Source organism: Salvelinus namaycush, chromosome 7, assembly GCF_016432855.1.
Source record: "Salvelinus namaycush isolate Seneca chromosome 7, SaNama_1.0, whole genome shotgun sequence".
In the NCBI taxonomy this organism is placed as follows: Eukaryota; Metazoa; Chordata; class Actinopteri; order Salmoniformes; family Salmonidae; genus Salvelinus; species Salvelinus namaycush.
In genome coordinates this window covers 52,355,524-52,427,612 of record NC_052313.1, presented here as the reverse complement: position 1 = coordinate 52,427,612, position 72,089 = coordinate 52,355,524, and the positions used below count along the sequence as shown (strand labels likewise).

The 72,089-nt window shown below is 42.8% G+C and overlaps 1 protein-coding gene and 1 pseudogene across 1 annotated transcript; one reads left to right on the top strand and one right to left on the bottom strand.

Moving 5' to 3' along the window:
* The window catches only part of LOC120051419, a 206,130-nt pseudogene extending 169,601 nt beyond the window's left edge, over nucleotides 1–36,529 (bottom strand).
* Nucleotides 36,530–49,644: 13,115 nt separating this feature from the next.
* On the top strand, nucleotides 49,645–62,646 carry LOC120051414 (T-cell surface antigen CD2-like). The gene is given in 9 exon segments (XM_038998267.1): nucleotides 49,645–49,740; nucleotides 50,893–51,171; nucleotides 51,256–51,501; nucleotides 55,546–55,824; nucleotides 55,901–56,146; nucleotides 56,346–56,377; nucleotides 56,379–56,505; nucleotides 56,646–56,670; nucleotides 62,382–62,646. Coding segments are annotated over 9 exon segments (1,563 nt in total). The 5' UTR covers nucleotides 49,645–49,676.
* The last annotated feature ends 9,443 nt before the right edge of the window (nucleotides 62,647–72,089 follow it).

The following is a 72,089-nucleotide window of genomic DNA, read 5'->3' as shown; positions in this document are numbered from 1 at the left end:
AACAATTACACACACAGACATGGAGGGGAACAGAGGACTAAATACATGCAGTCTGATTATGGAATGAAAACCAGGTGTGTATGGAACAAGACAAAACAAATGGACATATGAGAAATGGAGCGGCGATGGATAGAAAGCCGGTGACGTCGATGGCCGCCCGAACAAGGAGAGGAGCCGACTTCGGCGGAAGTCGTGACGGTGCCCCCCCCATGACGCGTGGCTCCAGCGGCGCGCCAACACGTCCTCCACCGGAACCCAGCATCTCTCCTCCGGGCCATACCCCTCCCAGTCCACGAGGTACTGAAGGCCCCTCGCCCGACGTCTCGAATCCAGTATGGAACGAACGGAGTACGCCGGGGCCCTCTCGATGTCCAGAGGGGGCGGAGGAACCTCCCGTAACTCAGACTCCTGGAGCGGGCCAGCCACCACCGGCCTGAGGAGAGACACATGGAATGAGGGGTTAATGCAGTAATCGGGGGGGAAGCTGTAACCTGTAACATACCTCGTTCACTCTCCTCAGGACTTTAAATGGCCCCAGCTCTGTCCATTGATACACTGTGGTCCATTGGCTGCTAAAGAAATGAGCGCATAGAACTCAATCTTTTGGCCAATGCAGCAGTAGGCCTATAACGTCCATCATCAACTAATGTTGATAAAACATTTACTGGAGACAGGAGATCAAGTTGAGACATAGGACGAGGTGGATTATGGTTTAATTAAGGCAATTTATTCAAGGTAAAGATATTTGGCAAAGCGTGCAGCACGGCCCCTTTCTGTCTGATTCTTATGGAATCGTCGGAGAAGAGACCTCTAAACATGTTGTGCTGATTATATATGCAACAAGTAAAGTAGGTTGATCTTGTAGTCTGGCCTTCCGATTGGTCGATCTGGGTCGTGGGTAGTCCTGTCCGGGCCTGATGTCGACGTTCCATTGGCTCTTAACACAGTTCTTTGTCTTAGAGTCTCAACCTCGAGCAGAATGCATGTGCGTTTGTTTTAACAGGTGCCTGTTCATGGGGGAGGGGAGTGTGTGTGGGTCTGTGGTTATTATAAGGGTACGAAGAGTGGGGGTATAGTGGGGGATGGGTGCATGTTGTGTCAAGTATAGCTAGTGTTGAGAAGTTGTTAAAACAAGTTACCAATATCTATTACAATTTCTTACAAATCACCCTCTTCACGTCTTATAGACGTGAATAAACTAGTTAAAATTTGTCAGAAGACAAATCTTTGATTCCCCCTCTTCACGTCTCACAAGAGACGTGACATAAAAGTAAAAAAGACAAAGCTATAGGATAAAATTTGTCAGAAGACAAATTTTTAATTCCCTCTCTTCACGTCTCACAAGAGACGTGACATAAAAGTAAAAAAGACAAAGCTATAGGATAAAATTTGTCAGAAGACAAATTTTTAATTCCCTCTCTTCACGTCTCACAAGAGACGTGACATAAAAGTAAAAAAGACAAAGCTATAGGATAAAATTTGTCAGAAGACAAATTTTTAATTCCCTCTCTTCACGTCTCACAATAGACGTGACATAAAAGTATAAAAGACAAAGCTATGGAATAAAATTTGTCAGAAGACAAATTTTTAATTCCCTCTCTTCACGTCTCACAAGAGACGTGACATAAAAGTTTCTTAGTCCTCAAATAGATAGACAGGTCCAGCTTCCCCATCAGCAAGCAATGGGAACATTTGGGCCCTTTCCTGATTAGGGTCTATGGCGGCAGTGATAACACGGCTAGCAAGCGTGCGCGCACATGGAATGCAACAGCATCCACAAAGTACAAGAATAGCCGCACAAACGGAAATAGATACCAGGACAGAGGAAACCAGCGTCTTATATTTACCAAAAGCATCCATCCATGAGTCCCACATAGAAGTGTCCACTCCAGAATGTTGTTTCATCTTACCATTAAGGGTACGAAGTCCCTCCAATGCTACAGTCAGACTCCCATCCGTAGCTGTGTTGTTGGGAATGAAAGAACAACACTGCTCCCCAATCATGGCACAAACACCTCCGCGTTCAGCCAACAACATATCTACCGTGATTCTATTTTGAATGCCATCAGGGATGTAGCTGCCAATTGGCCATGGACCGCCTCGAAGCCTTGTTGAGTCCAAAATCACACATTATTAACCAAAAAACGAAAAAATGTTAAACCCTCAGGTCCATCCCTCTATACAACCTGTACCAGGTGGGCTCGTCGCCACCCGGGAACTTCAAACCTTCACAACAGGGAGGACAAACATCACTTTTTATTCATTCGACAACCTCTTCTACAGCAAACCAAGGGTCCTCCTCTGTCAGGCCCACTCTCCTGCGAAAGCTTGATTCCGTATCAGCCTCTCCAACTGGAGCATCAAGCAACGGCATCATACCAGAGGTCCTTGCCACATCTGTAACAGACTTCTTCAAACAAGGTATGATACAGGCAGCACAGCACATGAGCATAAGAAAAACAACAACAACTAGAGTCAGAAATCCAGTAACCATCATTGTAGGGTACTTACCAAACCAACCACCCAGCCAGGGGAACAGTCCACTCTCCTCCACACCTGCAAGACCCTTCATCTCCACTGATAACCTTGCCAACCCACTCAGAGCTTTTGAAATGCTCCCATCCGGACTAGTATTGTTTAGGAACAAACGTGCAACACTGTTCTCCAATCATTTTACATACACCTCCCTGGTTGGCCAGAATCATGTCCAGTTCTAGTCTATTTTGTCTACTGGTTTGAGAGGTAGCATCCAATCCAATCGTTCAGCCATCCCCGTAAGTACTGTGTGGGTGTAGTTAACAAATCATTGTTGATTATAGTAGATATAATTGATCCAGGCATTCTGCTTAGTATCAACAATAGCTGGGCCAAAAATGGGCAATAAATGCCACAGGCCATCATTCCTGTTTGATGTCTGGTATTCGTGGGGGACCCCTATTGGGACCCCCACAGGTTGGTGTGCATGTTATCTGTACCCTCGGACCAAGGAGCGTCACGGTTCTGCCGTCTCCTGTGTTGGTACCGAGTCTCTGTGTCATGTGCAGCTCCCAGAAGTTGGTTAGCTATAACCTCAATAATAGGCAATGGTGGTATCAGACTGGCCAAAGCACATGTGCAACGACAATTTCCTTTCAAAATGGGGGTCAACCGCCTGGCAGGTCCACACATCCACCATACATCAGCAACACCTCTAGTTAATAGTGACATTAGTGATGCAGGCAGTAGTAGGGAGCCTCCCATAGTCTATACCTCTACCTGTACCAGTGATACAGCTGTAATATCCCCCCTATGCCTTAACTCCCCACGGTACCTTCTGGGGAGGGACTTCTGGGAACACAAGACTCAGAGTTTTACACAGGGTTGAATTTGGCTTAAACTTTCCAATATACACATCCAACCTTCCCCATTACTAAGGGCAATTGGGTGAGCAGCCAGAATAGGTCTGGCATGTCCACCTACGACACAGTCCTTTCTATTAAGTGTTTTGTAGGCCAACCACATATTCTCCCTTTCCTCATAACCAGTTTCAGTCCCCAATTGGTCACTATCTGAGATGTCTTTTACATTTATTACCTGTACCGGATTGGAGCGCTTAGGTGGTGGTGTGGGACTTGGTCTTGAAGTGGTGGAGGAGGCCGGCTGAACCCTGGTCCGTTGGAACTGGCAGTACTGTGATGGTAACATCTCCATCGTATCCTAATCAGACAGCTCAGGACTACAAGCAGTCCTGTAAAAACCCCACCCTCTCCCAGAGAACACATCATCAGCCAGAGATCAAGCAACACTTTCCACTTCTATGAACGTACACAGTGTTGAGAGGTCGGGGTCAGGGATTCTTCATTAAGGAGTTGATCCCCGAGCTCTATTAGCAACGGTTCTTCTCCTTAACTCTGTGATCATTCGACAGTGTCAGTGTGTCTCACCCTCCAAGTGCGATATGCCCCCAGGTCGAGTGAATCACCTTCTCCTTTAATTCACCTGTAACGCATAAAATCCTGGACATACAAGTTTGGCTAACAAACAGTTTCTCATTTGTTCTATCTGATTATATATTTAACTTCTATACCCATTTGTTAGCTAGTAATTTTTAATTTTAAATTAGTTTATTATCCAATAGGCCCCAATCCTATCCTAGACCACAATGTACCCCTCTCCCGTTTGATACCTGGCCCTGACTCCTCTGTGGTTAAAACTACAATTATGGTCAAGAGTTATAAACTCTATTATAATCAATTTACCTCAAAATTAGCATCCCAATGACCACAAATTCATTATTCTCACTACATCCCCCCGTGAGTGATCAAGTCACAGGAAAATGCAATGAAAAACAGGTCAAAAGGTTACACCTACATTCGTGTTCCATACCATATCTAGACATACCAAAAGAACCCTTTATCTTAACAAAGTCCCTTGATAATGGAGCACCACTGGCGTCCATCCATGGAGCCAACACATAAGGTTGGCAACCCTCCCTCTCCTGGTGGGATAACCAGCCTCAGACCATTTTGTAGTTTAGTCAATGTAAGTTCCTTTCGCCATAATAAGACGTCCCGTCCTTTAGCATAACTCGACCAATCGGGACCCGTCTCAGCGACAAGGTTTTTCCAGGACCATTTATCTAAACCCCTCAATGTCATATACCAATGAAATCCGGTCTGCCATAATGTCTTGTCTTCAGCACTGTCCCTAGAACTTTCCAGCATTCCCCAGGGTACCGTGACAGTGGTGGTGGCGTTTATGGGGACACATAGGGTGGTACTTCCAACTCGGTCTGTAGTACAGGTATGGTTACTAGTTACAGTATGTCGTTTGTATATTTTGTGATTGTAGATGTGTGAAGTGGTGTTGGATGTGACATTAGTTTGGCTGGTGCGTGGGACAGGTGGATGTGCCAGGTGCTGTATTAGCCATGTGAAAGTTCCTAGGAAACTCCAGTGATTATAGTGAAAATAACAAACAAGGGACCAGATATCCCCAATCTCGCCCAGGGCGGGAGATAACCCGTCCCCCGGCGAGATTCCTTAGTTCGTGTGACTGGGAGTCGTTCCCACATTCTCACTACCTTAGGTTTCTGTGATTAGAATCGAATTCAGGTCGTTCAAATCGGCCCTGACCTCAGTCAAAGTTCTGGAAGGAGTTGGTGCTGGTGTGCAATGTGTAAGGTGGTGCCAAGGTGCGCCTGATTTACCTTTGACCTGGACTGAGTGTGAAGTAACCTCCTTCACTTCGTACGGTCCAGTCCACCTGGGTTCTAGCCACTTTCTCTTGTGGACTTTAACCCCACCCAGTCACCAATTTGTACCTTCAGTGGTGGCGGATCTCCCGTCAGCTCCCCTTGGACCTTGTGAATCTGTGTGGAGAGAGCTGCAGAAAGTTCCGTCAATTTTCTGACAAATATCAGACATTACAATTTGTTGTACATCAAGGGCGGGCATATGACCTCCCTCCCTTGGTGGACCAGGCATGACTCTTCCAGCCATTATCTCATGAGGAGAGAGATGGGTGCCTGCACCTGGAGAGGCTCTCATGGCCATCAACGCCAGGGGCAGGGCTTCAACCCAAATCAACTTCAAACCTGCACATACATTTGATTGGCGCGTTTCACGAGGCTTTTGAGATTGTGGCCTGTACACTAACCCAAACTTGTGCACAATACCCAATCTTTCCTCCACCTGTCTCAGGTGTTGGTTACTAAAATGGGACCCGTTTGTCGGATCGGATTTGCCTTGGAACTCCATACCTTGGTATGAGTTCGGTTTGCAGCCACTTAATGACCGATTTTGCATCCTCCCTTGCTGTTGGTATTGCCTCAACCCATTTAGAGAACCTGTCTACCATAACTAACAGGTACCTTTTTCCATTTGTCACATTGTCTTGCCCCATATCTGTGTAATCTATGCTGATGTCCTGAAAACAAGCATTTGGGACTGGGTATGAACCCATGGGCGTTTGATATGGTTTCTTTGGATTGTGGCTACCACCAATGCTACACTCGTCACAAAACAAATCTGTCATGTCTTTCATGTTGGGGTGCCACCAGATGTGGGACACCTTCTGTAAAGTCTTTAGTTTGCCTTCGTGTGTGGGCCCATGAGCTTCCCGTATTAGTTCTGGACAAAGGTGTGCAGGGGCCACTAGTCTGCCATCATGGCATCTCCACAGTTCATCAGGTCCTTTGGTGGCCCCTTTCTGTCCCCATACTGAGTGTTCATAGGGTCCTGCTGAGAACTGGAGTTCTTTTATGTGTTGCTCTGTGAGCTCAGTCCGAGCTGGTTGGATCTGTAGTATCATTTGTCTCGGGGTGTAACCACCAGCTTTCTTGGCTGCTTTGTCAGCTGCATCATTTCCCTCGCTGACTCTGTTTTTCAGTTGTTGATGTCCTTTACACTTCATGATGGCCACCTTCTTAGGTAGTGAGACTGATTTAATCAGTTTTTCCATCTGTGTCTTGTGTTTGATTGGCAGGTTTCCTGTGGTGGTGAAGTTGCGTCTAACCCATTGTGGTCCATCAGTATGGACTGCTCCATGAGCATACGCTGAGTCGGTGTAGATGTTTACAGTCTTTCCTTCAGCTCTTTCCAGAGCTTGTGTTAACCCTATGATTTCAGCTAATTGGGCTGATGCAGGTTGTGGGATGATGGCAGATTCCAAAGTCACATGTGATCTATCCGGGAGCTGCTGCACCACTGCGTATGCTGCTATGTTCCCTTCCTCTCCTCTATAGGAGGAGACTAACCCGGACCTGTGTACAACCATAGGTCCGGGTTAGTGAGTGGTTCGTTCCCCAGGTCAGGTCTCAGTTTCAGTTCTTGTGCAGCTCTTTCTGCACAGGAGTGGGGCAGACCTTCTTCAGCATTGAGTGCGTCTGCCATGTTTTTGTCAGTGTTGACAAAAGTGATGTGTGATTGTGTGCATTTATTCTGGATTTTCGTTTTTCTTTCAGCGCTGAACGTGAATTCTTTGCTCATCAGATATGCTGCAACCCCATGGTGGGTGTGGATTTCCAATGGATGGCACATTACCAGGTGGGCTGCTTTTTCAATAGCTTTTGCCACTGCAGCCACATACCTGGAACACGTGGTTTGTCCTACTTCAATGTGGTCCAATTTGGAGGAGTGATACATCAACACTCTTCTCTCCCCCTCTTGTTTCTGAAAAAGGATGGATGATGTGAATCCTTCTTTTTCAGAAACATCCAGATGGAATTTGTTTTTGTAGTCGGGTGATGTCAAGGCTGCTGCCACTGAGAGATCTGTTTTCAGGAGTGCAAAAGCCTTTGATGCTTCAGTGGTCCATTTGGTGGGTCACTCCCTCCACCTCACACATGACAGTTGGTTCGGTGTGGAGTGGAAAACGCTGACCCCCATTCCCGTTCTGTGGTGGTGGGCAGCTTCAGGGCCAGGGGGCATATTCGTCTGACATGCCCTGGAAAGGAGGAGGCGGCTGCTGGTTAGGGTCTGGGTTTGGGTGATTGTATGCGGTCGGAGGGGCTGCCCGTGGTTGGTACATCATGGGTCTTACTTCTCCCCTTGCCCTAGGGGCGTATCCTCGTGCCCTGTTAGCCATCCAATGTTGTTGGGTCGATGTTACTGGGTATGGACACTGGCGGGCCATATGTCCCATTTGTTTACAATTGTAACAGCCCCCCCATGGTGAAGAGTATCTTGGTGATTGTCCCCATAGTGGCTGATATGGTTGTTGTGGCGGTTGATAGTACGGTGGTGCTGCCATCGGGACAGGTTGTTCCATCCCTGGTGCTGGCATGGGAGGTCCCTGTGGTGCCATGGGTGGTTGTTGTTGCTGTATCATTTGTGAGACAGTTTTTTTTTAGATTTGGCCAGTGCCACTGAGTCCCTGATGTCTCGCTCCACCTCCTCTTCATCTTGTCCTGGTCTGCTCTCACCTTCATCATCCTTGCTATAGTTTCCTCTTAATGAGGCCCCAGAGGAAGATTGTCCTGGTGGCGACCATGACCCTTCCGTGGCTGTTTGACAATCCCCCCTTGTTCTGCTTCTGAACCAGCCTGGGTTTGGAGTGGAAGAAAACTGAATCAGCTCTCTGTCTTCTCTCTTCAAAGGGCCTAGTTGAGACCCATCACTCCGTCCCTGTGGATAGGTTGGTAGAGAGCCACCATGTCCCTGTAGTGAGGCTGGTTTCGAACCCTCACCACGTCCTTGTGTGTGAAATCTATCCCTTTCCTCTCTTTCTCGATGATCAGTTCTCTCTTCACACATGAGTTGCCCTTCTTGGATCCCCAAAGTCATGTTACCTTTTAGGTGTCCTTCATGCACCACAAACACCGGTGCCTGTATCACAGCAGGGGTCAGAAAAGGGTTTTGAGGGAGGTGGGTGAATGGATTTTGAGAATAGGGAGGTGGTGTTATTTTCTCTCCCTGTGGCAGTTCCGGGTATAAATAGGTTGGGGCCGATGGGGCGACTGTGGTGGTAGGTGGGGCGTCATTATTGTTGGCCATGCCCTCTTTGGTGTCAGTTGGTGCTCCAGTGACCACCCCCATCATGTCAGGTTTTCTGTAGGGGAGTGCCCTTCTGATCTCTTCAATTGCCCACAATCCTATTTTCATCTCAGCCTCTGCCTTTTCCCTATGCTTTGTTCCTTCCTTCTTAAATAAGTGACTCTTATTCTTTTCAACTTCACTTTCTATCCCTTCCTTCACTGCTTCCTCTAATTCTTTCTCCATAGTGAGGAGTTGCCCTTTTGATGGGGTAACTCCACTAAGGTAACCTGCCTGTGTCCATTTCAGCCTCACATCCTCCCATACTTTTTTATGGTTTTATATTGTATTTTTCCCCCTGCTCTGTCTTTTATTCTCTGATCTAAGTATTCATTGAATTTGTGTTTGGGGACGATGGTCGTGGCCATTTTGTCGTTAAGCTATGTCTGGGTCTATTACTATCTTTGTATACTTTAGCCCGTCACTGATCGAAACCAGCGAAGTATCCTTGGCTCTAACACCGACCAATCTCGTGTCCGACCCGCGTGCACAAAGAATTTTATTACCGTGTATTCGATGAATTATTTTTCGTTTTCCAACAATATTTCAGCTATATCCTTTTGGAACAATATATTAATATATTCACGCGCTCCTGATATAATTGGAATGACAATTTTAGGTACTTATATTCAAAAGTTATTATTGCTTTTCGCTTATTCAATTAATTAAATACTTTGGCAAAATATTTCAGAACTGTCCTTTTGGTACAATATATTAATGAATTCAAGCGCTCCTGATATAATTGAAATGACAATTTTAGGATCTTTTATTCGAAAGTTATTATTGCTTTTCGCTTATTCGCTTAATTAAATACTTTGCCAAAACATTTCAGAAATTTTCTTTTGGAACAATATATTACTATATTCTAGCGCTTCTAAAATAATTGTCAATTTAATTCTAGCCCTTAAGGAATTACCAACAGCTCAAGAGGGAAAAATCAAGTCAACTTTCAGCGCGGCGGCTGGACCACGACCTAAACTTTTTGACTCGGCGGTCACTTTCAACACAGCCTCAATTTAGGATATCAGTAATTAGTAACAATCAGTCTCGTGGAACGTTCAACCACTCACATTAATTTGGAGAGTTTCGGGTTTAATACCTTCCACCATTAATCCCGAAATGTCAAGCTCAGACTTATTACTGATGCTTCTAGTGGGATGCCATCCCCGCTAGGCCCAGATTAGCTAATACAACTTGAACATACAATATCACAATAGATTCCTCACGGTAACACCTAGCTAAATAGCTATTGCCCGACTATATGAACCTAATTTTTAACTATGGATTCCTCACGGTAACCCCTAGCCGATCAATTATCAACTATGGCCCGACTATTTGAATCCAATTTCTTAAAATATGGATTCCTCACGGTAACCCCTAGCAGATCAACTATCCGCTATGGCCCGACTATATGAATCCGTATAAAGCTTATTCCTCACTGTACACCTATTTGACTAGTGCCAGACTATTTGAACAAGACTTGACCTATTATTACTCAGATATCTTTACACACATTTGCCTTCGGTTATTGACAGTTTTCACATAAAATTTAACAATAATCCATACTCAACTTCAGAAACACTGATCTTAATTTGGGTAATGACTATATAATATGCAGATTTCGATTAAACAGGATCTGCTTACCTTCTATTTGTCGAGCTCTCTGATCAGTATTCTGAGGCGAGTTGAACCACCGAAATGCTCTGGAAATTCCCCTCCTCTGGAATCTTTCTCCAACTTGTCTCCTCTCTGATCAACTTTTATGGACCGAATTCAAAGGATTTTAACGAACCATCCTCTGCATACCAAGTTTGTTGATTAAACATTTACTGGAGACAGGAGATCAAGTTGAGACATAGGACGAGGTGGATTATGGTTTAATTAAGGCAATTTATTCAAGGTAAAGATATTTGGCAAAGCGTGCAGCACGGCCCCTTTCTGTCTGATTCTTATGGAATCGTCGGAGAAGAGACCTCTAAACATGTTGTGCTGATTATATATGCAACAAGTAAAGTAGGTTGATCTTGTAGTCTGGCCTTCCGATTGGTCGATCTGGGTCGTGGGTAGTCCTGTCCGGGCCTGATGTCGACGTTCCATTGGCTCTTAACACAGTTCTTTGTCTTAGAGTCTCAACCTCGAGCAGAATGCATGTGCGTTTGTTTTAACAGGTGCCTGTTCATGGGGGAGGGGAGTGTGTGTGGGTCTGTGGTTATTATAAGGGTACGAAGAGTGGGGGTATAGTGGGGGATGGGTGCATGTTGTGTCAAGTATAGCTAGTGTTGAGAAGTTGTTAAAACAAGTTACCAATATCTATTACAATTTCTTACACTAAGTAAGATAGATAGACCTAAACCGACAATTAAAACAGTGGAAAATATCCTGATGAAAATGTTGGTTCTTTCAATCACATTCATCTCTCTACTCCGCCTGTCTGCCTTCCTTTCTATCTGTCTATTGAGCTACTGCTTGTGAAGCGCAACATTGTATCAAATCACCAACTGGCTGTCTCTAGCGAACTTGTACCATTGTATCAACAAGCCTATTCCGGGCCCAGTTTCCCGCACCAGTGAGCTCAGAACAGACGTTTCTGCTGGATATATAGAATCATCAGATCATGATATTTTGATAATCGAGTGTTCGAAAAAAATCAGGTACTGAGGAACTATCATTTCCAATGGATGTTAAAAAAACAGACAATTTACAATGTATGAGGTGAAGAAAAAATGAAGCTCAGCTTATTAGTGGTGGACATGGTGAATTAACACAATCAGAAATCAGACATTGCCAAATGGGCACTTTCCTCCAGTTCCGTGCAGCAGGCCAGGTAGGCCTACTTCTAAGCATGCTCATGCACAGGGACCCTCTGCACACATAGACAACTGACACCCACGAAGCATCGTTAGTGACGTGAGTGACGTCACCGATTGAAGCGCAATTACCGTGCACCTCGCTAACTATCTAGCCATTTCACATCGGTTACACTGACCCCCCTTTTGACCTCCTCCTTTTCCGCAGCAACCAGGGATCCGGGTCAACAGCATCAATGTAAGTATAGTTTCCGTCCCTCGCCCCGAACCAGGGACCCTCTGCACACATCAACAGTCACTCTCGAAGCATCGTTACCCAACGCGCCACAAAAGCCAAGGCCCTTGCAGAGCAAGGGGAACAACTACTTCAAGGTCTCAAAGCGAGTGACGTCACTAATTGAAACGCTATTAGTGCGCACCACCGCTAACTAGCTAGCCATTTCACATCGGTTACACTCACCCCCCTTTTGGCCTCCTCCTTTTCCGCAGCAACCATTGATCCGGGTCAACAGCATCAATGTAACAGTATAGCTTCTGTCCCTCTCCGAGCCCCTACCTTGGCTCAAACCAGGTACTTCAATAATGAGGACACATCAGATAGCACCAATAAGCAACATGCACACCTGAAATACTTCTCTGATTGTCACGGTTGTCGTAAGAACGGGACCAAGGCGCAGCAGATGTTGAGTTCCACTATTTATTTCAAAGTGAAACCATAAGCAAAAACAATGAATTAATATGCGAACAACGAAACGTGACTACGTGGTGCACATGCACAAACACAAAACAATATCCTACAACCACAGGTGGGAAAAATAGCTACTTAAATATGATCCCCAATTAGAGACAACAATTACCAGCTGCCTCTAATTGGGAACCATACAAAACACATAGAAACATAGAAAATATAAACTAGAACACAACATAGAAATTTTAAACTAGAATACCCCCTAGCCCTGACCTACCACACTATAGAGAAACAAGGGCTCTCTATGGTCAGGGCGTGACAGTACCCCCCCCCACCTGAAACCAAATGGGGAGGGTAGGGGGGGTGATTAGTGTCGGTAGCGGCTCCGGTGTAGGTCGTAGCCCCCGCCCAGACCCCGGATCCGGTCATTGCGCCGGGCTGAACGCCGTGCCTGGACTGGGCATCGGCACAAAGGAGGACTCCGGCCATGGAGCCGGGTTGGACGACGTGCCTGGACTGGGCACCGGCGCAAAGGAAGGCTCCGGCTTTGGAGCTGGACTGGACGCCGTGCCTGGACTGAGCACCGGCGCAGAAGAAGGCTCCGGCCATGGAGCGGGACTGGACGCCGTGCCTGGACTTTCCGGACCGTTGACCGTCACCGGAGGTTCCGGACTGTGTACCGTCGCCGGAAGCTCCGGACTGTGTACCGTCGCCGGAAGCTCCGGACTGTGTACCGTCGCCGGAAGCTCCGGACTGTGTACCGTCGCCGGAAGCTCCGGACTGTGTACCGTCGCCGGAAGCTCCGGACTGTGTACCGTCGCCGGAAGCTCCGGACTGTGTACCGTCGCCGGAAGCTCCGGACTGTGTACCGTCGCCTGAAGCTCCGGACTGTGAACCGTCGCCGGAAGTTCCGGACTGTGAACCGTCGCCGGAAGCTCTGGACTGTGAATGCGCACTGGAGGCCTAGTGCGTGGAGCCGGTACAGGTGGCACTGGACTGGTTACACACACTTCAGGGCGAGTGCGAGGAGCAGGCACAGGACGTACCGGACTGGGGAGGCGCACTGGAGGCCTGATGCGTGGGGCCGGCACAGGTGGCACCGGATTGGTGACACGCACTTCAGGGTGAGTGCAAGGAGGAGGCACAGGACGGACCGGACTGGGGAGGCGCACTGGAGGCCAGAAGCGTGGAGCCGGCCCAGGTTGCACCAGACTGCTAACCGGATCCTCTGGTCGGATGTTGAGCAGAACACACTTGCACAACATCTCTCTCATCTCTTTCTCTCAACTTCCCCATTGCCTCCCTGACGGTCTCTGGCTCTTCAGGGCGAGTGCGGGGAGCAGGGGCACAGGACGTACCGGGCTGGAGAGGCGCACTGGAGATCTGATGTGTGGAGCCGCTCCTCCAAACGCCTGGGTTGCCACATACTCCGAGCTAACTCCATTCTCCAGTATCCTTCCTCACACTGTTCCATCGATTCCCAGGCTCTGGTACTCTCCTTGGGTCGACCGACCACTTCTCTATCGCCTCCCTGATGGTCTCTGGCTCTTCCCTCTGCACAGCTGCCAGCTCCATGTCCCCCCCCCCCCCCCCCCCCCAAAAAAAAAAATCTTGGTGTTTCTGTGGCCCCGGTCCCCGGCGTTGTCGCTGTCCCCCTATGCTCCTTGGCGACTCCCGCCAAGGAAGGGTCTCGTGTCCTCTCATGTCCTCCCAAGTCCAAAACTCCCTTACCTCATGTTCACGCTGCTTGGTCCTTTGTTGGTGGGATATTCTATCACGATTGTCGTAAGAAAGGGACCAAGGTGCAGCGGATGTTGAGTTTCACATATTTATTTCAAAGTGAACCTTTAAGCAAAAACAATAAACCAATAAACGAACAATGAAACGTGACTACGTGGTGCACATGCACAAACACAAAACAATATCCCACAAACACAGGTGGGAAAATTGCAACTTAAATATGATCCCCAATTTGAGACAACAATTACCAGCTGCCTCTAATTGGGAACCATACAAAACACCAACATAGAAAATATAAACTAGAACACAACATAGACATTTTAAACTAGAATACCCCCAGTCATGCCCTGACCTACTACACCATAGAGAAACAAGGGCTCTCTATGGTCAGGGCTTGACACTGATAGAGTTCAGTGTGTCAAATTGGAGGGCCTGTTGTCCGGACCTCTGGTAGTCTGTATGGGGGTGCCACAGGGTTCTATTCTCGGGCCGACTCTCTTCTCTGTATCAATCAGTGATGTCGCTCTTGCTGCTGGTGATTCTCTGAGCCACCTCTACGCAGATGACACCATTCTGTATACTTCTGGCCCTTCTTTGGACACTGTGTTAACTTCTTGCGACTACAGGGGGTGCTGTTCCGAATTAGCATTTTGTCGTCTCCAAATTAAACTGCCTAGTACTCAATTCTTGCTCGTACAATATGCATATTATTAATTCTATTGGATAGAAAACACTTTCTAGTTTCATACAAAGTTGGAATGATGTCTGTGGGTGACCCAGAACTCTTTCTACAGCGAAATCCATGACAGACAGTGAAAGGTCTGAGAGCGAAGCTCTGATTTCAGATCAGTTTTAAAAGTCTGTGTCTATCCTATGGAACGACACGAACTGCACCCGCCTTCCCCTGGATGTCAGTAACCAATGAGAAGTGGAATGGGCCTTCTGCGTAGCTCTCAGAGGTTATAAAGGACCAAGGAGTGAGGGTAGCCCCCCTTTCGACGCTCGCCTTTACGCAGGAAGACACCTCCGGATGCCATTTTCAAAGGCTCGGTTATCAACGTAAAATGTATCCGTCTGTAATTTAATTCGATATAGGACTTAGAAACATCATAAGGTAGTTAATTTAAACCGTTTTATAGCAATTTATATCCGTTTAGTGCGATTTTGATGCATTTCTATGTGAAGCACCGGGCACATTTCGGGGTCCCGGTCGAACGTTAGCGGGCATTTAGACGGACAAAGGACATCTTTCGACCAAAAGAAGATTAAACCCAAGAAAGAATACATTGCCCAAGAATCTGATGGAAGAACAGCTCAAAGTAAGCAATATTTAATATGATAAATCGTTGTTCTGTCGAAATATTTTAAACGCATATTTCGCCATTTTGTTTGGTATCGCGTCACTTGGCGAACCCTGTATTGAAAAGTAAGGATAATTTTAAAAATGTAAGTCAGCGGTTGCATTAAGAACTAATTTGTCTTTCGATTCCTGTCAACCCTGTATTTTTTAGTCAAGTATATGATTAGCTTTCAATTAAACTAGATCACTCTGATAGATGACGTCAGACATATTGAGGCTTGATTTCCTAGTATTTTTATTGTGTAACCACGGTTTTGTATGGCTAAATATGCACCTTTTCGAACAAACTGTATATGTATGTTGTAAAATGATGTTACAGGAGTGTCATCGGAAGAATTCTGAGAAGGTTAGTGAAAAAATTAATATCTTTTGGCGATGATAACGTTATAGCGCTCTTTGGCTGGAATCGATGCTCTGGTAACGTTTGCACATGTAGTATGCTAACTTATCGATTTATTGTGTTTTCGCTGAAAAACGCTTAGAAAATCTGAAATATGGTCTGAAATCACAAGAACTGGGTCTTTCCATTGCTATGCTTTGTCTATTTTTATGAAATGTTTTATGATGAGTAAATTGGTCATACACGTTGCTCTATCTAGTAATTCTAGTCGATTTGTGATGGTCGGTGCAATTGTAAACTGTGATTTCTACCTGAAATATGCACTTTTTTCTAACAAAAACTATCCTATACCATGAATATGTTATCAGACTGTCATCTGATGGTTTTTTTTATAGGTTATTGGCTATCAATATCTTAGTTGAGCCGAATTGGTGATAGCACCTGAAGGAGTAAGAAACTGATGGAGTTAGAATAGTGGTGTATTTTGCTAACGTGTTTAGCTAATAGATTTACATATTTTGTCTTCCCTGTAAAACATTTTAAAAATCTGAAATGGTGGCTTTATTCACAAGATCTGTATCTTTCATCTGGTGTCTTGGACTTGTGATTTAATGATATTTAGATGCTACTATCTACTTGTGAAGCTATGCTAGCTATGCTAATCAGTGTGTGGGGGGTGGGGGGTGATCCCGGATACGGGGTTGAGGTTCGGTAAAGGTTAACTAACCTCCAGACGAGCTTCAAACGCAAGTAAAACTAAATGCATGGTATTCAATCGGTCACTGCCCGCACCTGCTCACCCGTCCAGCATCACTACTCTGGACAGCTCCGACTTAGAATACGTGGACAACTACAAATACCTTGGTGTCTGGTTAGACTGTAAACTCTCCTTCCAGACACACATTAAGCATCTCCAATCCAAAATTAAATCTAGAATCGGCTTCCTATATCGCAACAAAGCATCCTTCACTCATGCTGCCAAACATACCCTCGTAAAACTGACCATCCTACCGATCCTCGACTTCGGTGATGTCATCTATAAAATAGCCTCCAACACTCTACTCAACAAATTGGATGCAGTCTATCACAGTGCCATCCATTTTGTCACCAAAGCCCCATACACTACCCACCACTGCGACCTGCACGCTCTCGTTGGTTGGCCCTCGCTTCATACTCGTCGCCAAACCCACTGGCTACATGTTATCTACAAGTCTCTGCTAGGTAAAGCCCCGCCTTATCTCAGATCACTGGTCACCATAGCAGAACCCACTCGTAGCACGCGCTTCAGCAGGTACATCTCACTGGTCACCCCCAAAGCCAATTCCTCCTTTGGTCATCTTTCCTTCCAGTTCTCTGCTGCCAATGACTGGAACGAACTGCAAAAATCTCTGAAGCTGGAGACTCATATCTCCCTCACTAGCTTTAAACACCAGCTGTCAGATCAGCTCACAGATCACTGCACCTGTACATAGCCCATCTAAACAGCCCATCTATTTACCTACCTCATCCCCATACTGTATTTATTTATTTATCTTGCTCCTTTGCACCCCAGTATCTCTACTTGCACATTAATCTTCTGCACATCTACCATTCCAGTGTTTAATTGCTATATTGTAATTACTTCGCCAGCATGGCCTATTTATTGCCTTAACTCCCTTATCTTACCTTATTTGCACTCACTGTATAGACTTTTTGTTTTCTTTTGTTCTACTGTATTATTGATTGTATGTTTGTTTATTCCATGTGTAACTCTGTGTTGTTGTATGTGTCAAATTGCTATGCTTTATCTTGGCCAGATCACAGTTGCAAATGAGAACTTGTTCTCAACTAGTCTACCTGGTGAAACAAAGGTGAAATAAAAATAAAAAAACACTACTGTAAATACAGGTAGAACCAGTATCACCTTCAGAATTACTGGTTGTCAGCTAAATGTAGACATTGGGAGTACTACTTGCTCCCTCCCCCTCACCTATAACTTAGCACTTACTAACCCCACATTTTGACAATAAGATGGTTCACTTGAGCACTGTGACTCTTGTAGCCATCGAAAATCCCAAAACACAAATCTAATCTACCCAAAACCACATCAAGATAGCCTACTAACGAGCAAGAGGGTGAATGTTACTGCTGTTACTGTTATTACTGTTATGTTCACCTGCACCACCTCAAATCATCGAACTACAGTAGTTTCTATGAGCAAGTGCTCTGTTACTAAATACTAAGAATGTATTGTCCTTACTGGTCAAATGTCTATGAACACCAATGCACGTGGTCAAACCAAGTAGTGTACGGTCACCGACAGCAATTCAAATGGCAGTAGCAACACTGACTCTGAAGTTAATACAGATTAAAACTATTTGTATTATATGTAATAATCAGTATTGATAATCAGGCCTATTTACATTTTAGTCCTTTAGTAGACACTCCTATCCAGAGTGATTAGGGCTAAGTGCCTTGCTAAAGGGCACAGACATTTTTGACCTAGTCGGCTCAGGGATTCGAACAAGTGACCTTTCAGTGACTGGCCCAACGATCTTAACGACTAGGACACCTACCACCCTGGCCTATCATTACCACTCACCTGAGCCAAACACCTGTCCAACTGGCTCGCTGACTTCTTCAGCTTGCAGCTGTACTTTTAAACGTTGGTTGATTTGCCAGTGTCACTCTTAGAGACAATCAGCTGTTTGTCTAAGACCTCCCACAACCCCTCTCCAGCTGTATGTGATGGGTTCAGCATCAGTGGTGGTGCCTTCACAGGTAAGGCACAAGGTTTTGTTGGAGTTATAGGCAAAAGTGATTGTGGGTTTAAGGACTGCTTCTGTAAATCCAGGAGAGAGACTAAGACAAAGCAGGGAAAAAAATGCTGGTGAGGCACTGCATCTATATTAAACATGCTGTTTAATATAGAGGCACACAGACCGACACACAAACCAACACACAGACAGACACACAAACACACACATTTAGGTTTGAAAAAAATTTGATCAATGTCAGAGGTCAAATTAATAAAATCAAACATAGAACTCATCAACTCCTTCATTGAAAAATATAAATATCAAACACCTCAAATTCACAAAGGATTGGCAGGACATACAGGGTGGAATTCAATTGTTGCAGATAAAATAAACACACTGCGCTTTAAAGTGCATTTGTTTTGCACAGCAACATGTTTCATAAGGAAGGAGTGGACACTTGATTTCGGAATCGTCAGTTCTGTGGTGTGATCCGTTTGGTGAACCTGACTGAGACTGATCTCTAAGTCTAGTGTCAACTAGTCCCTTTCCCCAGCTCCGTATTCACAGATCTGAAGGGTTCAGATAGGGATATGCATGTTGGTGATGGTTCAGCCCAGCCCTATATGGACCTTCCTCTGTATTGCTTTCACCAATCAAGTTTGTATTTTTTCCCAATCTTAAGACAAAGTGCTGAAACAGAATTGGTGTTCAGATGTTGTGTACAACACAATCATTCAGTCATCAACACATCACTACAGTGTGAGGTCTGGAGTTTAAACAGCGATACATACAATGATTGTACAAGTACATGTTTTTGCATGTGCCAGGACTCCATTTTAGAACAGTCTTGGTCCAGGCCCACAATAGATTAATGTGAGCTGGTCTTAATTCATAACATCTTCTGTAACAGAACTACCTGAGACATACCAGTAACAGAACTAAAACCTGGGATATACCAGGTTAGTGGTCTTGCCCAACAAATGTTCTCAACAATCTGGTGGCAACTAGTGTTACCCCTTACTATGGTCCGTAATTGGTCCATCACAGACTGATGTACAGATAGAGAAAAATATATATATCTTAAAATCCTAGTGACAAAATTCTATTGTGAAAACAGATATTTACCAGATTGTAATTTGATGAAGACAACATTAAAATATTAAGGCATTAAAACTTGTTAGTAATACATCTCAGTATTGCGGGGCTCTCGCCCTTATAATTAAAACAATAACAACCTGTACAAATTCCTTGACATAAGTCAAGTGAAGGCTTTAAGAATTAGTAAATTATGAAATGATAAGACATTCACAAGCTGTGATTTAAAACAGAAAGTGCAGTGGATTGGCATAAAGCACTCTGGAGAAAATACCTGAAAAGGTATCATACAGCCACAAAATGGTTGATACTATGGCTTCAAACAACCTGCACAAATGGATTGAGATTTGTAAAGACGAGGCATGAATACTGAGAAAGGATAAGAATCTACAAAGCTATTTACCACAAAGTATAAGATACTTTTTGGTCTATCATCAAAATGTTCTGAAATACAAATATTGCCCTCATATTTCTGAAGTACTGTAAGTTCATAAAGCACACTGTTCATCACATTATACAGTGAGCGGAAAACAGGCAAATATTGCACATAGTAACTTGCATTCAATCTGATGAAGTACAGTGAGCTCCAAAAGTATTGAGACAGTTACATGCTTTTTGGTTGTTTTGGCTCTGTACTCCAGCACTTTGGATTTGAAATGATCCAACAACTGAGGTTAAAGTGCAAACTGTCAGCTTTAACTTGAGGGTATTCTCATCCATATCGGGTTAAAGCTGACAGTCTGCACTTTAACCTCATAGTCATTATCTCATTTCAAACCCAAAGTGCTGGAGTACAGAGGCAAAACAACAAAATATGTCACTGACAATACTTTGTAGCTCACTGTACTTCATCTGATTGCATGTTACTTTGTGCAATGTTCACCTGTTGTTTTCCTTCATTTTACATTTCATTAAAAACATCTCCAACAGTTCAAACATGTTTCTCTTCTTGGTCGTTTGTCTCAATGTAACAGATATGGAGTTATGTAGTGAGAGCCTTCAAACCCCATGTTTCTGGTCCTCAGTTACCCCACCAGGAAGACCACCAGCTGGAAGGAAGCAGTAGAGGAAAGAGCTCAGGAGACAAAACATTACTAATGACTAGGGGCAGGAGTTTTTCCTGGTCAGGTCACATGGTCTGGAAAAACTCTTGGTCTTATGTTATATATGCAACAGGTGTTCTTCCAGAAGAGTTAGACTTTAATCACACACAATCCTGCTCTCCCTTCACACCCTCATAAGCTACAACAATAAAACAGTACAGGGATTTCCTAGTTTGTCTTTTCTGGAACACACACTTGCTTTAACAATTCTCAAGGTAATCAACAACATAGTAGATGGCAGAATTCCAGGTGAACGCCACTGTTTCTTACACTCAGGCTTGGACTCATCTTTAGGACTGTTGGATCTGCTGGCTTCAGCTGCTAATGAGCTGCTAATAGAAGGACAAACTTCCTTAATCAGATAATATCTAGTAACCCTCTAGAACATGTGTCAAACTCATTCCATGGAGGGCCGAGTGTCTGCGGGTCTTCACTCGATTGATGAAATAAGGTCACCAATTAGTAAACAACTCCCCTCACCTAGTTGCCTAGATCTTAACAAAAAACCCGCAGACACTAAGCCCTTCATGGAATGGGTTTGCCACCCCAGATCTAGATGAACCCTATATACTTGTAATACAACAAAGTATAATGTATCTGGCTTTTAAGAATCTGTCAGTTATAGGAATCAGGACAAATATGTCTTGAGTGTACTGTAACTGCCAGAGCACTCTGTTACCGGGTAAACTGTCTGCTTAAGTCTCATACACACCTCCATTCCCCTGTAATTTGTCAGCAATGTTGTCCCCTGTTTTAGAGGACAGTAGCAAAACCCCTCAGCAGAATCACACAGAAGGAAAACAACTACAGCCTCTCCTACTGCATCAAATGCTACTTAAGAAGTTACTTCTGCTTTATACAGTCTTAAATGAACTGCCTTTAGCTGAGGAGAAGACAAGAGAGAAAAGTTGAGTTTAGCATTCTCATACACAGACCATATACTTATTTGTTGTGTTCACTTCTGGATGACAATGAAAAGGATGCTGAGTATCAGAATTCCAGGAGAATACCACTGTGTCTTCTTACCATCAGGCTTTGACTCATATTTAAGACTATTGGATCCGCTAGGTTTATCTGCCAATGAGGACACAGGGACAAACTCTTCTTCTTCTGAAAGAATACACTCATAAGGTGTATTGCCGCCACCTACTGTACAGGGTAGTAAAAAATAAACTCAAAATATTTTTTGCATTAACAAATTCATACTAATTACCAAAAGACATTTCCCCGAATTCACACTACTACCCTGAATTTCAAACAAAAAACTGTACACCTTCAGTCGGATTTAAATGTCTATTCAGATCCCTACACAGGCTCGGGAACCTGGGAGGGGGGGGACCTCTCCATTCAGTACTCCCTGTAACATTTTGGCTGTAAAGTCCTGGAGATTCAGAAATCTATTTGCCCCCTTCACAATGTCTAACTGCTTTGATTTTATTCTTCACTTGACTAGTGCAATTCATCACTTGCGCTATAAATGCAATAAAGTCCACCTTCACTGTTTGTGTGTCGGGATCCTTCTCCTGCATGGCATTCACTGCAGACTGTCGGACATCCACTACCACCTCCTCTCTACTTACTCATTCAGCTATTTTCACTGCCTCCACATAGGAGACCTGCTGGATAGCCCTGATTCTAACTACTGCGTCTCACCGCACAACTCACATAATCAGGTTTTACATAAGTCGGGAGAACCACTTCATCAAACGCCAATCAAACCGATAGGCTTTGCGCCTTCTTTTCGTCTATCATTCGATTCAAGCGACATTCGTCTACCACTCCTGGAATGTTATCCCTAAACCACACAGCTTCTATGTCCAACGAGACACCAGAGATGACACCTTTAACCAGAGCCCAACTCTGAAAACCCTAGCTTTCCACATCATACATCGACATCTTGTAGAGCCACAGAGCCTTCTCCTTTTGTGCTTTTGAAATGCGAAATCAACATCATACCGCTCCTGGTCACTCTGACCGATTCCACTTTAAACAATTCGTCCTTCACAATCTCTGAGACCGCAAACAGGTCACCCCAACAAAAAAACATCCTTGCTTGTGAATCACACTCCAACCATCAACTGCTGTTCATTTCCAACTTCAGCCTTTTCTACTCCACTCTTCTTCACCATTGTCCACTCATTCTCCCCAACTGTAGTCGCGCCAAGAGAATAACACAATACTTCTACTTCATGTGTCAGACTCATTCCACAGAGGGCCAAGTGTCTGCAGATTTTCACTCCTCCCTTGCACTTGGATTGATTAATTAAGGTCACTAATTAGTAAATAACTCCCCTCACCTGGTTGTCTAGGTCTTAATTGAAAGGAAAAAACAAAAACCTAAGCCCTTAATGGAATGAGTTTGACACCCCAGTTCCCTCTATACTTATAATACAACAAAATATAATGTATTTAGCTTTTCAGGATCAGTCAGTTACAGGAATCAAATCATCAGGACAAATATGGTTGGAGTTCACTGTAACTGCAGGAGCACTGATTCCAGATCTGTTACCGGGTAAACTATCCACTTAAGCTTCATACGCACCTCCATTCTCCTGCCCTTTTTCAGTTTTGTCTGTGTTCTCTTCCCCTGTTTTGTTAAACATCTACTACAGCTTCTCTTATTGCATCAAATGCTACTTAAGAAGTTACTTCTGTTTATACAGTCTTAAATGAACTGGATGACTTGCCTTGTTCTGGCTGGACTCAATCACTGCATTTAACTGAGAAGACAAGAGAGAAAAGTTGAGATTAGCATTCTCATACACAAACCATATTAGTATTTGTTGTGTTCACTTCTGGATGATAATGAAAAGGATGCTCAGTGGCAGAATTCAAGTCGAATTCCACTGTGTCTTACCATCAGTCATCAACAGAATTAAAATAAAATTGCAATCAATGGGGCAAAAAAGTATTTAGTCAGCCACCAATTGTGCAAGTTCTCCCACTTAAAAAGATGAGAGAGGCCTGTAATTTTCATCATAGGTACACTTCAACTATGACAGACAAAATGAGAAAAAAAATCCAGAAAATCACATTGTAGGATTATTAATGAATTTATTTGCAAATTATGGTGGAAAATAAGTATTAATTCTGATTGTTGCCTGCATCCCTTGTAAAGTTACACCATCCATTAACATTGTTTACAGCAAATAGAGGAGAAGAGGTTCCTTGAATTTAGGAGGTATTTGTCCTTTAAAGTTTGCATAAGGTTATGATGAGAAAACTTGGACATATTCTGGGTTGTGGGATTACAGCTGTGGACTCTCTCTCTGTCTCTCTCTCACACACACACCTAGTTTAAAACAGTTTTCTGGAATGGGACAAAAACAACACTACTGTTCTGTGCTGAGAGGAGGTATGTGTGTAGTGCATGGAAGGTTGTGAATATAGTGAATATTGGGCAGTACATGAATAATGTTGTGTGTGTATTACTTTGGGAACCCTGTTAGAATATGGATCAGTCTAGTTAAGGCAACACTTACCAAACATTCTACCAAAATACTTTCTCAAAAAGTTGATCCAGGTGTCTTGGGGATATCCTGAGATTAAATAGGAACTCAAAAATGTAAGCCATTATTAACATTTTCATTCAAATTGTGCTTTGCTTTCACTGGAATCCAAATGTTCTGAATTTTCTGTGAAGCAGTGAGTATGAAGAATTGAGACAGGAAGAGAGAATTAGCCTACCTTTCTTTTTCTTCCACAACCAAATTCCTGAGGAGTAAAAAAATTCAAATTGTATTTTTCAAGTTGATCCATGGTTCTGTATCTTATGTATTAGGTTTAACAGAGTGAGAAATAACCCCTCTTAAAGTACAAGTCTGTGTATTAACCATTCTGTCAGCTATTGAGTATGACTTCACCCACATTTACATGTTTAAGCTGCAATAAGAAGACATCATTTCTGAGACCACCAATAAACAACCTGCACACAGTACCTGCACAAGGCCGACTTCAAATCAATGTGAAAGTAACCGGTGAATTAAACAGCTGACGACAAATGCAAACTATGCTAGATAAATACTACACATGCATTGAAATAAAAGGCATACATCAAAGATCTTACCCAGGCCTACAATCAACAAGAATGCATGAAGACAAACAAACTCAAAGAATGACAAGAATCACAAAATATATACATGCTTTTTTAAAGGGAGCTAACATGCTGACCACTCCGCTGATGTACACATACTGTGCATTCAGAAAGTATTCAAACCCCGTCTCCTTTTTCCAGATTTTCTTACATTATACCCATATTCTAAAATTGATTAAATAAAAAAATGTCCTCATCAATCTACACACAATACACCATAATACAAAAGTGAAAACAGGTTTAGAAATCTTTGCAAATTTATAATTAAATAAAAACAGAAATACCTTATTTACATAAGTATTCAGACCCTTTGCTATGAGACTCGAAATTGAGCTCAGGTGCATCCTGTTTCCATTGATCATCCTTGAGATGTTTCTACAACTTGATTGGAGTCCACCTGTGGTATATTCAATAGATTGGACATGATTTGGAAAGGCAAACACCTGTCTATATACGTTTCCACAGTTGACAGTGCATGTCAGAGGGAAAACCAAGCCATGAGGTAGAAGGATTTGTCTGTAGAGCTCCGAGACATGATTGTGTCAAAGCACAGATCTGGGGAAGTGTACCAAAGAAATTCAGCAGCATTGAAGGTCCCCAAAAACATAGTGGCCTCCATCATTCTTAAATGGAACAAATTTAAGAATGGCTGGCTGCCCGGCCAAACTGAGCAATCAGGGGAGAAGGGCCTTGGTCAGGGAAGTGACCAAGAACCCAATGGTCACTCTGACAGAGCTCCAGAGTTCCTCTGTGGAGATGGGAGAACCTTCCAGAAAGACAACCATCTCTTCAGCACTCCATCAATCAGGCCTTTATGATAGAGTGGCGAGACGGAAGCCACTCCTTAATAAAAGGCACATGACAGCCCGCTTGGAGTTTGCCAAAAGGCACCTAAAGGATTCTCAGACCAGAGAAATAAGATTCTCTGGTCTGATGAAATCAAGACTGAACTCTTTGGCCTGACTGCCAAGCGTCGAGTCTGGAGGAAACCTGGCACCATCCCTACGGTGAAACATGGTGGTCGCAGCATCATGCTGTGGGGATGTTTTTCAGCAGCAGGAACTTAGGGGACTGGTCAGGATCGAGGGAAAGATTAACGGCGCAAAGTACAGAGAGACCCTTGATAAAAACCCACTTCAGACTGCTCAGGACCTCAGACTAGGGCGAAGGTTCTCCTTCCAACAGGACAACGACCCTAAGCACACAGCCAAGACAATGGAGGAGTGGATTCGGGACATGTCTCTGAATGTCCTTGAGTGGCCCAGCCCAAGCCTGGACTTGAACCCAATCGAACATCTCTGGAGATACCTGAAAATAGCTGTGCAGTAACGCTCCCCATCCAACCTGACAGAGCTTGAGAGGATCTGCAGAGAAGAATGGGAGAAACTCCCCAAATACAGGTGTGCCCATGTAACAGTATAACTTTAAACCGTCCCCTCGCCCCGACACGGGTGCGAACCAGGGACCCTCTGCACACATCAACAACTGACACCCACGAAGCGTCGTTACCCATCGCTCCACAAAAGCCGCGGCCCTTGCAGAGCAAGGGGCAACACTACTTCTAGGTTTCAGAGCAAGTGACGTAACTGATTGAAATGCTACTAGCGCATACCCGCTAACTAGCTAGCCATTTCACATCCGTTACACTCACCCCCCTTTCAACCTCCTCCTTTTCCGCAGCAACCAGTGATCCGGGTCAACAGCATCAATGTAACAGTATAACTTTAAACCGTCCCCTCGCCCATACCCGGGCGCGAACCAGGGACCCTCTGCACACATCAACAACTGTCACCCACGAAGCATCGTTACCCATCGCTCCACAAAGGCCGCGGCCCTTGCAGAGCAAGGGGCAACACTACTTCTAGGTTTCAGAGCAAGTGACGTAACTGATTGAAATGCTACTAGCACGTACCCGCTAACTAGCTAGCCATTTCACATCCATTACACCCAGTTTGTAGTAGAGGTCGACCGATTAATCGGAATGGCCGATTAATCGGGCCGATTTCAAGTTTTCATAACAATCGGAAATCAGTATTTTTTTTTTTTTTACACCTTTATTTAATCTTTATTTAACTAGGCAAGTCAGTTAAGAACACATTCTTATTTTCAATGACGGCCTAGGAACGTTCTGCCTCGTTCAGGCATATAATGAGAGAGGCCTGTAATTTTCATCATAGGTACTGTCGTGTCTTTGACTATGCCAGATTAATTGCTATGACATGCTATTCTATAAAATAATTTCTCCGTAATTAATATTACCTGATTGAACTAATCATGTAAATGTTAATTAACTAGAGAGGGACACCACGAAATAATATTTATAGTAAACATTCATTCAAACAGCACTTTCGTGCGTTTTGCCAGCAGCTCTTCGTTGTGCGTCAAGCATTGCGCTGTTTATGACTTCAAGCCTATCAACTCCCGAGATGAGGCTGGTGTAACTGAAGTGAAATGGCTAGCTAGTTAGCGCGCGCTAATAGCGTTTCAAACGTCTCTCGCTCTGAGCCTTCTAGTAGTTTTCTTTCATAGCACATATTGCACTTTTACTTTCTTCTCCAACACTTTGTTTTTGCATTATTTAAACCATATTGAACATGTTTAATTATTTACTTGAGGCTAAATTGATTTTATTGATGTATTATATTAAGTTAAAATAAGTGTTCATTCAGTATTGATGTAATTGTCATTATTACAAATAAATTAAAAAAGAACCGGCCGATTAATCGGTATCGGCTTTTTTGGTCCTCCAATAATTGTTATCGGCGTTAAAAAAAATCATAATCGGTCGACCTCTACATTGTACATGTTATTTAATTATTTCATCCAGAATGATTGCGCACGGTAATGAGTGTCTGCGTAGCCAGGTGCTAAAATAGAACTTGCTTCTATTTTTGACGCATTATGTGCTGCAAGTTCCGCCTCTTCCATCTCTTCATTGGTTTTTAGGAACATTTACCCACGTGGGTGATTGAAAGATGAACTGAGGTCCACACTCCAGTTGCCAACCGCCATACAAAGTCCACAGAAGAAGAAGAAAAGTAGAAGAACTGAAGGAGGAGAGATTACTAGAAACAAAGTAGGTTTCCCCTTTCATTTTTGGATTAATTGTCGGAGTAGAGAAAACACGATTTTGTGTGACTCAAAATGGGGCAAAATTCTACAAAGATCCAGAAAAAAGATATTGGGCATTTCAGGTAACATAACAACCCAATGTTATTATCCCAGAACAAATTAGCTAGCAACAGCTAGCTAGCTAGCTAAATAGCCATGAATGTTTCACGTGTTTCGACCTGTCCCCAAATTAATATAGCTGGTTCAGAGTTCGTTCTGATATTTCAACCTGAGTGTCCTGATTGCGTCTGGTGTGGATGGACAAAATCAACATGTGCATGCGGACACATGTAAGGCTGCGTCCGTGATTCAGCACCGCTGAATGGACAGCTCCTCGGTACAGGTAGGCATAGTGGAGCTCCATGGCGTGGTGCTGAATGGACAGCACAGTCTGTGGGCAGTTAGACATTTTCTAGGCATGGTTAGGTAGCCTACAATGCGTATATGAAAATCATAACTGGCATTAGAAATGGTAGGATCAATTATAAACTGGCACTCCAGATGAAGAAGGTTGCCGACCCCCTAGGGCTACAGCCACTCTTGTGGAACGGTGCATACAGTGTAGATCTATAATGACTTCCCACCAACGGTCTTTGTAGAAAGTGGGAAGAGCACAAGACAATGCTAGTGGGAAGTCATGATAGTGTCTTCAACGATACAGGAGAAGAGAACATGAACGACTGCAGAGGACTAAAAACCGTAAGTAGCTTAGCTTCATTAAAAAAAATAAAACAGGACATGCATTTTTGGGGGGAAATCGTTCAGTTGTGTTTCTTTTTATGACAATACATGAAACCAAAATTGCATTAGCCTCCTGGGCCGAATGAATGAAGATACCAATTAGGCAACAGCTATCAAAACCTATTTTAATAGCTATAAAATAGCTTTTGGTTTCGAATGGTCACCAAATAGGAGGGCTCCCCCACCTCCCAATTCCCTGGCTATCAGATTACAACAGATTCAAAGCAATCGGCGACCAGCCTAAACTGCTTAACGGCAAAACAAACTGTCACTCTCTGTTCTCTGCTTTCTAAGTGAAAGAAGAGGCACCATGCTGGCAGCTGCTCTCTGAGCCATGCCATCCAATACTCTAAACAGATGTTGTATTTTAATCAGGATTGGAATGTCTACTTTTTTACCTACTTTAAATGATTGTTCTTGAGCTACCCTGCTATACCAAGTGGAAGCCCCTGGTGGAAACCCCCAGGGTTATGGAGTAACTGATTACATGTAACCTACCCAACCCTGGAAACCCCATATTTATTATGGTAAAGCCACACACAGCCAAAATGAATCATCCTTTTATGGACCTGCAGATAGGCCTTAGGCACAGTCACATATTATAGTTATAGTGGATGGGTCGATATGGTATCGAAAACGTAGCATACTGGTGCGACTAGGGGAGAATATCAATGGCATACTCCTTGCATCCTCTCTCCTACTTCTCAAAACCCATTGGATGAGAAAGCCAGAGGTCCCTCCCCTCTGACCTTCTCCTCCAATGGTTTTTGAGAAGGAAGCGAAGAGAGAGGATGCGAGGAGTAAACAATTAAGATTCTACCCATGGCTTAATGTTAACCGTTTCCTAACATTATATTTTATTGACTTGTGTGTGTTGTGATCTACTTCAAGCACGCCGTGATGGTGCGAAGTATTTGCATAAAGTTCAGCTTTCCCAACTTTGGTCCCGCCCTGTTCACGACCCTCGGCCATGCTAGCAACTGTCCCTTGCACACGTTGCTTCTCTTCCATTGGAAATGAATGGCTATCTGTGGTTTCATGGCCCACATTATCTTCATTGAGGCACTGTGAGCCGTTTATTTGAAGTCATTTTTCTAGTTTGTTTGTAACAAACAGTTTTGTAGTATGTTGACTGTGGCTATGTATTCAGCCTTCATAGCAGACATGAGCTTTCTGTGAAAGTAAAAGTTGCCTGCTGAGCCACTCGATTGAAAAAAAACAGGATGGATGTAGCTTATAACAAAGGTAAAATAACCTAGCCAGCGATTTCACATCTATGCAATATCCATTGTACTGTTGGGTTCTGAGAATATGAAATATTCTTATTCATGTCACTGAGGGAGAGAGGGTAACATTTACATTATGTCAGTTTGTTATTGTTAGTCATCAGGGATCCTATGGGAGGAAAAGAGACACAGTCTGGTACCAGTCACCATGACAGCTGTAAGTTGGGGAGGAGTGAGCACTTTGGGGCAGAGGTCAGGTCAGATGAAGTGAGGAAGAACAGATATCACTAAGGTTCTGTCTGGCAACAGAGATGCATTGGCTGTTCAGAAGTGTAGGAGGAGACTCAGCATAGGAGAAAGGATTAAATATCCGTGCTTGTGTGAATATGTTTTTGTCTAATGCAGCTGTATTGATCCTCTGGGATGAATAAACTTGGTTTAAGCTTTCATAGTGTCCGTCAAGTTTTTTCTCTGAGAATTAGAACCTAACAGTACGATAAACATACTTTTAGGTTAACACAAAGTAATTACCATACTTTTTGCTGATTAATTCAGATTAGACTAATCCATACTGTGCACTGTCCAAATTGGTGCCTCCCTGTGACACATTATGAAGACTGTGCCCTACAGCAGGTGGTGCATCTAACCCCTTGTCTTGACTGTAGCAGTAGCCTGAACAGTACTGTAAATACAGGTACAACAGGTATCCCCTTCAGGGGGTATAGCTCACTGATGTTGCTGCTGTTATGTCAATCTGTGATTCAGAAATATGTACATGTACAGTGCTCTGTTACTATAGATGTGCTGTTCTTACCTGTTAAGACAGCAAATGCTACAATGAGACAGACAACCAGAGCAACAACAGCACCGATACTGGAAGACTCTGAAATGAAAACACATTTTGTATTGATACTTTGACAGGAGTTGATCAGGAATTCAACATGGTGCAGCACTCAAAATGTCCTACAACACTAGCAGTGTTACTGACATATCAATACATAAGATTGTAACACACTTATGAGGCGGCAGGGTAGCATAGCGGTTAGAGTGTTGGACTAGGAACCGAAAGGTTGCAAGGTCGAATCCCTGAGCTGACAAGGTAAAAATCTGTCGTTCTGCCCCTGAACAAGGCAGTTAACCCACTGTTCCTAGGCTGTCATTGAAAATAAGAATTTGTTCTTAACTGACTTGCCTAGTTAAATAAAGGTTAAATATATGAGTGTCCACTCACCTGGACCAAACACCTCACTGACTTCCTCACTAACAACATTCTTCAGCTTGCAGGTGTATTTGTAACCATTGGCTGATTTTCCAGTGTCGCTCTTAGAAACAATCAGCTGTTTGTCTACAACCTCCCATGCCCACTCTCCCACTTTCCAGCTGTAGGTGACTGGTTCAGCATCAGTGGTGTCGCCCTCACAGGTCAGAGTGCAGGAGGTTTTGTTGGCGTTACAGGAAGAAGTGATTGTGGGTTTGGGGACTGCCTCTGTAAATAGAGGAAAGAAACAGGAATCATTTGGGAAAATGTTTGTGAGGCACTACAATACATAACCTGCTGTTTCTACATGACCACACACACACACACACACACACAGACACAGACACACATAGAAACACTTACTGATAACAGATAGTTTATATCTCTTGTCAAGCAGTTTGCTGTTGAACTCCACAGAATAAACTCCACTGTCTGTTTTCATCAATCCACTGATTCTCAGCTCTCCAGTAGTCTGGTCCAGGGTTGTACGCTCTTTGAAGGCAGCATAGATGTCCAGAACACCAAAACCCTTGTCCCACTCTGCCACCTTGTTCCTCCCATGCTTCCATAGGATGCTTGTGATGGGGTCAGGCACTGTGGATTTGTCCGGTGTCAACAGGATCTCACCTCCCACTTTATGATAAAGATCCTCTGGAAAAGCAGACATTTCATACATGTATCAGAGTATTAATGTATCCAGGGTAATACATTAAGGTTAGGGTATAAATATGTAGTCCTAACCCTATTGGCATTGAACTGACATTATTATCAACCTTTACTGTTTATATCTAGAATTCTGCTTGCTGGGTGTATCTGGTCTATGTAGTCTGGCCACGTTGACTAGTATGTCCCCCCTCACCACCACCACTGGGGTGGAAATGTATCTAGACTACACTACAGACTAAAGTCTTTGTCTACACCCTGTTCACTATCATATCACTAGCTAGGTTTCCATCCAATCTGCGACAGATTTTCATGATATTATTCTAAAATCTGCATAAAACAATAATCACATTTTCCCACCAGAGATATGTTTCCATCAGACTGACTTTTTGATGATAAAAGTCTTTGAGTGATGAGGTAGTGTACATAGCCCTCCATACCTCTCTGATTCAGAGGGGTTGGGTTAAATACGGAAGACACATTTCAGTTGAATACATTCAATTGTACAACTGACTAGGTATCCCCCTTCCCTTTCACATAAAAATTACTTTTGCAGATAAATTCCTATGTACCAAATGAAAAATACAAATTTAAATGGGTTCCATCACATTTTCAACTCTACTGATGGTTTGTCACAAATTGCTACGTTATATAGACTGTTGTGTTATATCGACTATTGTGCATTATATAGACTGTTGTGTTATATAGACTGTTGTGCGTTATATAGACTGTTGTGCGGTATACAGACTGTTGCGGTATACAGACTGTTGCGGTATAAAGACTGTTGCGGTATAAAGACTGTTGCGGTATAAAGACTGTTGCGGTATACAGACTGTTGCGGTATAAAGACTGTTGCGGTATAAAGACTGTTGCGGTATAAAGACTGTTGCGGTATACAGACTGTTGCGGTATACAGACTGTTGCGGTATAAAGACTGTTGCGGTATAAAGACTGTTGCGGTATAAAGACTGTTGCGGTATACAGACTGTTGCGGTATACAGACTGTTGCGGTATAAAGACTGTTGCGGTATACAGACTGTTGCGGTATACAGACTGTTGCGGTATACAGACTGTTGCGGTATACAGACTGTTGCGGTATACAGACTGTTGCGGTATACAGACTGTTGCGGTATAAAGACTGTTGCGGTATACAGACTGTTGCGGTATACAGACTGTTGCGGTATAAAGACTGTTGCGGTATACAGACTGTTGCGGTATACAGACTGTTGCGGTATAAAGACTGTTGCGGTATACAGACTGTTGCGGTATAAAGACTGCTGTCTGTTGTGTTATATAGACTGTTGTGGGTTATATATATTTTTTTATTTCACCTTTATTTAACCAGGTAGGCCAGTTGAAAACAAGTTCTCATTTACAACTGCGACCTGGCCAAGATAAAGCAAAGCAGTGCGAAAAAAATCAACAACACAGAGTTACACATGGAATAAACAAATGTACAGTCAATAACACAATAGAAAAATCTGTATACAGTGTGTGCAAATGAAGTATGGAGGTAAGGCAATAAATAAGCCAATGGTGGCGAAGTAATTACAATTTAGCAATTTACACTGGAGTGGTATGTGCAGATGAGGATGTGCAAGTAGAAATACTGGTGTGCAAAAGAGCAGAAAAACAAAAACAAATATGGGGATGAGGTAGGTAGTTTGTTGGATGGGATATTTACAGATGGGCTGTGTACAGCTGCAGCGATCGGTAAGCTGCTCTGACAGCTGACGCTTAAAGTTAGTGAGGGAGATATAAGTCTCCAACTTCAGCGATTTTTGCAATTCGTTCCAGTCATAGGCAGCAGAGGACTGGAAGAAAAGGCGGCCAAAGAGGTGTTGGCTTTGGGGATGACCAGTGAAATATACCTGCTGGAGCACGTGCCACGGGTAGGTGCTGCTATGGTGACCAGTGAGCTGAGATAAGGCGGAGCTTTACCTAGCAAAGACTTATAGATGACCTGGAGCTAGTGGGTTTGGCAGCGAATATGTAGCGAGGACCAGCCAACGAGAGCATACAGGTCGCAGTGGTGGGTAGTATATGGGGCTTTGGTGACAAAACGGATGGCACTGTGATAGACTGCATCCAATTTGCTGAGTAGAGTGTTGGAGGCTATTTTGTAAATGACATCGCCGAAGTCAAGGATCGGTAGGATAGTCAGTTTTACGAGGGTATGTTTGGCAGCATGAGTGAAGGAGGCTTTGTTGCGAAATAGGAAGCCGATTCTAGATTTAACTTTGGATTGGAGATGCTTAATGTGAGTCTGGAAGGAGAGTTTACAGTCTTTTTATTTATTTATTTTACCTTAATTTAACTAGGCAAGTCAGTTAAGAACAAATTCTTATTTTCAATGATGGCCTAGGAACAGTGGGTTAACTGCCTTGTTCAGGGGCAGAACGACAGCCAGACACTTAGGTATTTATAGTTGTCCACATATTCTAAGTCAGAACCGTCCAAAGTAGTGATGCTAGTCATGTATCTGATGCTGTCTGGACAAAAGGAGTAAGGCATGTCAAACTTTTTTCTGGACAGACAGTATCAGATACATGGGCTACATATAGTAAGACAAAGGGGCGCTGTTTCGCTCGCTAGTTTCAGCAGAGAGGAAGAGGCTGAGCAAGAGGGTTCACTCTCACCAAAATCTGTCCTGAATAAGCCCGCAGTCTCCCGACAATTCTTGCACATTCATTGTTACATTGTGTGAATTGTTTGCCCTTTTGACTTTTGATCTTGATCAATACCCCATTTAAAGTGAAAGGAAAGGGGGTACCTAGTCAGTTGTACAACTGAATTTATTCTACTGAAATGTATCTTCTGCATTTAACCCAACCCAGATTGACAAAACTCATAATGGTTATGAAATAAACCAGAACTTGTTTCTCAAAAGTGTAGCAGGTTCTGAATTCTGCAAACAACGTTTCCACTCTGAGAATAGTATATTAACAGTATTAACAGTCATTAATGTAACCAAATGACGAGGGATTAACTAGGCCTAGGACTACAGATGACATATGTAATGGGGAAGTGATTAAAAATATATACAATCAAAGGGCAAACAAGTCACACAATGAAACAATGAATGGGCAAGAATTGGTAAGAGACAGCTGAGTGCATTCTGGAGAGAGACACACCATATCTTCGCCACACACCCCTTCTCTTCTTGTTGCAACATAAAAATTATACTTAAGACATTACCTTCACACATATTTTAGATGCTTTTCACTGACAGCCACAACTCAATCAGATCACATTTTTTTGTTACATTGAACCTTTATTTAACTAGGCAAGTCAGTTAAGAACAAATTCTTATTTACAAAGACGGCCTACCGGGCAACAGTGGGTTAACTGCCTTTTTCAGGGGCGGAACGACAGATTTTTTCCTTGACAGCTCAGGGATTCAATCCAGCAACCTTTCGGTTAATGGCCCAACGCTCTAACCACTAGGCTACCTACCGCCCCAGACATATTGCCACGCCCGCTGCCCAAATTGTGGGATTCCAAAATAGGCATACACTTATTCACTTGTGATTTGAAACAATCTACAGCTATTTTTTTTAAAGAAGCTAATGATCCTCTGTTACTAAGTCATGCTCTCTGGTAAAGTATTTTAATGATCCTCTGTGGCTAAGTCATGCTCTCTGGTGAAGTATTTTGAATGTTCTTATTTAAACAGGAGTAATTATATAACTGTGGCAAAACAATCTGTTCAGTCGTGTGATCAGGTGCCACAAAGAGGGACTTTGGAAAATTAAAATTGGCTCAGAACAGGGCAGCATGGCTGGCCCTTAAATGTACACGGAGAGCTAACATTAATGATATGCATGTCAATCTCTCATGGCTCAAAGTGGAGGAGAGATTGACTTCATCAATACTTGTTTTTGTAAGAAGTGTTGACAAGCTGAATGCACTGAGCTGTCTGTTTAAACTACGAGTACACAGCTCAGATACCCATGCATAACCCACAAGACATGCCACCAGAGGTCTCTTCACAATCCCCTAGTACAGAACAGACTATGGGAGGCGCACAGTACTACATAGAGCCTTGACCACATGGTACTCTATTCCACATCAGGTAACTGATGCAAGTAGTAGAATCAGATTTTTTTAAACAGATAAAAATACCCCTTATGGAACAGCAGGTACCGTAGAGAGACACACACACAGGTACAGACACACACATACACACACAAATGTTAGCACACACACTCTACACAGATGTACATTGTAATATTGTTGTATGGTGGTATTATACATTTTGTATTGTAGATGTCTAGTGGTGTAATAATGTTATATGATGTACTGTTTTATCTTTGTTTTGTGTGTAATGTAAGTGCCTTAATGTGTTTGGACCTCAGGAAGAGTAGCTGCTGCCTAGTAAATACTTAGGGGAAGCCAGCCTCCTATATCTATCTAGCCTATGGAGCTGATGCTGTCTGGACAGAAATAGTATAACATGCCATACTCTTTTGGTCCAGACAGAATCAGATACATTGTTTACACCTACAGAGACAGAGGGGCGCTGTTTCGCTCGCTCGGATTCTTTATCTGAGATTGATGGGTCTTTCTGTCGGCGTGCGTCTCAGTCAAATAAATGATCAATATTTCAATATTTTATTTGGATGGGCCCCCGAAGGCTCGCTCATAACGCCGGGCCTGCCATGATCACGCAGACCCTTCTGTAGGTTTTAGCCTTGGTTAGGCCATGATTCAACATCTGATAACTTCCTGAAGTTGGCTCTGTGTGTAGCTAAACCGAATATGAAGGGTGCGGTCCGTAACGTAACCCACATATACGTCGTTTAAAACCATTCTTCAAATATTAGGTAGACCTAAATCTACGTTCGACCCTGCGGGTCGATTAAACTTACCTCCGGAAACGAACTTTTGCGCCACATAAAGCCAGAAGCACAATCCGATGAGCGTTAGTTTGGACATATTTGCTAATTAGTTTGTTTAGATAATAAATAAAAGTTAAAATGAGATATGCTAAACAATTATGTGGTTTATAGCCTAAACTACGTCTGATATTGTATTTCATGAGGCTGTGAAAGTGAAAGTAAAATGTGGTTTAGTTCCTCCCTATTCATTACCTCTTGGTGGAAAATAAAATAAAGTTTAATTTAACTTGTAAATTATGTTTAATAGCTGCAATGGAATCATATGGTAGACAAACACATTGCATTATGTTTATATGTTATAATAACTTTAATAAGCATTTTTTCTAACCCCTTCTGGAATATTCATTCCTGTAGTCCTACTCATACCTGGTCTTTGGCGCCTCCCTGTGTGTATATTTGGCTACTACGCACAGAATTACATATATAGAATTTAGAATTGATAGAATCTCTGCTATAATGTAACAAAACTTGTCAATACTGAAATATTTAAAGGTAAATTAATAACTATTGTTTATTTAATTTTCCTCCTGTCCACTGAGTGTAAGAGATATTTTTAATCAACAGCATATAGCCATTCATCCATATGCCTATATGGCATGCACACTATAACATTCACAAGATAAAATATTTTCCTAAAAACATAAAATACATGTTTGCCATCTTACTGTATGGATCAATATTTCATTATAATTCACAATATATATTGAACAAAAATATAAACTTACATGCAACTATTTCAGCGATTTTACAGAGTTACAGTTCATATATGTAAGCGGTGCTTAACTGGCTGCAGGGAAGTCAGGCGCAGGAGAGCAGAAATGGGTAACAGCCGGAGCACTTTAATGATGCAAAACAAACTGCACCCCGAACAGCAAAATAGCCAACCAGTCCGAAATGCACAAAACACTTACAACAAACAATTCCACACACAGACATGGGGGGGAACAGAGGGTTATATACACATCAAATAATGAGGGAATGTAAACCAGGTGTGCGGGAAAACAAGACAAAACAAATGGAAAATGAAAGGTGGATCGGCGATGGCTAGAAGACCGGTGACGTCGACCGCCGAACGAACAAGGAGAGGAACTGACTTTGGCGGAAGCATTGACGCGCGGTACCCGCCGCGCGCCGACACCGGCCTCGGGGACGACCCGGAGGGCAATCCGGACGGAGACAGTGGAACTCCCGCAGCATTGAAGGGTCCAACACGTCCTCCACCGGAACCCAGCATCTCTCCTACGAACCGTACCCCACTCCACGAGGTACTGAAGGCCCCTCGCCCGATGCCTCGAATCCAGTATGGAGCGAACAGCGTACGCTGTGGCTCCCTCGATGTCCAGAGGGGGAGGAGGAACCTCCCGCACCTCAGACTCCTGACCAGCCACCACCGGCCTGAGGAGAGATGTAACAGTTTTAGCTTCCGTCCCTCTCTTCACCCCTTCCTGGGCTCGAACCAGGGACCCACATCAACAACAGTCACCCACGAAGCATCGTTACCCATCGCGCCACAAAAGCCGCAGCCTTTGCAGAGCAAGGGGAACAACTACTTCAAGGCCTCAGAGCGAGTGACGTCATCGATTGAAACGCTATTAGCGCGCACCACCGCTAACTAGCTAGCCATTTCACATCGGTTACAGAGACACATGGAACGAGGGGTTAACACACCTCGTTCAGTCTCCTCAGGACTTTGAACGGCCCCATAAACCGCGGACACAGCTTCCGGTAGGGCAGGCGTAGGGGCAGGTTTCGGGTCGAGAGCCAGTCCCGGTCTCCCGGTGCGAACACCGGGGCCTCACTGCGGTGACGGTCTGCGCTGGCTTTCTGGCGCAGCACGGTGCGCTGAAGGTGAACATGGGCGGCCTCCCATGTCTCCTCCGCGCGCCGGAACCAGTCGTCCACCGCAGGAGCCTCGGTCTGACTCTGATGCCAAGGAGCCAGAACCGGCTGATACCCCAGTACGCACTGGAAGGGGGAGAGGTTAGTGGAGGAGTGGCGAAGCGAGTTCTGGGCCATCTCTGCCCAGGGCACGAACGCCGGCCACTCCCCCGGCCGGTCCTGGCAATAAGACCGCAGAAACCTACCCACATCCTGGTTCACTCTCTCCACCTGCCCGTTACTCTCGGGGTGAAAACCTGAGGTAAGGCTGATCGAGACCCCCAGACACTCCATGAACGCTCTCCAGACCTTCGACCTGAACTGGGGACCTCGGTCAGACACTATATCCTCAGGCACCCCGTAGTGCCGGAAGACGTGAATGAACAAGGCCTCCGCAGTCTGTAGGGCCGTTGGGAGACCGGGCAGAGGAAGGAGACGGCAGGACTTGGAGAAACGGTACACAACGACCAGGATCATGGTGTTACCCTGTGAGGGGGGAGATCTGTGAGAAAATCTATCGACAGGTGAGACCATGGCCGTTGTGGAACGGGTAAGGGGTGTAACTTACCTCTGGGCAGGTGCCTAGGAGCCTTACACTGGGCGTACACCGAGCAGGAGGAAACATAAACCCTCACATCCTTGGCCAAGGTGTGCCACCAGTACCTCCCACTCAAACAGCTCACTGTCCGACCGATACCTGGATGACCAGAGGAGGGTGACGTATGAGCCCAATAGATCAGCCGGTCATGGACAGCAGACGGAACGTACAGACGCCCAGCGGGACACTGGAGGGGAGCGGGCTCTGCACGTAACGCCTGCTCAATGTCCGCGTCCAGCTCCCATACTACCGGCGCCACCAGGCAGGAGGCCGGGAGTATGGGAGTGTGATCCATGGGCCGCTCCTCTGTGTCATACAGCCGGGACAGTGCGCCTGCCTGACATTCTGGGAACCTGGTCTGTACGAAAGGGTGAAACCAAAACGTGTGAAAAACATGGCCCACCTTGCCTGGCGAGGATTCAGTCTCCTCGCTGCCCGGATGTATTCCAGATTGCGTTGGTCAGTCCAGATGAGAAAAGGGTGTTTAGCCCCCTCAAGCCAATGTCTCCACGCCTTCAAAGTCTTGACGACAGCCAACAGCTCCCGGTCCCCCACGTCATAGTTTCGCTAAGCCGGGCTGAGCTTCCTCGAGAAGAAGGCACAGGGGCGGAGCTTCGATGGCGTACCCGAGCGCTGAGAGAGCACGGCTCCTATCCCAGCCTCGGACTCGTCCACCTCCACTGTGAACGCCAAAGAGGGATCCAGATGGGCCAGCACGAGAGCCGAGGTAAACAGAGCCCTTAGGTGACCAAAAGCCCTGTCCGCCTCAGCCGACCACTGCAAACGTTCCGGGCCCCCCTTCAGCAGTGAGGTAATGGGAGCCACTACCTGACCAAAACCCCGGATAAACCTCCGGTAGTAATCGGCAAACCCTAGAAACCGCTGCACCTCCTTTACCGTGGTGGGAGTCGGCCAATTACGCATGGCTGAAATGCGATCACTCTCCATCTCCACCCCTGAGGTGGAAATGCGGTACCCTAGGAAGGAGACGGACTGCTGGATGAACAGGCATTTCTCAGCCTTGACGTACAGGTCATGCTCCAACAGTCGACCAAGCACCCTGCGCACCAGGGACACATGCTCGGCGCTTGCAGTGGAGTATATCAGAATGTCATCAATATACACCACTACACCCTGCCCGTGCAAGTAACTGAAAATCTTGTCTACAAAGGCTTGGAAGACTGATGGAGCATTCATGAACCCGTACGGATGACGAGGTACTCATAATGCCCTGAGGTAGTACTGAACGCTGTCTTCCACTCGTCTCCCTCCCGGATACGCACCAGGTTGTAAGCGCTCCTGAGATCTAGTTTGGTGAAGAAGAGCACCCCGTGCATTGACTCAATCGCTGTGGCTATGAGAGGTAGCGGGTAGCTGTACTTCACAGTGATCTGGTTAAGGGCTTGATAGTCAATACACGGGCGCAGACCTCCCTCCTTCGTTTTCACAAAAAAGAAACTCGATGAGGCGGGTGAAGTGGAGGACCGAATGTACCCCTGACGCAGGGATTCGGAGACATATGTTTCCATAGCCGCCATCTCCGCCTGTGACAGGGGATACACGTGACTCCTGGGAAGTGTGGCGTCTACCAGGAGATTTATCGCACAATCTCTCCGACGATGGGGTGGAGAAGGCGAGAGCCAAATCGGAATATTCGGGGGGAATGCGCACGGTGGAGACCTGGTCTGGACTTTCCACCATAGTAGCACCAACGGAAACCCCTAAACATCTCCCCGAGCACTCTCGCAACCACCCCATGAGAGCCCTCCATTGCCATGACACAGTGGGGTCATGGGAACCTGGTCTGTACGAAAGGGTGAAAACAAAACGTGTGAAAAACATGGCCCACCTTGCCTGGCGAGGATTCAGTCTCCTCGCTGCCCGGATGTACTCCAGATTGCGTTGGTCAGTCCAGATGAGAAAAGGGTGTTTAGCCCCCTCAAGCCAATGTCTCCACGCCTTCAAAGTCTTGACGACAGCCAACAGCTCCCGGTCCCCCAGTTCTGGAGGACTGCTAGCTTTCCAAGGTTAAGGTACGTAGGGTAACCTGGGAAAGAAGCCTGGTTGCCCCCTGGGAATGGGCCTGGGTGGCTCCATGGGCTGCTGCAGACCTGAAAAACTGGACGTGAGTTAGGATCGTGGATTGGAGGGAAGAGGTCCCTGAAGTAATACCAGTTGGTTGTATTCACTAATGTCATATTGGGTGGAAGCTACTGAAGTTTTAAGGAAGTATTTTTTATGTAAAGTACATTTAAATTTATAGAAAAAATAGCCGGTGTCAAAATTTAAGGAATTGCCGTAGATCGTACAGACATGGCCTCTCAATCAATAGCAGTTGATTGTATTCATGCAAGTGATATGGGGTGGACGCTATTGAAGTTTTAAGCAAGTATTTTTTTACATATAATAAAATTAATTTAAAATAGCCAAAGTAAAAACATTTAAAAAAAGTAATTGCAGTAGTTGGGAGGGAAGAGGTCCCTAAACCAATAACAATTGGTTGTTTTCATGCGAGTGATATGGCGTGGAAGCTATTAAAGTTGAAAGCAAGTATGTTTGACATGTAATTAAATAAATGTCATTTAAAATAGCCAAAGTCTAAACACACAAAAGTAATTGTCATAGATTGTACAGACGAGGTCCCTGAACCAATAACAGTTGGTTGTTTTCATGCAAGTGATGTACGGTGGAAGCTATTGCTGTTTTAAGGAAGTATATTTGGCATATTATGATATTAAATTAATTGAAAATAGCCAAAGTTCAAAAATACAAATGTAATTTCCATAGATTGTTTGATCCCAGGTCCCTGAATCGATAACAGTTGGTTGTATTCATGCAAGTGATATGGGGTTGAAGCTATTTATGTTTTAAGGAAGTATTTTTTTAACATATTAAAACATTTTATTAATTGGAAACAGCCAAAGTAAAAAAAAATAAGATAAGTATTTGTAATATTTCTAAATCATGTGGTAAGAAATCTATTGAAGTCTTTCTGTTAACTTGTTATGGCTGCAATCCCGATATCGGGATAAGTGTCATCAACAACCGCTGAATAGCATAGCGCTACATTCAATAAATATTACTACAAATATTTATATTCATGAAATCACAAGTGCAATATAGGAAAACACAGCTTAGCCTTTTGTTAATCCACCTGTCGTTTGTGTAAGTTTATCGATCGCACGACAAAACATTAAGTACACTTAGCATCAGGAAGCTTGGTCACGAAAATCAGAAAAGCAATCAAATGAATTGTTTACCTTTGATCTTCGGATGTTTTCACTCACGAGACTCCCATTTATACAACAAATGTTCCGTTTGTTCCATAAAGATTATTTTTATATCCAAAATACCTCTGTTTGTTTGTCGCGTTATGTTCAGAAATCCACAGGAAAGAGCGGTCACGACAACGCAGACGAAAATTCCAAATAGTTTCCATAATGTCCACAGAAACATGTCAAACATTTTTTATAATCAATCCTCAGGTTGTTTTTAAAATATATAATCGATAATATATCAACCGCAAATGTCTTTCACAGTAGGAGAGGGGAAAACAATGGCTGTCCAAATTCTGTTGCGCGAGCAAAACTCATGTGACCACTTGACGCGATGTTATCGTTCTGGCTCATTTTTCAAAATAAAAGCCTGAAAGTATGTCTGAAGACTGTTGACACCTTGAGGAAGCAATAGGAAAAGGAATCTGGTTCATATCCCTTTAAATCCAGCAAAGGGAGGCTATGGAACATGGAGTTTTCAAAATAGAAGCCACTTCCTGTTTTGATTTTCCTCAGGGTTTCGCCTGCAATATCAGTTCTGTTATACTCACAGACAATATTTTGACAGTTTTCGAAACTTTAGATTGTTTTCTATCCAATACTAATAATAATATGCATATATTAGCAACTGAGACTGAGGAGCTGGCCGTTTACAATGGGCACCTTTTCATCCAAGCTACTCAATACTGCCCCTGCAGCCATAAAAAGTTAACACTAGGTTTCAATTGCACTTTTAAGACGGTCCCTTAGCTGTGACTACACAGAGAATAAGTCATAGAAATTAACGTCATATCATTTTGGGAAAATGTAGATTGTACAGACGAATTCCCTGAACCAATAAATCTGTTGAATTATTGAAAGTTATATGGAGTGGAAGCTATTGAAGTTATAAACAATATTATTATTATTATTATATATTTTTTTTTACGTATAATGATATTAAATTAATTGGATGGGAGAGTAGAGGTCCCTGAATGTATTTCAGTTGAGTTGAGTTTTCTTTCATGTGGTTACAAAGCTATTTAAGTTTCAGTTAACACTACATTTTAATTGCACTTTAAGCAGTGGCACGTATTCATGGTTGCCAAGGGGAGCAAGGCTTCCCCAAAAAATTGACGAAACATTTCCTTTTTTTTTTTACAATGGCAATAACATCTGCTAAATATGTGTATGTGACCAACGTTTTTTGATTTGATTTACATACAATATGCTTTGTGGACTTCACTGGACAGAGGTTGCTATCTGGTTTTGTGAAAGAAAAAAAAAAGTGTGGTTGAATTTATTCTGTCACTGTCTTATTCTCTCGGCCTTTAGGCCTATATATCACGGTCGCAAGGCAGATTAATGAACAGGTTATAGAGAAAACAAGCAATTATCACAACACAGGTTGTGCTTTTTTTGCGGGGAGGGGGGTTTATCCACGCACTACTACTGCTTTTAAGACGGTCCCTTAGCTGCGACTACATGGATAATCAGCCATAGAAATGTACGTAAAATATTTTTGGGAAAACAGAACGGAACAGCGAAAACAAGGGGTGCAACTTGTTCGCCATCGTCAGCTGACATGACATTTATATCCTGCCATGTTCTGTTGAGCTTTTGAGGAGAAGTCGGAATCTAAAGCTAAATTCACCGCATTCTAGTAGTGATCCTAAATTCAGTTGGAGAATACTAAATCAATTTTCATTAAAAAAAAACAAATGGAATAGTAAGCAAAAGTTCCGGAGTGTAGAATTAGGCTAACAGCAACCAATGCCACATTATATTGCAAGGACAAACCGATTTTTCTAGGACAGGAGATCAGCGGTCAGCCATCGAACGCAAGTGCGATCTATTTGAAAGTGAAATTATTATTTTTTATTTTGAGGACTATTATGGGTGTGTCGTGTGTTTGTTCATGCTCACATCCAATGTAGTCGACCACGATTACCTTCTTACGGTTTGAAGTCATCCGAATACCGGTGTGATAACTCGATCTGGCAGAATACGACGATACGAGCGCTTATTTCAGAGAGCGCTCCGTAAGCCACGCCCCAGTGGGCAGAGCTAGGCATGTTGGACCGGGACATGTTTTAATACGTGACACGCCTCTCATTTTACTGTGGGTCCGCCATGGTTCTGTGTAGCCTAATTATGCTAATATGTTTGAGGTCAGTGTATTGCAGTTAATTTCGTCTTTGACTTAATAAGCAAAACATCTTTGAGTAGTAAACAGGGAAACAACAACGATCAAGTCCCAGACATTTCGCAATAGAACATACAATCGTTTACTACCTTAATTATTGGGATCATCTAGTTACCACCAGTGTTTGGAATATGATGAGCTCTTTGACAAAACAAACCATGGGAGATTTATTTTGAGAAATGTCCGCGGTTGGTCTGTGTAAACCATGCGGTTATATTGGAGAAGGGTTTATAGCAGCGAATGTCATCTATTCATTTACTGTTATGGTATTTATAAGTAGCAGCCATGTAACAGCCAGGGAAACTAATTGTACTCACTTTATGATAGAACATGTCGATTTTTCTGCCTGTGGCGTTCTTTACCTGAATTATTAGGATGTCCTGGTGATCACAACTACTACTTATTTTGCTCAAATAGATTAAATGGTGTTTTCTTTGAAGAGATGAGTCTGGCCAGAACATTCAGTTCTGCCTTCTAGGTATTCACTCTGCATTGCTTTATTTGACTGGTTTTAAGGCAAGGTACAGTATCTTGAAAGCATTTTGTGACAACTGCTGATGTAAAAAAGTATTTTAAAACATACATTTGAATAGAAAGGATTGACTTAGCGATTTGGCCTCCATATCCACCAGAGACATGTCCACCTGTACATTAAATGCTGTAAGTGTTATTTTCACCCAGTTAAACGCCATTTTTGTTTAAGTGATTAGCAAATGTAATGCCATATAAAAGGTGTTGAATCAATGGCTCATACGTTTTGGGAAAAAAACAAACAGTAAAAGTGTCAGAACCAGTCAGTTGGGGACCACTTGGCAGCTGGGGTGCTTTTAATTTGAAGCATAGGAAACATAGCAAAGTCCCCCTCTGACCTGACCGTTCAAGTACATGACATTGCTAAGTGAGACTTACTGGTATAGGAGTGTTTAAAAATACGTATTTTCCCCTGGCAGTAAGGACATTGAGGTACCTTAAGAGAAGATGCATACAAGACGTGAGAAAATGTTAATGTGACATTAGTCAAGCCTCCACATTCTCTGTAAGGGCACATTAAATGTAAAAAATGCACTTCATATTCCATGAATAACAATTAAAAAGCAGAGTTTCAGTGGTCATAGTAGTGGGAGTAACACCAGTCTGCAGACATCCCTGGACAGTAAATTCTGTCCCCAATGGCCATTTAGGTCCACAAATATACAATTCACCTCCACAGGTATTCTGATCACTTTGGCCAGGTGTGGAGAGTCTTAGACCCAGGTGAACTTATAATGCAGTTCACCATCTGTTGAAATTAGACATTTCATAAGTTCCCTTAACACCCGAGGGTAATTTTCACACAAAGTATGTTTATGGATATTATTGAGCATAGGGATGCAATTAATCTTACCCTTCATCTCAAAGGTTTAATTTCTCTGTGTAATGACAAACCGTTCCGTTTTAGTTGCATTGTCCGGGTATCTGCCGTGGACATTAAAGTCCATAATTAGCCTATACAGCTCTGGATCCATTGCCTTACCAACTACTGCAACAGCCTGTGTCAATTATTTGCCCTTTTATAGAATACCCTTTTTTAATTTTTTAAAACTAATGACTCAAAGGTGTGTGACCATTAACATTGGCTGCATATCGATTGTCCTTCTACCAAAGTGTGGACTTGCACATTTCTTCTTGTCTCAGGGTTTTAACAATGTTGTAAAGTAGCTCAAGCCAATGCTTATACCTATCTAATGCTTGGATATCCACGAGGAGAGGGATGGATAATTGGTATGCAGCCATTGATTTCAGGTGGCTTCATCAATTTTATTTTATTGAACCTTTATTTAACTAGGCAAGTCAGTTAAGAACAAATTCTTATTTACAATGACGGAAGACCCCGGCAAAACCCTATCAACAGAGGGAATGTGTTCTAAATTTTGACCAGGGCCCATAGGGCTGTGACTATAATTAATGTAGTAAATTCATTTTCCTGTCAATAACTTTATTTGATAAACTTCCTTTATTATGTAGGTGTGTGTCGCTTTTGAAAGTTTAATAAAACATTAATTCAGCCAAGAAATCGATATTTTCATTGATGGAATATTCAATAGACTGAACATTCATGTGCTAATGAGATTAATTAGTTGCATTGCAGTTATGTATGGTGTTGTTACCATTCAGCCTTGGTATGGAATAACTGATAACTGACAAAATACCTCAGCCTTAGGAAATGATTAGGGAAAGAAGACACCTTTCCAGTTTGCACTAATCTTTATTTAACTTGCTGTAATAGATATCAATCAATCAAATGTATTTATAAAGCCCTTTTTAAATCAGCCGATGTTAAAGTACTATACAAAAACCCAGGCTAAAACCCCCAAAAAACTCCCTAGAAAGGCAGGAACCTAGGAAGAAACCTAAAGAGGAACCAGGCTCTGATGGGTGGCCAGTCCTCTTCTGGCTGTGCCAGGTGGAGATTATAAGAGTACGGCCATTAAGGCCAGATTCTTCTTCAAGATGTTCAAACGTTCATAGATGACCAGCAGGGTCAAATAATAATCACAGTGGATGTAGACGGTGCAACAGGTCAGTACCTCAGTAGTAAATGTCAGTCGAGACAGCAGGTGTGGTAGAGAGAGAGTCGAAAACAGCAGGTCCGGGACATGGTAGCGCGTCAGGGTTCCATAGCCGCAGGAGAATTACACCAGATATAACAGACTTACCCTAGCCCCCTGGCACATAGACTATTGCAGCATAGATACTGGAGGCTGAGACGGGGAGGTCGGGGGATACTGTGGCCCCGTCCAACAATACCTCTGGACAGGGCCAACCGGGCAGGATATAACCCCACCCACTTTGCCAAAGCACAGCCCCCACACCACTAGAGGGATATCAACAGACCACCAACTTACTACCCTGAGACAAGGCTGAGTATAGCCCACGAAGATCTCCTCCACCGCACGAGCCTGAAATACAGACCGTATAAAATAATTTAATCTCTAACCTTGTCTTCATTTTGTCTTAATTGAAAATGAAAGCATTGTCTTCCTTTATTCACCATTTCAATAAGAAAAGGGCAATAGCAGTTTTCATAGCCAGCAGGCTCTGACAAGATCCAGAAACTATTAACACTTCAAGACCCTATGGTCAGATGGCTTTTCATAAAAGAAGTCATGGTAAATAATGGAATCCAAGTATCTGGGTTTGTGGGGAGGGGTCAGTGACTTGACGAGGAGACAAAAACAGTGGAGGCAGTTAGAGGAGTCCAGGTGGCATTGGGCCAGGCAGGTCCAGGTGTCAGGTAGGTGTCCTCAGTCGCGGTCCTAGAGCCTCAGGTCCTCCCGAAGGGGAGACAAAGACAAAAGATGAGGGTTAGTGAGAGCATGGCTAAAACCATAGTACACCACATGCACTGGGGGTAGAGAACAATCAAAAGTGTTTCTGTGGACACTGGATAATCTGACTAACACACACACCCGTTTGACCTTGCTGTGATACTGTAGGACATTTATGTTACTTTTCTGAGTCACTTCGGGTAGCATTCAATATCCTGCATGCATTTTTGTTAACCATGGCAACCAGCATTGCACATAAAGAGATGTGCAGAAATATAATCATCCTCTGTTAATGTATTTCTCATGTCAGCCAGGCCAATCTTTTCAAAGTAATAATATCTAGTTGAGTAAAATAAGGAGTCTATGGCTTCATTCCTTGTTTCGTTTTTACTTGTTACCTGGTAAATAACCAACAACCATCGTGAGGAAACCGTCCATGTCAGCCTAGCGCATCTTTTTAAATAAACACCATTTATTTCAATCTCTAGTTGAGTAAAAAAAATACGTTTTGTTCTGGTTAAAAGACAATACAGAAAATTGCAGTAAACAGCACCACGCTCAGGCAGAAAACTCAATGTTCTATTCTATCTATTTGAGCACAATAAGTAGTTTTGTTGTGATCACCAGGAAATTCTAATAATTCAGGCAAACAACGCCACAATGAGGCAGAAAAAACAGCAAGTTATATCAAAGTGAGTACAATTAGTTTCCCTGGCTGTTATATGGCTGATACTTTGAAATACTATAACAGTAAATTAATAGGTGACATTCAACGCTATAAACATTTCTCCAATAGAATCGCATAGTTTACAGACCCACCGCGGGCCTTTGACAAATACATCTTCGTGTAAAAAGTCCCCCCATGGTCTGTTTTGTCAACGAGCTCATCGTATAACCAGGTAACTAGACGACCCCAATAATTAAGGTAATAAACAATGACATGTTCTATTGCGAACTGTCTGGGACTCGTTGTTGTTTCCCTGTTTACTACTCAAATATATTTTACTTATTAAGTCAAACGAAATGAACTAAAATACACGGGTCTAAAATATATTAGCAACACAGAACCATGGCGGACCGACTGTAAAATTATAGGCTTTTTTAAAATTAAAATTCGTACCAGTCCAACGTGCCTGGCTCTGCCCACTGGGGCGTGGTTTACGAAGCGCTCGCTGAAATTCCACCGGATCGAGTTCTCATCACACCCGCAAGGTGTAAATTCTCTCGCAGTTTAGGCTGACTAAAACTACCGGTAAACTGACTGTTTCCAGTTGACAAAAGGCAATTGGAATTCCCAAAGTGCAGGTGATGCAAGTAACACTAGATGTCAGCATAGTTCTACAATCCATGAAAACTGTAGTTCACTGGCTTGCTCTATTCCAACTCAAGCCCAGTCACCTATACTTGGGTACTTCTGGTAGATTGAGGAAAGGAAAGGTATCAACACGTTCTGCCATATTGCTTTCATTTGTCCAATCCTTTCAGATCTACTCTCGATAAGGTATATAGGGCTCAGTTTTGAATTGGTAAGTGACTACAGTGTATGAGCTTGCCACGCTTAAGCACAGACCCAGGGCCCGTTTTGTACGGTGACCGAGCGTACAGGTTGAGCTAGGAAAAGCTGATCTGAAACCAGTATCATAAGTCAATTTATATAACTAATGTACCTCTTTTTCTTTCTTTTATTTACATCGTCATAATTTATGAGAATGTCCTAATATGGAGTTTTGTGGCATTTAATGCCACACAATGAATGTACACTAAATGTATTTTTTGGGCATGAATTTTATAAGAACGTTTTGTTAAAAAAGGTTGCGTTTAGGACGTGGCTGAGAAAATGCCTGTGTTGATACTGATGAGAAGATGAAGAGTTTGTTTGAAGCTTATTTTAAGATATGACATCTCTGCACTGCTGAGGGAGTAGATACATACAGGGCCTGCTGATTGGATCATTTCCTCTTCTGAGACACACACACACAGTGAGACCCAGGAAAGAGTCTGACTACTAAACTGAAACCTGTACATTTTTCTCACAGTACATGTCGTAACTACACAATGGCCTGTACATTACCACTGGCATTCCTTGTCCTTCATGGATTTCTCTCTCTTTCAGCAGCAGGTAAGACACTCTCCCTCTAACCCCCCCCCCCCCGAAGCCTTTGGATTGGTCTTTGAGGATGTTTTGTTTCGTCCGTTCTTTTTTACAGTAAAAAAGATGAGTAATTGTTGGATCAGTTATTTGAGAAGAGGATGTCTATTGATTTTAAATAGCATGCTTTTCATTTAAATGATCATCAAATAGGGTCAATCTGGTAAATAAATAACTCTTACCTATTGATGGTTACATTCATGGATTGCTATTGAATCTGTAAATTTGATCACAATTGATTTGAGCAATGTTAGGCAGAAAATTAACAATGACGTGGGCATGAAAAATGACGTTGACAATGTCTCTTATCTTGTAAATGTAACAATGTCATCTATTTTTTAACAACTTCCTTTGCATGATTTGATATCGCAATTTTATCTCATTATTCGAATGATTTGTATGGATATTGTAAATGCTATTTAGATATTTTAAGATCATTATGTGTTACAATACTTAAGTAAAGAAATAAGTGTTTTTTTCCATGCCATGTAATTTATTTGATTTCAATTACCATTGATATATAAATGTATAAGATATTGGTCATTTGACCAAGATTCATATCCTATTTACTCAAGGAGAAGGCTTAATCTGACCATCTGTGTCTATGATATTGTCCCCAGATAGGCCATTTGATTTGAAGAGGTCCTGTTGTTTTAGTATCTGTGGCCTTTCAGAAAGTTGTGGTTTTAGACATGTTCTGTTTCAAACACCCAGTACACAAGAACAGGAAGCTGTAATAGAATCATCTGGGTTCATGTGGCTGACCCAACCAGTTGAACATGTCTTTTCATACAGTAGCATTATTTGAATTTGATCCAAGTTAGAAACACTTGGTAGAAGCTGTTTTAGAGCATATTTGCCTAGTAGTTGTCCTAACTGACAAATTATGAGGAACTAACAATGGACAATTGTACTTGAAATTAACTTATTTTACTTTGAAATGTAGCATACATAAATGGTCATTTATACTGTAGATAAATGCTTGACCAAAAATGTCAATAATAAGATTTGAATTAGATCACATTTTCTAACTTTTTATTGACACCAAAATGTAATAAAAGTATGTTACCGTCAGCAACAACAGAGAATTATTCAGATCTCTTTTCTTCTCTTCTATCACAGATTCATGCGATTATTATTTCCAACCTGGAACTGACTTCTCCATCCCTCTTAATTACAATGAATTGAGTTCGAAAGAAATAACCTGGAAACACAATGGCAGCGTTATATTTAAAAGAAAGAATGGAATGTTCAAACCAGGCAAGGCTGAGGACATCTTAGATGATGGGTCTCTCCAGCTCAAAGGCCTGGCGTTGGCAAACGAAGGTACTTACAAAGCAGAGGTGTTCAACAGCGACGGGACAAGCATCAAAGAACAGTCCTTCAGGCTGTGTATGAAGGGTAAGCCTCTTTCTCTTTGTCTTTCCAACCATACAAGTACCGTATCCTCTCCTTTAGAGACACTGACATTTTGTTTCTCTCCAGAAAAGGTCTCCAAGCCCTCAGTGAAATTCACCTGTTCTGCTAAGGACGTCACCTTTACCTGCACCTTGACCAACACTGAGGGAGTGACTTTCAAGTGGAGCCGGAACGAACTGCCTTTAAATGGGGAAACAAAAACAACCTTTATCATCGATCTGAAACACCTGAAAGAGCTGGACAACTTCACCTGCTCTGCAGTCAACAAGGTCAGCATGGAGAAAAGTGACCCCATCAAACCAACATGTAACGGTACAGTATGTTTTGAAGGGCTCAATTGCAATTCTCTTTGTGTATCTCTGTCTTTCTTCTAAATGTAACAATGTCATCTATTTTTTAACAACTTCCTTTGCATGATTTGATATCGCAATTTTATCTCATTATTCGAATGATTTGTATGGATATTGTAAATGCTATTTAGATATTTTAAGATCATTATGTGTTACAATACTTAAGTAAAGAAATAAGTGTTTTTTTCCATGCCATGCTATTACGTGTTATCTTGTAAATGTAACAATGTCCATGGCTTAATCTGACCATCTGTCTATGAGATTGTCCCCAGATAGGCCATTTGATTTGAAGAGGTCCTGTTGTTTTAGTATCTGTGGCCTTTCAGAAAGTTGTGGTTTTAGACATGTTCTGTTTCAAACACCCAGTACACAAGAACAGGAAGCTGTAATAGAATCATCTGGGTTCATGTGGCTGACCCAACCAGTTGAACATGTCTTTTCATACAGTAGCATTATTTGAATTTGATCCAAGTTAGAAACACTTGGTATAAATTGTGACACTTTATTTTACGGGCCTGTTTTAGAGCATATTTGCCTGGTAGTTGGCCTAACTGACAAATGATGAGGAACTAACAATGGACAGTTGTACTTGTAACGGCTGTCTAATGCCTCCTCCTCGGATGAGGAGGAGGAGTAAGGGTTGGACCAAAACGCAGCGTTGTATGCAGACATAATGGATATTTATTAAAGAAAGACGAAACACGAAAACTCTTACACAAACTACAAAACAACAAACGACGTAGACAGACCTGAACTTGAGAACTTACATAATGACACGAAGAACGCACGAACAGGAAAGACTAGCCAAACGAACGAACAAACGAAACAGTCCCGTGTGGTGCAACAAACACAGACACAGGAACAATCACCCACCCACAAACAGTGAGAACAGCCTACCTTAATATGGTTCTCAATCAGAGGAAAGGTCAAACACCTGCCTCTAATTGAGAACCATATCAGGCAACACATTAAACCCAACATAGAAACACATAACATAGAAAGCCCACCCCAACTCACGCCCTGACCAACTAAACACATACAAAAACAACAGAAAACAGGTCAGGAACGTGACAGAACCCCCCCCCTCAAGGTGCGAACTCCGGGCGCACCCCTAAAACTCAAGGGGAGGGTCTGGGTGGGCATCTGTCCGCGGTGGCGGCTCCGGCGCAGGACAAGGACACCACTCCACCATTGTCTTTGTCCCCCTCCTTAGCGTCCCTTGAGTGGCGACCCTCGCCCCCGACCATGGTCCAGGAACCTTCACCAAGGCCCCTCCTAAATATAGACAACTCAGGACAGAGAGGTAGCTCAGGACAGAGAGGTAACCCAGGACAGAGGGGTAGCTCAGGACAGAGGGGTAGCTCAGGACAGAGGGGTAGCTCAGGACTGGAGGGCGGCTCAGGACTGGAGGGCGGCTCATGACTGGAGGGCGGCTCATGACTGGAGGGCGGCTCATGACTGGAGGGCGGCTCATGACTGGAGGGCGGCTCATGACTGGAGGGCGGCTCATGACTGGAGGGTGGCTCATGACTGGCTGGCGGCTCTGGCAGCTCCTGACTGGCTGGCGGCTCTGGCGGCTCCTGACTGGCTGGCGGCTCTGGCAGCTCCTGACTGGCTGGCGGCTCTGGCGGCTCCTGACTGGCTGGCGGCTCTGGCGGCTCCTGACTGGCTGGCGGCTCTGGCGGCCCCTGACTGGCTGGCGGCTCTGGCGGCCCCTGACTGGCTGGCGGCTCTGGCGGCTCCTGACTGGCTGGCGGCTCTGGCGGCTCCTGACTGGCTGGCGGCTCTGGCGGCTCCTGACTGGCTGGCGGCTCTAGCGGCTCCTGACTGACAAACGGCTCTAGCGGCTCCTGACTGACAAACGGCTCTGACGGCTCGGGACAGACGGGCGGCTCTAACGGCTCGGGACAGACGGATGGCTCAGATGGCGCTGGGCAGACGGATGGCTCAGATGGCGCTGGGCAGACGGATGGCTCAGATGGCGCTGGGCAGACGGATGGCTCAGATGGCGCTGGGCAGACGGATGGCTCAGATGGCGCTGGGCAGACGGATGGCTCAGATGGCGCTGGGCAGACGGATGGCTCAAACGGCGCTGGGCAGGCAGGCAGCTCAGACGGCGCTGGGCAGACGAGCAGTGCAGGCGGTGTTGGGCAGACGGATGGCTCAGATGGCGCTGGGCAGACGGATGGCTCAGATGGCGCTGGGCAGACGGATGGCTCAGATGGCGCTGGGCAGACGGATGGCTCAGATGGCGCTGGGCAGACGGATGGCTCAGATGGCGCTGGGCAGACGGATGGCTCAGATGGCGCTGGGCAGACGGATGGCTCAGATGGCGCTGGGCAGACGGATGGCTCAAACGGCGCTGGGCAGGCAGGCAGCTCAGACGGCGCTGGGCAGACGAGCAGTGCAGGCGGCGTTGGGCAGACGGCCGACTCTGACCTGCTGAGGCGCACAGTAGGCCTGGTGCGTGGTGCCGGAACTGGTGGTACCGGACTGAGGGCACGCACCTCAGGGCGAGTGCGGGAAGAAGGAACAGTGCGTACAGGGCTCTGGAGACGCACAGGAGGCTTGGTGCGTGGTGCCGGAACTGGAGGCACTGGGCTGGAGACACGCACCATAGGGAGAGTGCGTGGAGGAGGAACAGGGCTCTGGAGACGCACTGGAAGCCTGGTGCGTGGTGTAGGCACTGGTGGTACTGGGCTGGGGCGGGAAGGTGGCGCCGTATATACCGGACCATGCAGGCGTACTGGCTCTCTTGAGCACTGAGCCTGCCCAACCTTACCTGGTTGTATGCTCCCCGTCGCCCAACCAGTGCGGGGAGGTGGAATAACCCGCACTGGGCTGTGTATGCGAACCGGGGACACCATGCGTAAGGCTGGTGCCATGTATGCCGGCCCGAGGAGACGCACTGGTGGCCAGATGCGTTGGGCCGGCTTCATGACATCCGGCTCAATACTCAATCTAGCCCTGCCAGCTCGGGGAGTTGGCACAGGTCTCCTACCTGACTTCGCCACACTCCCTTGTAGCCCCCCCCCCCCCCCCCCCCCCCCAAGAAATTTTTGGGCTTGACTCACAGGCTTCCGTGCTAGCCGCGTACCCTCATAACGCCGGTTCCTCTCTCCGGTTGCCTCTGCTCTCCTAACTGCCTCCAGCTGTTCCCATGGGAGGCGATCTCTTCCAGCCAGGATCTCCTCCCATGTGTAGCAACCCTTGCCGTCCAAAACTTCCTCCCATGTCCATTCCTCCTTCTTGCGCTGTTGCTGCTGACCGTTAACCCGCTGCTTGATCCTTCGTTGGTGGGTGATTCTGTAACGGCTGTCTAATGCCTCCTCCTCGGATGAGGAGGAGGAGTAAGGGTCGGACCAAAACGCAGCGTTGTATGCAGACATAATGGATATTTATTAAAGAAAGACGAAACACGAAAACTCTTACACAAACTACAAAACAACAAACGACGTAGACAGACCTGAACTTGAGAACTTACATAATGACACGAAGAACGCACGAACAGGAAAGACTAGCCAAACGAACGAACAAACGAAACAGTCCCGTGTGGTGCAACAAACACAGACACAGGAACAATCACCCACCCACCCACAAACAGTGAGAACAGCCTACCTTAATATGGTTCTCAATCAGAGGAAACGTCAAACACCTGCCTCTAATTGAGAACCATATCAGGCAACACATTAAACCCAACATAGAAACACATAACATAGAATGCCCACCCCAACTCACGCCCTGACCAACTAAACACATACAAAAACAACAGAAAACAGGTCAGGAACGTGACAGTACTTGAAATTAACTTATTTTACTTTGAAATGTAGCATACATAATTGGTCATTTATACTGTAGATAAATGCTTGACCAAAAATGTCAATAATAAGATTTGAATTAGATCACATTTTTTAACTCTTTATTGACCCCAAAATGTAATAAAAGTATGTTACCGTCAGCAACAACAGAGAATTATTCCGATCTCTTTTCTTCTCTTCTATCACAGATTCATGTGATTATTATTTCCAACCTGGAACTGACTTCTCCATCCCTCTGAAATACACTGACTTGAGTTCGAAAGAAATAACCTGGAAACACAATGGCAGCGTTATATTTAAAAGAAAGAATGGAATGTTCAAACCAGGCAAGACTGAGGACATCTTAGATGATGGGTCTCTCCAGCTCAAAGGCCTGGCGTTGGCAAACGAAGGTACTTACAAAGCAGAGGTGTTCAACAGCGACGGGACAAGCATCAAAGAACAGTCCTTCAGGCTGTGTGTGAAGGGTAAGCCTCTTTCTTTCCAACCATACAAGTACCGTATCCTCTCCTTTAGAGACACTGACATTTTGTTTCTCTCCAGAAAAGGTCTCCAAGCCCTCAGTGAAATTCACCTGTTCTGCTAAGGACGTCACCTTTACCTGCACCTTGACCAACACTGAGGGAGTGACTTTCAAGTGGAGCCGGAACGAACTGCCTTTAAATGGGGAAACAAAAACAACCTTTATCATCGATCTGAAACACCTGAAAGAGCTGGACACCTTCACCTGCTCTGCAGTCAACGAGGTCAGCATGGAGAAAAGTGACCCCATCAAACCAACATGTAACGGTACAGTATGTTTTGAAGGGCTCAATTGCAATTCTCTTTGTGTATCTCTCTGTCTTTCTCTTTCTCTCTGTTTTCTTCTGTCTCTGTTTTTCTTCTGTTTTCAGGAAAAAAGTGACCAATATTTAAGATTAGTGGAGAAAGTAAAACATCTCATTTGTCTCTCCTCTGCTCCACCCCTCATCCCCCACCCTCCTCTCAGCTGTCTCAAAATCGGGTGATCGGCATTTACTGTTTTGGTTTTGATTTCTAGACCATGGTGGGCATCCTGGCCGGGGGAGGGGGCTTGGTACTCCTCCTCATCATCATCACCTTGGTGTGCTGTTGCCTCAGCCGACGCAAGAGCCAGATGCGCTTTGAAGGTAATCGCTTCAGACCAAAGCTCAAATGTCTATGGCTATTGTGTTGGTGTTCTGTGCACAGAAACATTTATGGTATCTACAGTATCTTTCTTTTGTTCCCTCCCTAATTTCATCTGTTCATTCTCCTTCACAGAGGAAAGAGTTGAGACTAGCCCCCCTGACCAAGACCCAGCATCCTTTTTTCTTTTTTTTCCTTTTTTTCCTTTTTTTAAATTTAAGGGGTGGATCAGCTTAATATTGCGGAAAGAATGTTGCTTCCAATGTAATTGTCTGCATCATTTCCAATCCCCCATATTTTTGGGGTAAATATATATATCCATACACGCATGCATACATATACACATATATACATACACATACCTATATAGACATACATAGTTTTTTAAAGAATATACCTTTATTATTATTCCCCGCAAACCCTACCACCGATCCCCCAATTGGAGTAAACTAATAAACACTTCTGATTTTCTTCAATTTATACATCTTATACACATTTTACAGACACAGTCTACTTTACAATAGTTCTCTTGTTTGTTCTTAGTCCTTCCTCTATTTGTAACTGTGCTATTTCACAAGTTCCGAACCTATATACATTTTACAGATCCCGTATGCTTTACATTGTTTATCTTGTTATTAGTCCCACCCTTCAGCGCCATTCAACCCCTCCCATCTGTCTCTCAACATCATCCATTTCGGATTTTTATTTGCCATATATTTTTCAACTGTGCTGTGATGGTTCACAAAAGAATTGAACCTTCCTATTCTCATAGCTTCTACAGATTGTTAATTAAAAATAAAAAAAATTGCTAAAATAATTATTATATTATTGATTGATTGACTATGGCTTTTCAAATCACCCAGTATTGCTATCTGTAGCGTTAGTTCTAGGCAAATGTTGCAATTCTTCAGCCATTCCTGGACCTGTGACCAAAAACGAGCTACATATGGACAATACCAAAATAAATGATCTAATGACTCTGCCTCCTCACAGCAGAATCTGCAGGGCTGGGAAGATTGTATCCCCCATATATATAACATTCTATTAGTTGCAAGAATTTTGTATAGTAATTTAAATTGAAAAATTTGAAGTTTTGAATCCGGCGTTTTGCGTATCAATTCATAAACCATGTACCATGGAATGGGTACATCGAAAATCTCTTCCCAACTATTTTGCAATTTATATGGCACAGCTGTCCGTTTTTTGGTCCTTAAATGAAATTGGTATATGTTTTTATTTATCACACTTTTCTTTAACCATTTATGTTCTTTAATACAGGGCCGACATACAAGTTCCTTACTTTTTCCCCCTTCTATTTGCCTCTTCCATTTTTGTGGTAATGCTGCAATTAATTGGTTGTAATTTTGGGGAGAGCAGACATTTCCATATGTCTGTGTTAGCTGCATGTGTGACAACTCCACCAGTCCTATTTATGATATCATTCACAAAAATTATACCTTTTGTAAACATTTCTTCGATAAATACAGTTTTATTTATCAATTAGTATATTTGAATTTAACCACAATATTTGTTGTACTATTTGTTCCGTCCTTTCAGGTGGATTAAACTGAAATTGCAACCAACTTTCTAAGGCTTGTTTAAAAAATAAAGATATTTTGGAGATTATTTCCTTTTCAAACAACCGAAAGTGAGCAGGTGTAATCTGAATAAAGGGGAAAAGGCCCTTCTTGAATATAGGATGAGACATTCGTACCAATTGACTAGAGAACCAGTTTGGATTTAAGTATAACTTTTGTATGACTGATGCCTTTAGTGAGAGGTCTAATGCTTTAATATTTAATAATTTCTGCCCTACGAATTCATATTCTTTATATAAATAGGCCCTTTTAATTTTATCTGGCTTGCCGTTCCAAATAAAATTTTATATTTTTTGTTCATATAATTTAAAAAGCAGGTCACTGGGTGTAGGCAAAACCATAAGCAAATAGGTAAACTGTGATATAACTAAAGAGTTAATCAGGGTGATTTTCCCCCAAATAGACAGGTATTTTCCTTACCATGGTAGCAAGATCTTATCCATTTTGCTAACTTTCTATAAAAATTTATTGGAGTTAGATAATTTCTTTCTTTTGGGATTTGTATACCGAGTATGTCCACATCTCCGTCAGACCATTTAATTGGTAAACTACATGGTAATGTAAAATGTGCATTTTTTGTGATCCAATATGTAATATGGTACATTTATTATAATTTGGTTTTAATCCAGAGAGGATAGCAAAAGTATCTAGATCCTCTAAGAGGCCCTGGAGAGACTCTAATTGTGGTTTAAAAAGAAAACATGAATCATCAGCGTACAATGACACCTTAGTTTTTAAACCACGGATTTCTAATCCCTTAATATTATTGTTTGATCTAATCTGAACAGCTAACATTTCGATGGCAATAATAAATAGATATGCCGATAGTGGACAACCTTGTTTTACTCCTCTAGATAGTTTAACACTTTCTGAGATGTAGCCATTATTTAATATTTTACACCAAGGTTTACTATACATAACTTAAACCCATTTTATAAGAGATTCCCCAAAATTGAAATATTCTAGGCATTTATATATAAACTCTAGTCGTACTTTATCAAAAGCCTTTTCAAAATCAGCTATGAAAACCAGGCCTGGTGTCCCCGATATTTCATAGTGTTCTATTGTTTCCAGTACTTGTCTTATATTATCTACAATGTATCGTCCATGTAAAAAACCTGTCTGATTAGGATGAATAATATCCGACAATACTTTTTTAATTCTATGCGCCAAGCATTTTGGTAGGATTTTTGCATCACAACACTGAAGTGTAAGAGGTCTCCAATTTTTTAAATGGAGTGGATCTTTATATATACCACTTGGGTCCTGTTTCAGTAATAATGATATCAGACCTTCTTGTTGCGTGTCTGATAATCTACCATTTATATAGGAGTGGTTAAAACAAGCTAATAATGGTCCTTTGAGTATATAAAAAAAAGTTTTGTATACTTCCACTGGTATGCCATCCAGCCCTGGAGTTTTCCCATCCTTAAAAGGCCCCAATTGCATCAAGCAGTTCCTCCTCTGTAATTTGGCCTTCACATGAGTCTTTCTGTACAGATGTTAATTTTACATTATTATTAGGAAAAAAATCCATACAATAAGTTTCAGTTAGTGGAGATGGAGGAGCCTGAAACGAAAACATATTCTTAAAGTACTTTACTTCCTCTTTAAAAATATCATTTGGTGAATCATGCGTGACTCCATCATTTGTAACAAGTTTTAATTAAAAAAAAATTGGTAGCATTTCTATATTGAAGATTGAAAAAGAATTTGGTGCATTTTTTCCAATTTTCCATCCAGTTCGCTTTATTTTTTATAATATATTACACTGGATCTTTCTTGAATAGGTTCCTCCATTTCTTTTTGTTTTTCGTCTAACTTATTCTGTGCCTCTATGGTACCGTTTTTATTGCTATCTAACTGTACTGTTAGTCCTTCAATTTCCTTTGTTAATATGGACTCTTTTGATCTTAATTGATTTTGTTTTATAGATGAGTAGTGAATTGCATTGCCTTTAAAGGCACATTTAAAAGTGTCCCATACAATAAGGGGATCTGCTGTACCTATGTTATGTCTGAAAAAGTCAGTTATAAATTCTTCTGTCCTAGTTCTAAACAATTTATCATCTAGTAGGCTTTGATGAAATTTCCAATATCCTCGCCCACGTGGAAATTCTGTAAGAGTAATATATATGCCAATTATGTGATGATCCGATCGCATTCTGTCCCCTATCAACACTTTTTAAACTTTTGGTGCCAGAGAGAATGGCATAAGAAAGTAGTCAAGACGACTAGCTTGATTAAGCCTCCACCATGTATATCTCACTAGGTCAGGGTATTTAAGTCTCCATATATCCACTAATTCCAATATATCCATGACATTCATGATTTCCTGAAGTGCCTGAGGGTGATAGTTGGTAGTGTGATTTCCTTTCCGGTCCATAGAGGTATTTAAGACCGTATTAAAATCTGCCACCATAATAATAGAGTCTAGTGTTGCTTGTAGAGTTGATAAATTCTTATATTTTCAAAGAAGCTTGGATCATCATTATTCGGACCGTATAGGTTAATAAGCCATATCTGTTTATTGTCCAATAACATATTTAAAATAATCCATCTACCTTGAGGATCTGTTTGGACAAAATGCACATTTGGATCAAAATTATTGTTAATTAAAACCATCACCCCTTTTGAATTTCTTTGCCCATGGGAGAAGTATATTTCGCCCCCCCAGTTCTTTTTCCACAAAACTTCATCTAAAACTGTTGAATGGTTTTCCTGTAAATAATAGATATTATATTCCTTCTCTTTTAGCCAGGTAAATACTGATTGTCTTTTCTTATTATCTGCTAGGCCATTACAATTGTAACTGGCTATACTTATTTCACCACTTACCATAATGAGACACAACTTTCAATTATTTTTATCAAAATATATGTTTGTAAACGTACCATTAAAAAGTAACATGATGATTGAGTGTCTATATAGCTGTACCATGATATTTGCATATTTGCATTTCTACTAAGTAAACCTCCAATTGGTCCATACTATTCCACCCGCTAAAAGCCCTCCTCATCCCAATGCCCGGCAGACCACCCTCGACCCCCTGTATCCCATAGCCCATAACCGACTGGGATCCATCCTTTGAAAAGAGCACACAGTGCCATTTACCGAATTGAAGTAGATTAACTGCCAAATGCATTTCCATCGCCCTCACCTCGATTTGTATTATATATAGCTGTGGATCATCCTCTATTGTCCCTAACATCTTTAACTCCTTCGCAACAGTTGTGGGATACACACATACACCCACACACACTCAACTCTTACCCCCACACAACCATAAGCTCACTTTCTCAACAATTGCACCAACCCAGAGCCCAACTCAAGATAGATCTTTAATTTACAAATGCACTTGCAGTTGCAGCTGCATGAGAAGGCCTGCAAGACCGCGTCAAATAAAATTGAGAGATTTTATTTACCATTGTCACATCCTAGATGATGGAGGTCAAATGTACACCTTTTCCCTGAAACACCCACAATACGGTCACCCGTATTGACCATATTCCCAAGCATCTCCATGCAGTCCGACTTTGATTTTGTGCCACTAGGGTCACAATAATATACCCCCTCTCTGAATGTCCGAGTTCTCATTAGCAGCTTTGAGAATTTCCTTGTGTAGTATGCTCTCCCTTTAGGGGGCATTGGCTTTGCATGACCAACCCTGCCAAGCAGGCTCAGAATCTTGAGGGGGCAGTGCTGCTCTTGGTCTCTGACCTCATTTGGCTGCATACAGACAGCTGACAGCAAGCACATAAAACAGTTAGGGACTTCTCCTTAGTATCTGGGTCATTCAGGTGGGTGCCTAGGGTATAGGGTCATGGACCGTACCATTAAAATAGGATCATAAATAATTAGATATCATTTATTTTAAAAATGTAGTTCCCCATGGTAGGACAATAATAAATCAAATGTATCATTTATTTTAAAACTGTTCCACCATGATAGAACAATACATAAATAAGACGTATAATTCATTATAAAAGTATATCCATCATCTGAACAACATTGAAAGCCCTCTCATACCCCGGCTCACAGCAATACATTTGCTCTGGGATATGCAACCATTTCATTACTCACTCACTCAACTTTCCAAACATAACAAATAAAATAAAAAATAAACACACACCACACCATCCACATTTACTGTGCCTCCTGTTTACTTAGTTTCTATTTTCACTATGTTGAATTAGTGCTTGTGTGTTCAATTAGTTATATGTGAAGATATATAGAAAAGCTATATTTTTTATTGTATTGTTACAATCCATAACCGGGATTGACCCAGCATCCTTACCACCCAGAGGGCCAGACAAAGCATCCTTCTCAACCAGAGGGCCAGAAGCAAAGGCAGAGACCCCCAGGTGAGGCCCCACCTGGTTCCACCGGCCCCAGGCCCACGGCAAGAGCCTCCAGCCAGGCCGCGCCCCAACCCAGAGCCCAGGCTCGAGGGAGGCCTCCACAGACACCAATGGATGACGATGAAGAGCATCCCCCACCGCTACCCCAGCCCAGGAAGAAAGGCCCTCACCCCCCCAGGCAATGAGTCTGGAAACAGGTTTAGCCTATATACTTTCTGATCCAAGGAAAGGAGTTTTAGCAGCCTACATGTTGAAAATGTTGTTATCTAAAGAATAGAAAAGGAAGGAAAACACCCACACAGTGTTCCTTTCATCCAATGCCTTTTCAAAATTCTGCTTCATTGTTTTTATGTTGAGTGTTTATCAAAATCATCCATAGGTTGTAGCCTACCTATCTATCCACCTCCTCTTGAAGTAGTGATCTTAACTTGATGTCTGTGTGGTTGTCAATAAAAACAAAAGAATTACAGGCACATACTGTAGTCATTGACAGAATTATATTATTGCAGACCACAAAGGTAATGATGTGTTTTGAGGCAATGTATGGCATCTTTTGATGATTAATAGCTAACAGACCTGGGTTCACTTGAAATACTATTTAGGGTAATTCAATTACTTTCAAATACATTTTGAAGTTAGTGTATGGATATTTTTATTTGAAAAGTAGTTGAATATTGGAATGCATTTGGAAATACACTTAAATTATTGGCATGTATTTGAACATACTCAAATACACAGACAAATGTATTTTCAAATACAAATATTGAAATACTCCCATGCATTTGAACCCGGGTCTGCTTGGTATTTGAAATAATGTATTATGAAATAAATATTTGAAAATTGTTTAAAATAGTATTCTATTCATATAAATAATTTCAAATACTTCCAATGGAAGTAGTTGATTCGGTCAACATTATTTGAAAATACTCAAATACATAGGAAATAGGTATTTAAAATATAAATAATTAAAATACACATATTTGAACCAAGATCTGATAGCTAACAATTGCAACATGATAACAATAGTTCTGAAAATGTTTCTGTTCTGTTTGGATTCTGCATTCTGCTCTTTTTCTTCCCTCTGTCTCTTTCCGGACTCCCAACACCAAACCTGATTCTGATTGTTCAGTTTGTGAAGGAGAACAACTCACTAAATAGCATCTGTATCAGTGGATCCTGCATTCCTGCCTTGTCCAGTAATGGCTTCTTCTCTCCCTCACCCTCTCCAGTTTTGCTGGTCTGGTTGATCCGATTGACCGGATTGGAAAGTATCAGCTGTGGTGTCACCAAGGGAGATGACAGTAGAGGTCGACCGATTATGATTTTTCAACGCCGACACTGATTATTGGAGGACCAAAAAAAGCCGATACCAATTAAATCGGACGATTTTTATACTTATATTTGTAATAATGACAATTACAACAATGCTGAATGAACACTTATTTTAACTTTATATAATACATCAATAAAATCAATTTAGTCTCAAATAAATAATGAAACATGTTCAATTTGGTTTAAATAATGCAAAAACAAAGTGTTGGAGAAAGTAAAAATGCAATATGTGCCATGTAAAAAAGCTAACGTTTAAGTTCCTTGCTCAGAACATATGAAAGCTGGTGGTTCCTTTTAACATGAGGGCTCAATATTCCCAGGTAAGAAGTTTTAGGTTGTAGTTAGAGGAATTATAGGACTATTTCATATACCTTTGACTATTGGATGTTCTTATAGGCACTATAGTATTGCCAGAGTAACAGTATAGCTTCCGTCCCTCTCCTCGCCCCTACCTGGGCTCGAATCAGGGATACATCGACAACAGCCACCCTCGAAGCATCGTTACCCATCGCTCCACAAAAGCCGCGGCCCTTGCAGAGCAAGGGGAACAACTACTTCAATGTCTCAGAGTGAGTGACGTCACCGATTGAAACGCTATTATCGCGCACCCCACTAACTAGCTAGCCATTTCACATCGGTTACATCAGCCTAATCTCGGGAGTTGATAGGCTTGAAGTCATAAACAGCTCAATGCTTGAAGCACAGCGAAGAGCTGCTGGCAAATGCACGAAAGTGCTGTTTGAAGGAATGCTTACAAGCCTGTTGCTGCCTACCACCGCTCAGTCAGGCTGCTCTATCAAATATCAAATCATAGACTTAATTATAACATAACAACACACAGAAATACGAGCCTTAGGTCATTAATATGGTAAATTCCGGAAACTATCATTTCGAAAACAAAACGTTTATTCTTTCAGTGAAATACGGAACCGTTCCGTATTTTATCTAACGGGTGGCATCCCTAAGTCTAAATATTGCTGTTACATTGCACAACCTTTAATGTTATGTCATAATTATGTACAATTCTGTCAAATTAATTACGGTCTTTATAGGAAGAAATGGTCTTCACACAGTTTGCAACGAGCCAGGCAGCCCAAACTGCTGCATATACCCTGACTGCTTGCACGGAACGCAAGAGAAGTTACACAATTTCCCTAGTTAAAAGAAATTCATGTTAGCAGGCAATATTAACTAAATATGCAGGTTTAAAAATATATACTTGTGTATTGATTTTAAGAAAGGCATTGATGTTTATGGTTAGGTACACATTGGTGCAACGACAGTGCTTTTTTCACAAATGCGCTTGTTATAAATCATCACCCGTTTGGCGAAGTAGGCTGTGATTCGATAAGAAATGAACAGGCACCGCATCAATTATATGCAACGCAGGACAAGCTAGATAAACTAGTAATATCATCAACCATGTGTAGTTAACTAGTGATTATGTTAAGATTGATTGTTTTTTATAAGATAAGTTTAATGCTAGCTAGCAACTTACCTTGGCTTCTTGTGCACTCGCATAACATGTAGTCAGCCTGCCACGCAGTCTCCTCGTAGAGTGCAATGTAATCGGCCACATTATGTGTCCAAAAATGTTGATTACCGATTGTAATGAAAACTTGAAATCGGCCCTAATTAATCTGCCATTCCGATTAATCGGTCGACCTCTAGCTGACAGATCTTGATTGATCCACGGAATTTGCATGGCCTTGGTTACAAAAACAAGGGAGAGGAAAGAAGGGAAGTCAGTGGGTATGCAGGTATGGAGCGACTAGAGGGATTAGAAAGAAAGGGAAATGCAAGTTCAGACAAAGTGACAGATTTTCTTCAGTTGATTATGAGTCTAAACCGAACACAATGAATCAACACATTGTCAATACAACTTCAAGGAGATTCATAATAAAGAACCCTGTTATAAGGTATTACTGTACTTAATGAAAGACATGGGCTTACCTTTGGAACGCTTCTTGATGAGCCAGACCACAACAGCAACCAACAAGACACCTGCACCAATACCAGTGTAGATGTAGATCTCAGGATTACCTGACACACACACATACAGACAGATGCACACAGGTCAGGTCACATGGTCAGTGGAAACTGAACAAAGGAATTTCTATTTCTTTATCAACAGCATTAAAATACTTGGACATGAATAAACCTTGACTGAGTATACCAACAGAATGGTATTTGCTTTACAAAACCCAAGCCCTCTACATCTCGCCTATCTCTCTTTACCTGTGGCCAGGCAGTCGTTGCTGTTGTATGTCTGTGTCTTCTCACTGACTGGGTTCCTGGCCTCTAGGAGAGAGCTGAACAAAGGTTGTTTATAAGAAAAGTAAAAAGATATCTGGGGAAAAAAATTCTTTAAAAAGTGTGGACTAACCAAGGTTCTTTTTCAGCACTTCAAAAGCACATGACATAGTCGTTGGGAACCTTTTTGTGTTTGAACCTTTTACATTTTTAACCTTTACAAAATGTGTTACATCCCCGTCTTTAGCTGGTACCTAAAAATAGGTCCCGATCCATCATTGGATCACAAGTCCCGACCTTCCATTTAAGAAACAGAGACTTCCACTCTCTGCTGAAAGGTCTGTATTTCTCCACCAATCATACCCTCTGCCTCATACACCCCGCTGAGCTGCTTGGTCCGCTGTCTGATTGTGATTTCTCCTGTTGTAGTGTTCAAGGATGTCCTTCCTTTATATTCACAAAATTCCCGTATCCTGACTGTCCCATTCCACCTCCTTGTTTACACAATTTTCCAGTGGATCTCCTGTAGAACTCCACCAGGGATCCCAGGATTGATGATGACATTCCTGTTTGTGATGACATAACGTGTTGGTGAAGCTGCAGCTGCAATGGGAAAAGAACATAGTTACACCCTTAGAAATAGAATCATAATTCCGGTAGGTCTACTTAAATTCTATTTCTATGGTTGCATCATCACTCTTAACATGTCATAGCCTTTAGTGGAGTGTTAACATCTTGTCCTACCCAGTAATAACAGCCCAGTATACATTCAGTTGTGAAGTAGGCCTACCTTTCACCTTTAAAATACACAATGGCACAGTCTATATAGTTCACATGTTCTTATAATGCACACCCTTAAAACTTCTTATGGCTGCAGGGGCAGTATTGAGTAGCTTGGATGAAAGGTGCCCAGAGGTGCCCAGAGTCCTCAGTCCCAGTTGCTAATATATGCATATTATTATTAGTATTGGATAGAAAACACTCTGAAGTTTCTAAAACTTTTTGAATGATGTCTGTGAGTATAACAGAACTCATATGGCAGGCAAAAACCTGAGAAGAAATCCAAACAGGAAGTGAGAAATCTGAGGTTGGTCGATTTTCAACCCAGCCCCTATTGAACACACAGTGGGATATGGATCTGTTTACACTTCCTACGGCTTGCACTAGATGTCAACAGTCTGTAGAACCTTGCATGAGGCTTCTACTGTAATGTGGAGCCAGATGGGAGCTGTTTGAGTCAGTTGTCTGGCAGAGAGCCAGGTCCTGGTCACGCGCATTTCACATGATAGCGACCTGCGTTCCATTGCTTCTCTACAGACAAAGAAATTCTCCGGTTGGAACGTTATTGAATATTTATGATAATAAAATCCTAAAGATTGATTCTATACTTAGTTTGACAAGTTTCTTCGACCTGTAATATAACTTTTTGAAGTTTTTGTCCGACGTTCGGCTGGACCTGCATGAGCGTTTGGATATGTGTACTAAACGCGCTAACAAAAGTAGCTACTTGGACATAAATAATGGACATTATCGAACAAAACAAACAGTTATTGTGGAACTAGGATTCCTGGGAGTGCATTCTGTGCATTCTGATGAAGATCAAAGGTAAGGGAATATTTATAATGTTATTTTTGATTTCTGTTGAATCCAACATGGCGGATAAAAAAAAAAAAATCTGAGCCCCGTCTCAGATTGCATGGTTTGCTTTTTCCGTAAAGTTTTTTTGAAATCTGACACAGCGGTTGCATTAAGAACAAGTGTATCTTTAATTCTATGTAAAACATGTATCTTTCATCAAAGTTTATGAGTATTTATGTTATTTGACGTGGTTCTCTACAATTTCTCCGGATATTTTGGAGGCATTTCTGAACATGGCGCCAATGTAAACTGAGAATTTTGGATATAAATATTAACTTTATCGAACAAAACATATGTATTGTTTAACATGAAGTCCTATGAGTGTCATCTGATGAAGATCAAAGGTTAGTGATTAATTTTATCTCTATGTGTGCTTTTTGTGACTCCTCTCTTTGGCGCGAAAAATGGCTGAATTTTTCTGTGACTTGGTGGTGACCTAACATAATCGTTTGTGGTGCTTTCGCTGTAAAGCCTATTTGAAATCGGACACTTTGGTGGGATTAACAACAAGATTCCCTTTAAAATGGTATAAGATACATGTATGTTTGAGGAATTTTAATTATGAGATTTCTGTTGTTTGAATTTGGCGCCCTGCACTTTCACTGGCTGTTGTCATATCATCCCGTTAACGGGATTGCAGTCATAAGAAGTTCTAGGCTCAGTAGTCTGCACCCTAACAAACATTAATGAAAAAAGATTAAACTGGCGCACGCTGGATGGCTGTTTCAAAACACTTGTCAGTTTACACTCGACTGAAATCTCCTGTTTCACTTGAGTGCGTCTAGACTATAATTATGAATACCTGCGGGAAATATAGTCACTTACCATTCATTAATTATCTGCCACAAATGCAACAGAAGATGGTGACTAATACTATTACAGTTAGAATTGATCGTCCTTGGTCAGCCAAGTGAGATCCATGAAGTCAAAGTGATAAGGTTATTTCTTCATTTTTATACAGGCCTACTCCTCAGGCATTTTTGAAAGTCGGGACAAAAGCAACTTTTTCTCACAACTTTTAAAAAATATTAACATTTGAAATATGTATTTTTTTTATATAGCAAAGTATCAGCCCTCACACCATGTAAAGGATCAAGTAACCTATTGATTAAACTTTTTTTCATAAAATGCACCTAAAAATACAAAATGTATGGTGGTATAAAAAATGTACTGTATACTGTACCAACACAATACATTATGTTGATGTGTTATAATACAGTGGTGAAAAAGTACCCAAAAGTCATACTTGAGTAAAAGTAAAGATACTTTAATTGAAAATGACTTAAGTAAAAGTCTAAAGGTATTTGGTTTTAAATACCCTTGAAAATAATTGTCTAAATATAAGAGAAACAAAACATCCCCATACAGAGCCAAACATTTTTGTTTAACAAACTATTTCAACAAGTGCTTTTCAACTGGTTACTCCTGGTACAGAGGCTGTAGCTTTACTGGTCTCTGTTGGTACATTTTCCTCTGTAGGAGACAGAGTATCTGAGCTACTCTATTACTGTACACGTTGTATCTGAACTGGTGTCTACTGGTCCGGAGGGTGCACCTGAACTGGACTTTCCTGGATTGGATAGAGTACCACTGCCCACCTTTGGACTAAATGTTGTGGCTATAGAAACAGCTGACAATCCTAGACTGCTTCTATCAGGAGTGTCTGTACTGTCTGACACCGAGCTAGTGAGTCTCCTCAGACCTGATAGAGAGAGAGGAAAACCTGACCTGTCTACCTGACCACTGCTCCTCTGGGTTTCCATTGTCTTTACTACACTTCCTTGTTCTACACCCATCTGATAGCAATGTGAGTGTCTTGTAGATGATGGTCTTGGTGAAACACGTGGTGGGGGCGTGTCGTTGTTTTAGGAGTAGTTGGTTCTTGATGTATGGGAATTCAACATGGTGTTTGTTTGGGAGAAGTTAGGTTCTTCACCTCTTCTCTCTCTGACGCTCCCATCTTCATCCCTTCTCTGACGGGTTGGTGGAGACCTATGACCGTCAGTCTGGCTGTTGTGTGTGGCTCTGCTGGATTCCTCCTCTTGGTCCTCTGACCCTGGCTCCACCTCAGAGTTCATGTCCTCCTGTTGTCTTTACATCATTCTCCTCTCCCTCACCCTCTTGCTTTCCCTCCCCCTCCATCTTGTCTTCCCTCTGTCTCTCCCCATCAACATCTCTCCTTCCCTGTCCATCTCTCTCTCCCTCTGTCATTTATTTTGTCACTCCTCTCATGTAACCCCTGGTCAGATCGGTTCCCCCACTGTTTATCCTGAACCTGTTGGGAGTATTAGATTGTGTTTCAGGCTGTATTCATCGCTGGAATGTGACATCTGAAGGGGCTTTGGACAGGATGAGATAAGCCCATCCTCTACCTCTTTCTCTCCCTCACTCGCTTTCTTCACTTCCCTATCTCTCTCTCTCTCCTTCCCCCCCTCCATCTCCAGATTCCTTAGTTGGTGTCCTCATCTGATATTTAGGCAGGTTGGAATCCCGGCCCTGATTCTGGTCCTGATATGGTCCTCTCCAACGAGGATTCTTCCAGCTCTTCCTTCTGTAGTCTTTTACCACCAGGAAGTCTCCAGGGCGCAGACAATGCTCAGTTCCTCCTGATAGGTTGGGCGGAGAAGCCTTCACATGTGGGAAGAGAGTCTTAAGAACATTGTTAAGTGAGACACAGTATGCTACAATGTTTTCTTCCATTCCCTGCAGCGTCAGTCTGTTTTGAGGAAATGGTGTGTTAGTCATTCTCATGGGTCGCCCTGTCAGCACTTCATGGGGAGAGAGACCAGTCACTGTGGGGAATTTCTCTCAGAAGAGCTGCTGCTATAGCTCCCATGCAAGGAAAAGCTTCAATCCATTTTGAAAATAGGTCAACAATCACTAAACAATACTTGTTCACCTCACAAGGGATCAACTCAATGAAGTCCATCATCAAGTGCTCACAGGGGCCTTCTGGCCTGGGATGTGATGGCAGGAATACTGAAATGCCGAGTCCAACATTATTAGTCATACAGATCACACACTTCTTACAAAAATGTTCAGCAAACACAGTAAATCCTACCGTAGTTCAATATTTATTTACAAGATTTACCATCCCTCCTTTTGACACATGGTCTTGACCAGACCAGATTGTTAGATTATCAGAACATCCTCTATTCTTCCACAAAGTGCCAAAATCGTGCACAAAACCTAATGCATATCTATCAGTATAGATATTAACAGAGCAATCCTTAGCCAAAATGCATGCTCTAGCTAAACCAAATAAAAATCCTCTATTCTTCCACAAAGTGCCAAAATCGTGCACAAAACCTAATGCATATCTATCAGTATAGATATTAACAGAGCAATCCTTAGCCAAAATGCATGCTCTAGCTAAACCAAATAATAGCAGACAAGTGAAGGGGAAGTCTAGCACTTTGCACAGTTTAAACAGTGGTGATAACAGCATAGCATATTCAAAAGAGGAACGTCTTTTAGGTCAAGCCTAGGGCTACAGTCAATCTCAATGGTCAGTCATGTTCTTCACCGGCATCAGCTGTAGGGAGGAGAGTAGAGGGGTTAAGTACAGTACATCTCTTCAGTGTAACATGAGACATCGTCAAAAGGATGTTCTGATAATCTAACAATCTGGTCTGGTCTGAGTGGGTCCTTGTTGTCTTTGGTCAGACGGGAATTTCCCTTGCATGCCTTCACATGGAATGGCCCACCGGTGTTCCCTCGCAGACCCTCACTGCCGAGCTCCATAGGTAGAATCAATCATCCTTCATCGTGACGCCAAATTGTTTTGGAAATTACCACTAAGGACTCCAAGTCAAAGTTAAATGAACAGATCTTTATTGATATCGGCCGGAGAGGTTACAACAAACTCAATACTCAAAGTACAAGTCTGTCAAAAGCTCTGGGACAGCTTCTTTTTCAGCACTCGTTATACTCATGCACAAACTAGGCATCTCTGCTCTCAAGGTGCAATCATGACATTGCACACACAGTTTCTAGGCTTTGGGCCAAAGTATCAATGTGTTCCCTTCTTTCTGTTCTTCTTCTATCAGTCCCTTTCCTGAGAGCAAAGTCCCAGAACATCCTAACACAAACATCAGGAAACAACACGCTAGATGTAGTCACGCATTTGCAGAGACACAGAGGACACTAACAGTTCCACTACAAGGGTTACCATGCACAATTTCAGCTGTTAAAATCTCTCTCCTTGCCAATAGAATATGTCTATAATATGTCATCATTGAGAGTCAGAAGTGGAAACCCCAAGGGTTGGGGAGTAACTGATTACAACCTACCCATCCCTGGAAACCCCTATTTCTTATGCTAAAGCCACCCACACACACACAGCTAAAATCTACCATCATTTTATGGACCTGCAAATACTGTAGGCCTTCTGCAGTCACATATT